A 72,089-nucleotide genomic window follows, 5' to 3' on the forward strand; every position below is an offset into this window, starting at 1 on the left:
ACTACCCAACGTAAGCTTGGTGCCACGGTATTTAGTTTTTAATTATTGTGCGGGATTGGGAGCGCAAAATCTGTCTATCTGCTACGCGACTTTGAGGCATTAGACTAAAGGGCATGCGCCGCCTGTAAAGTGGCTTATTATAAACAATAGGTAGTTGAGGTTAGCTAAGGCTTTAGCAAGATCTGAAAGAAATGTTCACACAAGCACTTAGGAAAGCTAGCCAGGTTGCGCAGGTTGTACATGTGCGTACGACCGAACAAAGCAGCTTTCTATTCATGTGAGACGTAGTTTTTTTATTGGCACAAAGGTTCAATGCGCTAGACAATGACTATAGTGTACACGCTATTGACAGTTAGCATAGAGAAATAAAAAAAAAATGGCTGTGGCTTAGCTAAGGTTAAGCCCAGGATGCGAAGCATACTAGCCTTTATTTTAGTTGTTGAACCACTGTTTAGCCAGGTGAACTGCTGTTGCTTGGCTATATTTGGTTCGGCTAGACGAAGAAACAACTCATACGTTACTCTGCTTCGCCTTCAAGAGTGGAACGCGACAGCGTTCCCGTCAACCCGCCAAGGGGTGTAAGACAGTGGGCTACGGCGCAGCGACTACGCGCCCCGCATTGGACGCGGTGAGCGTCGAGCAACGCAGCGTTCGGCGCGGCAACGAAATGTGCGCCTGAGCAAGCGACGCATGCCTGAGCCTTAGAAACAGCTCGTTTCTAAGGCAACACCGCATTCACTAGAGGCGCTTTTGTACCGCTTTGAAGCATCGTACTCGTGGCTCAGTGGTAGCGTCTCCGTCTCGCACACCGGAGACCCTGGTTCGATTCCCACCCAGCCCATCTAGCAAGAGTTGAGCCAAAGCCACCTAGAAACATGCGCAGCTGCTTATATACCGCCGCGACGCCGCGAGCGACGGCGCGAGTTGGAGCCCCGTTTCACCTGTCGTAACGTCACGGTGTCACGTGGTATTGAAGGCGACACCGCCGCGCCTGAGGAGCTGGGTTGAGCTCTCGAATATGCTTCGCAAAAAAAGTTAAGAGTGGACACTTCCATATACCCCAGCGGCCCGATCGACCCTAGCGCGTCTGGCGGTTGGTGAGAGCAACTGGCCCGCACTTCCTGTTTCGCTTTCGCAGGCGCGAAATTTTGATTACCCCGCGTAACCGACGTTAGGCTGTAGCGGAAGCTTCTCATTTCAGACCACTTTTCGTCACCCAAACGGCAGCGATTTTATTTGTCGCTTTGGTTTAGCGATTCCCTATTTCGTCAAGTTCAATATTTGGTGTGAATTCAGGTCGTGGCGCAATCTTTATTTCGGTTAAGTTATAACAGATCGAGATAGAGGTAATCATAATTCACTACGGGTTTATCCATCGCTCTTGTCTTCTGTGTTTGGTACAAGCGGTCATATGTATCAAAGAGACAGTTTCCGCAATGTTTTTATTCCAAGGCAAGATAGGCTTCTTCTGGGTGCTGCCGTTGTTAATGCACCACGACACATCAGTAGCTGCCGTAGCTGGGACCGCCGGACGGCATGGCATCAGCACGGTCTGAAAATGTCAATATGTTCACGCTTCGTTAATTACCAAAAACATATGTACACGTCACAACTGTACCACGACACCGCTTTGAATGAGTAGTGAACCGATGCACAAAATAAAACCACCGACACATTCTGATCTCTGACCCATAAAACACTGACCTGCAAGGATAAATGTCTTAAGACCCCGTACAGGGGTGCTCAAAAGTTCCCAGGCCGTCATCTTATGTAATCGCATGGCATCGCGGCCTGTGAACTTTTGGACACACCTGTACGTACTCAGTATAAGGAGTACATTGGTAGGTAAAATATCAGTTCACATAAGCGTGGTAAAGATAAATCCGAAACGTCCAAATATGACGCCTTTGTTCAAATGTGCGCCACGCCACGCCTACGCGACAATACGTTGTGCAATAATTTCCGCGACGAAAAAATGGTAGGGAATCGAAAGTTACTAGAATGCGCAGTACTTCCCAACATGGCCGCCGCACTAAGTACATGCAGTAGTCATTGGGGACTTTTCACCACCGTTACTTTTCTGTATAAACAAACAGTACGGGCGCATACACCACAGTCCGTCCATGCGCCGTAGATACACACCTCGCCGCAGTACAAAACGCAATAAGCTACGCTCGCTGTTTGTCACATGCCATTGTTTGCAAGCAATATTATTAAAAATTAAGGAGCCATTACTCTATAAGAGAAACGAGCAAGCAAAGCTTGGCTACAGCATGACTAACGTCCTACTTTTCTCTATTTAGGTCGCGCCCGTCCCCGGAACGCCGTTCTCTGTCGGAATTAACGTGGCGTCTTTTACGATCTTTCCAGCGTTCGTCAGCCTCTAGAACGGGCCAACGAAGGGACCGTCAACCGTCACGCGATCATGTAAACACGGGCTAGGAATTCACTTTTCTCGAGGCCGGAATTTTCCTGAAATGTGCAATTCCTGATATTGACCTTAAGCGTTGTCCAGCAGATCGTTTCTAGTCCGCTAACACGAACTATTTCAATGGAGCGGCGATACCGTGGTTATCCCATACAGTGCTGGGCAAGAACGGTTTACCCTCGCAAACCGAGACGCAGCGTCTCGAGTGCGTCTGACAAGCTGCGAGTCGCACTGCAGTGCACAGCCGTGAAGCGGTGCAAGTTAATGGCAGCTTCACGTTGTTTGATGATTTTCACGGAATGCAACCAACAAAGATTATTGCGTTCTCGGTGGGGGCAGCAAGAAAGCACATGGTACAGCACTCTCGCTACGCGTTTCTTGAGGGGGCATGCTTTTCGCATTGTTCGGGTCTAGCCGCCTCATATAGAGTGGCAAACTGTTTTTCTTTTTTTCTAGCAAACCTCATCGCCCTTACAAGTCAGTTACTACAAGCTTCGTTTGAAAACGTGACTCACCTGTCTCACACACGAAAACACCGCCGCAGCCGACGTTCACAAAACCTTCCCGCTGGCACGCCGCTGTTACACGTATCGTTGATTTCTTCTCGATGGACGAATGGTGATTGACCTTGATGACAGTACGAATGAACAAAAAGCACGGAAGGTGTCTTCGATAAATTCTGTTTTTATGTATAAGAGACACGCCCAATTTGGGCGTATAATTATTACTTTTTAAAGCGATTGAGCAAGATTTATTACAACATTTTGTTTTTTTGCGCCTGCGTCCTCTGGCGTTTGGTGAGAGCACTAGTTCGTTACGTAGCCGTGACGTAGTCCCTGAGGCCAGATTTCTCGGAGTGTCCGCTCTTAGTCTTTTTCTTTCTCTGTGCAGTTAGCACGAAACCATATGTAAAAGTGACACGCGCGTGCGCAATAACACTATCAGATTTTGTTAAGGCCTGTCGACCAAAAAAACACTCGCCGCACTTTCGTAGCGCGTTGCGGCTATTTTTTCCACCTCTTATGATTTCCTACGACTACACATAATGACTAGCTGACAGCAGAATCGCAGCGCAAATCGTGTATATCGTAAAAGACGTTCGTTGGTTCTGCGGATTTTACCGAACTGTCAAGCAAGATAGCTGATCATAGAAACAGCCGCGTCATGATGCCAGTGTATGTAGCATAATGACAAACAAGTGAATTCACGATAGTGCTCAAGATCAAATATGCGGTTTTAAAAAAGATTATGAAGATAACGCCGAGACGATGAGTGAGACAGTGACTAGACTGATTTGCAAAGCTGTAGTAGAAGTGAGAGGTAAGGCAACAAGTAGGCAAGCACCCCGAAGTAACAAATGACCGAATCAAGAAACGGCAAACCATAATGATGTCTAACTCAACAGAGCAGATAGATTTCGCTCTAGTGTCACAGTTGATGAACAAGAAAGAAGTTATTTACAAAATTATAACCCCGGAAAGATTCATTAAGCACTAAACAAAAGAGGAGGGAGCACTGCATAAAACCAGTAAGAAGAAAACTTAACATCTGAAAGAACAATATGTGTGCAGTAATAGCTGAGCTCAACAATTTACTCGGCAATTAAAAAATATAGTAGAACTAGCAGAGGAATTCTAATATAGTGAACTGAAATGTATCCGGAGCAGCCAAGTAACTTTGTTTAGGCGCAGTGACGAAAAGAATGAGAAAAGTTTAGGTATAACTAGCGATGTGGATAAATGCAGGAGCAGATGGAATAACACTTGATTTAATATTAGGTGGAGATGATGTTATATTTGAAATGATCTGAACATATATAAGCGATGCCTCAATATTTCCAGTTTACGAAAGAGTTCGATGAATGGCGAAATTATATTGCTCAATAAGGGAGAAGGCATTAACAAATCGAAGAAGCGTGTTTTCAGTATTATACAACATCTTCACGAAGGCAATTTCCAATAGAATCAGGGAGCACGTGACTTCCGTGAAACCAGAGAACAAGCCGGCTTCAGGTAGGGGTATGCTACGGGAGTACAAATGTCCTCTATATATGGCTTTCAGAGATCAGAAAAATGCATTTAATTCAACAGAAATACCAGCAGTCGTGCAGGCATTGCGTAATCAAGGAGTATATTAGACGTACGTGAACATCTTGAACAATATGGACAGAAATTCCACCTATACGTTGCTTCTCCAGAAGAAAAGCTGGAAAATACCTATCACCAAAAAGGTCAGGTAAAGGGACACAACGTCTCCTATGCTATTCCCTCGACACTTATCAAAAAACATTCAAGCTATTAGATTGGGAAGGATTTGGAGTGATGATTCACGGCGAATGTCTCGCAAATCTGCGGTTCGCAGATCACATTGTCCGGTTCAGCAATGCTGGTGATCACTTGCAGCAAGTTATCGAGGACCTTGGTCGAGAAAGCGCCAGAGTTTAGTTGAAGAATAATACGCAGAAGAAACCAAGGCAATGTTTAATAGCCTCGCAAGAAAACGAGAATTCAGGATTGGTAGTTAGCCTCTGGAATATGTGCAAGAGTACATTACTCTAAGCGAATTACGCGCAGGAGACTCTGATCATGAGAAGAAATTTTCCAGAAGAAGAAAAATGGGTTGAAGCGCATACTGTGCAGGCATAGCAAGTCATGACGTGTAGAGAACCATTATCCTGGAAAAGTGTAGATTCCTTGGACTTTACTGGTAGTAATGTATGTGATAACTTGGAGGTTAGCAAAGAAGCTTGAGACGTAGCTTGGGACTGCGCAACCAGTGACGGAACGAAAACTGATAGGCCCTGAATTGACAGACGGGAAGCCAGCGGTGTGGAAGACAGCGGTGTCGACAACTTAACGAAGCCGCGGTAAACTTTCGATATTTGGGTGTTGGTAATTGATCATTTCGCTATGTAACAGCACACAAGAAAGGGGACGGTGGTGATTGTCGTTTTGGGTTACCCGTCCTGCAGACGACCACCGAAAGTTTCACGCAGGAGCGCCCGGCCTCGATGCTTCGAGCCGCCGGATATTACCGGCGGCTCCAATTTGACGCAGTACACTGCGAACTTTTCGAGAGCAGCTCTTAGGCCCGCGTTCCTGGGTTGAGCGTCGGCATGCCTTGGCGTAACCGCGTTAAACTCACTAGTGCCACCGCTTGCGCGTTCGTCGTCCTCTTCTTCCACGCTCGTTCTGATGCCGCTCATCATGCCTGCGTTGCCATAGCGCCCCTCCCTCAGCGAAAGCGCTGGCGGCACTGGCCCACTGCCAGTCGGTGCGGCAATTTCGGTCTCTAATTCTTTGCCTCACTATGTAGCGATATGAAAACACATATATGGTTGCGCTCAAACTCCGCATTCGGGAGTATTGCAATAGCAAGACACTTTTGATTCCAAGTAGCTATGACCACTGCAGTGGTGCGGCAGAACGCCAGTGAATACTCCCTATAAGTGACGCATGTAAAGAGTTTCTGTCAGAGCAACAAAGATGGAGATACAGCACACCAATTCCATAAAAATATTCCACAAACAGGACAAATTATTCTGCTGGCTGAACGTTCGTCCTCACAAGGTGGAGCCAACCTAGATTTCGCGTGGTTTAAATCAATGCACACCGCTTTATTGGGTAAATTCTTACCTTTCTCTTTTTTTTTGCTTTTGCTGTAGACAAAATTTCTAATCGATAGTCATCCTCGCATGTTATCCATCGCACCCGCAGTATAGGGCAAGTGCACCTCTCACACTCCTCGCACTTGGAACTTTATTTGGAACATCACGGCGACGACAAACATTTACCAGAAGGGTGCATATGAATGACGTCGCAATAACCATAGCGAGGAGTTGGTCAGCACCAGCCCAGTTAATGCCCATTTCCCCCGGTTCTCAAGTTTGCTATAATTCGGCGATAATATCAATTAATAAAAAGCAGCCAGCACGCCAGCGCCAACAAAGCTGTATAACGAGCTTATATAGCCAAATAAAAAAAAGAATACCGTCTGTAAAGTTAGGCAACTCGAAGGAAGCCTCAAATGTGGGCTATATAACTCCGGCAATGACAAAGCAGAAGGAGCTGACGGGACGGGGAGGAGGGGGGGGTTGTTTGGTTGTTTTGTTTGCACAGCGATCCACTCGTTTTTGTCACCCTAAGAAGGTTAGCGATTTCCCTTACAGAAGTAGCTCTTTTATTGTTTCACTTTTGCCCAGAATCATTTGTGAACGAAGCAGCTTAATCGGAAATGCAGTCAAGTGCCCTTCTGTTTCCGCTTTCGCTACCGCACTAGATAGTATTATTTGAAGCTGTCCTTATCGCCATGTGTTGGGCAACGTGTCACCTTTATACGTCGCACTTTTCTTTCTTTTTTTTTATTACTGACTGCTTTCCCGATGAAGGCACTTTCTCTGGGCTCCTTCGAGTGCCTTTCCTAATTTTTTCTTTCTCAGCAAATAATTAACATACATGTAATATACGAGCACTCTGTCGACGCTCCTGACTTGTTTCATCTCTTTGATTAGTGTTTAACTTTGCCTGATCGTTGGCTTATGTGTTTAGGGTAAGTGCTTTGGTTTTGCTGCCCTATAATTAAAAACACGACTTGGCATTGTGAAGTGGTAATGTAGACAGCTCGTAATTCGTAGGTGAGAAGTCCCAATGTGGCTAGCAGTAAGTCTCTAGAGTTTCGTCTTTCTTTCATTTCTTTTCTGCGCTATGAAGTTTTTTGTCTCACCTATTAAACACAATATTTAAAGAAATTGGGGAAAAGCATTGCGTGATCCGACGAAAACAATTCCACCACTGTGATGAAATTCCGATGTGCACAAATCAGGAGGACGTAAGTGCTGCAAGAAACGTCTCCCGCCGCATGTAGCTACCAACGACAACAAAAGTTTACAGCATTTACCGACTCCTACGACGCTCTAATGTCGCTGACTAGAACAGCAAGAGTTCGGTACGTGGGCGCATAATGTTATGGTCGCCCACGCCGTAATCACCTTCGTCGGCATGCGGGTGCGCTGGAATCCCGGGCACTCGGGCAGCAACGGTGACGCTGAGGCAAATGGTGCAGTAGTAAGGGGGCTGTTATTTTGCCCGCTCATCTCCCTTAGAGTCAGTCCATCTCGCTGCTGTGCACTTGAACACAGAGCAGGAGCGTGGACGACTCCCAACAAAGCAGGAGCGTAAGACAAAGGGTACAAAAAGGACAAAGGTGGGCACAATCGTGCCCACACTTCGCCTTAGGCGGCTTCCATAGCGCGCGCAAGTTCTGGTGCACAAGACCATACAGGACCAGTTCAGGCCTCGCGGAGGACGTGATGGCTAAATGACCCGCGCGTGTGGCATTTCAAGAACGAGTTAGCACAGCAAGCTGCGCGAGTGGGTGACTGAACATTCTCCTAGGGGTGGGCAGCGTAACCAAATTGATAAACCAGTTGTTATTCCACGCTCATATCGTCCACTTGCCATTGTCCTTCATCCGGGTTGCGTTGCCCACCTGCAGGAATATGTTGGAGAACGACGCGAGTTCATCTACGGCAACACCTCGACAACGGAGTCTCCATCATACGTACATGACATTCTTCTCTTCTCGACAACGGAGAGGAGGAAGAGACGGCGCTGAAAGCGAATTAATCGCCAGGGAAGCGCAGTACCTGTAACGTCGTTCAGTCAGGCACCTGTTGTGGCGCTGTCCCGGTGTCGCGACCACAGCACAAAAACACAAGCGACGGGGCATTACCTCACTGGAAGCATGAGCTACGCCACCGCCTCAAGTCGACGCCGTGCGAACTATCAACTCTTCATAAGAGCTCGTGCATGAAACAGGTGAGACCGGAATGTTGTGAACGTTTGTTTTTCTGTTGTGTTTGTTTATTTTACAATCCCCGCAGTGGACTCTAAACCCTGCTTAGCGCACCGAGCCATCCTTCTTATTAATCGTCATTTCTTTTGGGCTCACCCATTAGGCACAGCATATATACAACTTATGGAGAACTTCCATATGAGAAGCATTGCGTATTCCTAAGAACATTCATCAACGACTGATAAGACATTCCAATGGTTACAAATGAGGAGCACGTTAGAATCACAAGATAACTTGCGCATCAAGTACGCACCAGAAACACCGTGGCCAATGCGCTTTTTAAACACGTGAGTTGATCACAAGAAAATGTATCAAGAATTACAAGAAATCATGAAGCCTCTAAAGTGAAAGGACATTAAGATCTCAACAGACACACATAAGAAATATTAGCGAGCGGCATTCACACCGCATATAATATAGATAATAACTTTAGTTGGAAAAAGCCGCAAGGTCATCCCTCAGTGCCCACTGCTCAATATCTAAATTTTTGCTGTTCAACCAAATAAGAACCTATAGAGGTCCAAATTTCGGCGCTCTGGTATACGATCATCTCCCTTCGACCCTGTTCGCAAGAAAACTAGATACGGAAAAAGATGATTATTTGCCGCTTTTACGCATATAGTTATATTTCCCCGAGAAGTGTGTGATCCCTTGAGGTGACTTCTGTTTTCAGACGACAACACCGCCTGCCTCGTGATCGAACAGCACATGCTACAATGCCTAACCCCCCACTTCCCCTCGCTCCCCCTCGAATCTAAATTCAAGCCTTTCAGTCGCATACTGACCAGTTTCCATTATGCATGAGCTTTCTAAAAACGTAGTTCGTGCTTGCTTGCCATGACTGCGCATGAAAATTCAATGCTGCGCGGCAGCTGAAGTCGTTGGGCCTGTCGGCTGTGCTATGACACGATAGTGTATAGCGTTCGTAAACTGCAGTGACCTTATTTTTGGTTGACTCCTGCACAAGGATGACAGACCAGCTTGCATGAGAGAGTCTCCTTCCGAGACAAAGATTTTCTACTTGTGGCGTGCATACGTGTTATTCGGAAGTAGACTTGTTCTCATTTTTATTGTAGCAGTCTCGGTCCTAGCTTAGTCGAAAAGCAACGTCGGTCATTTTGTAAAGTAAGCTTACAGCCTCAAGTGAATACGATTTCTGGTGATGCAAATTGCGAATGCATGCTTATAACGTGGAAGTCCGGAAGCTAAGGTGACTTAATAACAGCTCCCTTCGGTGGTGTGCACAGTGCACACAGGCTTGTCTAAATAAAGTACAGGCACTTATAGAAAGACCGTGCTTATACGCGATTGAGCTCTGTAAAATAATTAAAAGGGACAAAATGATAATTAGGTTATCATATACCTCGTGATTTATTATGCACCGTTTTTATCTGAATATGGATCAACCTTCTCATAGTTTATTGTTTTAATATGTTACCCAAAATGATTTATCGACCTATATTCGTGACCAGGGGCTGTCGACTTATATTCGGGAAAAGAGCTAACAAAAGTACCGAGCTAACGCAGTTTCTCCGTCGCGCCCACCGTAAACTCACTCTGAAGATTGCCCTTAATAACTTTAGGGAATGCTTATATACCCAACGCACACGACGGCACCCAGACCCACGCCATTTTGGGTGCCGAGGACGACTTCTGTGGAAGTTCAAACGAGGATCCAGCTTGTGGCATCGACTACCGAGATTTAGAAGCCGCGCTTACGGTATGCAAAACTTTCCAGGTACAAAACTTCTCGTTCTTCTAAAGAGACAAAGTTTCGGCAGCAGCTGTGGCCAAGCCAGCATCGCCATAAGTTAACCTTCCTGTATCCTCATGGTGCCGCAACCACAGTTGCAGTTTCTTCTACGATCAGTGTGTTCTGTTTCCACGTGGGCACATAGCTGACGTCAGCTTGTCGGATCACCTTCGGTCGTCGCGGAGTCGGTGACTTTCCCAGCGCACTCAACTAGGCCTAGTCCAGGATGCACACACGATGCTGTCCCGAACGTGCACACCACGTTCGGGACAGCATCGTCGCTGGCTTCGGCCGCAGTTGTGGCCAAGAGAGCGTCTCCATAAGTTCATCTTCCTGTATCTGCATCTTGTTACTGCTAACCATGTCAAGGTGTCTTTTGTTCTCATTTCGGCGTGACTGCTGATGAATCGTAGTGCGTGCTGAACATACGTGCTCTTGCCGTAAACTTGATTTCACAATAGCATGCCTTCCGATGCCGAACTGCCAAAGAGGGTCGACTCACTTGAGACGATGCTTCAAAGCAAATTGGAGCATCTCTTGAATGATGTAACCGGAAGGCTCGTGGGAAAAAAAAAGAAGAACCGTGATGTTGACGAACACGGTTAGCCTTGTGAGACAGCTGAATTTATTAGTAAAGAACGTGGTGCAACGCGTGCTAAATGGGATGAGCTCAGTGCAGCGAAGGTAGCTCATGTCAATAAAAACCAGACTATAAGAAAAAAGGTGGCAGACCTCGAATGGTACTCTAGGATCAACAATGCTTAAATAAAGGGAGTCCTTTGTTCTCAACGAGAAGATTGCGCGGTCATTCTCAAGCAGCTAGGGCCGGCAATTAGCAGTCCTTATTTTTTTTTGCGACTTTGTGACAGTACGCGAGGAGAGGGTAATGAGGGAGTGAAAAGTGAGACCACACTTATGATTCAGCACGTGCACTGCACAAGGCACGGTGTTCCTTAAGGGTGGGCTCACCGCCCATCAACCAGACATACACGTGAGAGTCAGGGACCACCTCGCGAACTGCGTTATTTCACCGGTCTTCTCTGTTAGCATTCTTCGGGAGCATCACTGTAGAATATATGTTTAGAAAGTCTTGCCAGAATTGATATATTCAGACACACGCCGCAAGCGGACTACGCGACGCCGCCGCGAGAGGACGCTGCGTTTCCGGAAGACAGCGCGATAAAGGTGCCCGGCCACTGCAGACATCTCATGTATGATGCGTTTTGCGGAATGGCAGTACGGTGCGTCGCTGCATTGCTTAAACAATAATCGCGTTAAGGTCGACAGTAATCCTGAGACGGTTTCTGCCTGAATAATTCTTCTGACTAACCGAGGTTCTCTTTGGCTAGAACCATGCTGGACATTGTAAATATATAGCCTACAGGCACTGACTCTAAATAGGGAACGGTTCTTACCCGATACACATATAAAAAATTTCTGTATTTGGGAACTTTTGTCAGTCTAGCATTTTGCCGCCATCTTTCTTTTCTTTCATTTGCATTCCCACACTTTTTTCTTAAGCGTTTTATTTTCCTTTCACTCGCGCATGCTTCTTCCTCTCGGGATTACTCCACGTTCGCACAAAGTGGGGGAGTTGTGGACAACTCCACCACTATTAGCTCACGGAGAAAATTAGGCCAGCTCAGTAATTGTGCGCCTGACACCATGTAACCATCATACTCATTTCCTTAGAGCCCATGTCCTGCTTCGGAGCCCTTGAATAAACGCAGAAGATTGAACCTACCTGACCGTCTCCACAAGCGCACGAAAAATCTAACCGCAATTCTTTCGTTATCCATGGTAACCGCATACAACAAAGGGGGCTAACGTCTTGCAATTCCACGTGTAAATATTAAGGAGAAGGCAGGCCTTATTGGAGGTGGACATCAGCCGCAGGCGTCTAGCTCGTGTAAACAAGAGCGGGCGAGAGTTACGTCAAAAATAGCTAAATGCTAGAAAAAACAGCGGGACTTCAACGAAGCATACACCGCGAATAAGGTGAATTTAAAGCTTGGCTACATCGGCTACACAGCTCGTGTCTCCTATCACGTGCCATGTTTTTTTAGCCCCCTTCAGCCAGCAAAATGTAGCCTGCCGGTGTACGCAATGGTTAACCTATGAATCCTCTCTTCTTCGCCGTAAAATTTAAGCACTTCTTGAGAAAGTTCACACAGCTTTATCTTCTCTTTCTGCGGAAAGCCAGCTCTAGAGTATGGCCCTATATCATTTTCTCAGCGCGGTATCGACGGGAGTGTTTATCCTTTACAATAATGACCTCCTGGCTAGTTATTCTAGAAGCGTCGGGGTCTCTGAAAACATCAAGTGATGGCATCAAGAGTGTAGGCCGGGGATCCGGGGATAATTTTTCAGCGAATTGCCCGGTGGTCGAAGAAAAGGAGGAAGGACAAATGGTGCGCGGGTAATTTCATTATCCTCTTCTCGAGAAGGGCTCGAGCAGGTTGCTTCTCGATAATGAGTTTTTTTTTTCCACAGCAATTCGGTTTCCGATGCAAACTGGCATAACGAACTTGCCTGCATAGACGGTGGAAGCCTATTAGCAAGGCACCTTGGTTGGTCCCATACTCCCGTTGCTGAGTACTCTCACACGCTTGATAGTTGCGATTTGCCAGACATGGCAGCAGGCGATGGTACAAATGGAAGCCGCACTAATTGGCGCATATGTATATATATATATATATATATATATATATATATATATATATATATATATATATATATATATATATGGAACCCACGAGTTAGTCTATAAACTCCGCACGACTGTAAGTACAAGAAGAGACAATTAGCTCAGTCTGGATTGAGATTGACGGATCCCACGCTAATGTGGAATATTTCGTCCCTTGCATACCATATTCACTTTTACGTACTGCAACACTCCTCGCTCGATGCAAGGTGTTGTCGCACTTCGTTCACATAATTTATTTCCCCTCGCTCGGCTGCTTCTGCGACTTCTTCATTTTTCTGTGGCCGGCTTCCTAACTTCTTGCCTCTTGTTACGTTTATATATTTGATGAGATTCCTAATGGCCCAATCCCGTTTTGGGGCACTAGCCAAATATGTTCATGCATATATAAATATGTACACACGCGCAAACGCACAAGCACAAACGGATACCCACACGAAGACGCAGATACGCGCACACTCGCATGTAAACACACGCGAATAAACAAACACACGCACGCACGCACGTACCCACTCACATGCACACGCACGCGAACAAACAAACGAAGCAGGACTCTGGTGTGAGTTAGTCGGTTCATGATCTTGAAGCAAACTTTTACCAGCGCGAGGAAAACGAGACAAAGGATGAGGAACACGAAGAGACTCAGATGAGCGCTCAATTTCAATAGTTGGAAGTCAGCGCACATCTGCGTCTCTTCGTATTCCTCGTCCTTCGTCTCGTTTTTCTTCGCGCTGGTAAAAGTTTGCTTCAGAAACAAACAAACACATACATACACACACGCGCGTGAATACGCATTCAAACAAACAAACACCCACGCACGGGCACGCACTCACATGCACACGTATGCGAACAAACAAACGAGCGAACACAAACACGTACGCACACACGCACGCGCACGCGAACAAACAAATGAACACGCACACAGACCCACACACTCACATAAACACACACGCACGTACAAACAAACAAACGAACACGCACACACACACGCAGGCACGCGCGTGTGCGCGTGCTCTAATACACGAAAACAGAGTTAAATTTTTTTGGTACGTACTCACAGCACAATAAAGGAGGTCTCCTACATCTCGGAAATGATGTTCGCTAGCGTAACGGGCTATAGGACGGAACTGGACAGCGAATTAGACGCTCTCTTCTGTATCTTCGGCATTGCCGAACGCCTTTTGACTCAAATGTTCGCCTAACTAGCCTCTCAATTCGCCATTTTGTAGGATGATCCTTACATCAGCACAATGCAACTGACACACACAATAGCTTTATGTGAATATTTCCACCCAGTTCAGTACACAGATAACGAACAAACCTCAAATTCTAGAAAACACCGTTGAAGCATGGAAAGAATAAAAGAACAAATTGTCGACAAAGTTGGGCAAAAAAAAAATACCACCGACGACGATTGTAAGTGCAGGCGTATTGAAAAACGCTTCTTGACATGCATTAGCCTTAATAAGGAAATGGTGCACCTGAACGCGTCCGTTTGTTGCAGTGAGGATACAACGTTTTTTGTACTGCGTAATTCAGTAGGAAACAGTGTCACCTAGGTGTCTGTGGGAGGCTATCAACATAAGCATATTTGCCATGTGTGCAGTGGTAGAAAAGGATGCTCTGCATGTATACCACCGTGGCCGTGAGTGGTGGCGCTGTTAACATTCCCTAGGCGTACATTCAGTGCGCAAATACTCGAAAGAAGTGGATGGGAAAATGGCACTGTGGTAGCTCAATTGGTAAGAGAATCTCGAGCGTATTTCGAAGCTCTTGGTTCGACTACCAACAATGGCAAGTTGTTCTACTTTCATTTTCTCGTACATTTATACAGGGTGTCCCAGCTAACTTTAGACAGGGTTTAAAAAAACATGCAAATGCCGGATAGCGGCACACAACCACAGTAATGTTGTGTGCCGTCGCTTAGAGATACTCAAATTATTATTTTTTTCATTCCACCTAAATATATAATTAGTCCTTATTAATTATTCAGCTTCTAGAATTGTAAAGTTAGATGAAAAGTATCAAAGAAAAAGATGTAGGGAGACATAAAAACTCCCGATACAGCTTTCTGCCGCTCAATACGTGCTGCATAAAAAGTCTTTTTCCGAGCGTGAAAGAAGCCCGCGAATACAGACAAAGTGCCTCGAGCGGCCAGTAGCGTGGCAATTTTGCTTGCATCACAGCGCAGGCGTCATATAAAAGCACTAGGAAAGAATAACTCGGCGGGGCATAACGCAAACATTACAAGATGCGAAAAAAGGCAACGACACAGCAAGATGAAACGGATGCGGTCCACCGCACCTTCGCGACGTATCATCGTTATGCAAAGGTCAATAACCGAGAACTCGAGCCTGGCAGCCTTTATCGATTTGTCTGAGTAAAGCTCGGCAGTCGGGTCTCATTGGCGAATGGCTAGGCAACAAATCGGAGAGGTAGGCTTTTCTCCACCCGACGATTCAACGCTATGGGCTCGACCTCAGACAACTAACCCAGCGTTTGTTTACCACGCACGCAATGACATTCCAAGAAGACATGGGTTCGTCGGACACTCATATATTATAAACGTGATATTGCTACACCCGCCTTGGTGGCGTAGTGTCTTTGGAGTCGCGCTCCCGAGCCCGAGGGCCAGGCCTCGACTGCCGCATATCGATGGCGGCGGAAGACAAAAAGCACCCATGTACCATGCTTTTGGTCCGCGTTAAAGAAGCCCAGATGATCACAATTATCCTCGAATCCCTCACTACGTCGTGCTTGGACGTCGTGCTTGGACGTCGTCCATGGACAGTTTGTCACTAGCGTGCACAAACTGTCCATGCACGATTTTTTAAGTCATCAAATGTACACCTAAAAAGTTGCAACATCCTTACTTGGAACAGCCAGCTGCGACAAGAGGCAAGGTAATGCACTGCTACATTGTGTATTGTAGTGCGTGCACTCGTGCTTACTAGTTATCATGTTCAGTCTAGCACCCTGCGGAGCCCGTTATTAGCGGAATCGTTCGTGGCGAGAGAAGTAGACAGTTCTAGCAATCAAGAGCATTAGGTGGCCCTAAATGATTCTTTTTCGTAAGCCTCCAGGTTTCTGCCCCGTAGGTGAGTACTGGTAAGACACAGCTATTAAACACTTTTCTTTTGAGGGATAATGGCAACCTGCTGTTCATGATCTGAGAATGCCTGCCAAACGCACCCCAGCCCATTCTTATTCTTCTGATTATTTCTGTCTCATGATCCGGATCCGCAGTCACTACCTGCCCTAAGTAGATGTATTCCCTTACGACTTCCAGTGCCTCGCTGCCTATTGTAAACTGCTGTTCTCTTCCGAGACTGTTAAAGATTACTTTAGTTTTCTGCAGATTAATTTTTAGACCCACTCTTCTGCTTTGCCTCTCCAGGTCAGTGAGCATGCATTGCAGTTGGTCCCCTGAGTTACTAAGCAAGGCAATATTGTTGCGGGAAGAAAGCAGGCCCACGAGTGTAAAATAACTTATATTTACAAATGATGGATATGGCGTTCAGGCAACCGCCAGACTTCGTCTTTCTCTAGTCCAACTCAACGTCTTCCTTCACTTCACCGTAACATCACCCTCCCGGTGGGGGAGCTCCGTCCCGGTGCAAGTTAAACAGCCTCACTTATTGGGGGGACATAGGGCTTGAGCCTGGTGACGTGAACAACATCACTGGTTAAGTTGGGAGGCACGGAAGGCTGACCGAGTGGGGCGATCTCGTAGGTCACGTCGGACAGTTGGCGTAAGATCTGGTACGGACCAGAAAAACGGGACAGTAATTTTTCCGACAAGCCGACACGACGTGAAGGCGTCCAGAGAAGGACAAGGGAACCAGGTGAAAAATGGTGGTCTCGGTGCCGAAGGTCGTAGCGTCGCTTTTGAGAAGCTTGCGAGACTGTGAGGCGATGACGGGCGACATCTCGGGCCTGGGCGGCTAAGTCAATAGCCTCGCGAGCGTAAGCAGTGCTGGGTGACTGTACTGCGGAAGGTAGCAACGTGTCAAAAGGCAAGGTGGGGTCGCGGCCGTACAAAAGGAAAAATGGTGAAAATCCGGCAGTGTCGTGACGGGACGAGTTGTATGCGAAAGTGACGTATGGTAAAGCGACGTCCCAGTCGCGGTGATCGTTGGAGACGTACATGGCGAGCATTTCAGTGAGTGTGCGGTTGAGTCGCTCGGTGAGGCCGTTCGTTTGAGGGTGGTACGCGGTAGCAATCCGATGTTCTGTAGAACAGGAGCGGAGCAGATCATCAACGACCTTCGATAGAAAGTAGCGGCCGCGATCCGTCAGCAACTGGCGAGGGGCGCCGTGGTGCAGGATGACGTCTTTTAGTAAGAAGTCGGCGACATCTGTAGCGCAGCTGGTTGGCAGGGCTCGTGCGATGGCATATCTAGTGGCATAATCGGTTGCTACAGCAATCCATTTGTTTCCTTTGATGGAAATTGGAAACGGACCAAGGAGGTCGAGGCCCACACGGAAGAAGGGCTCTGTAGGTATATCAATGGGTTGAAGCAAACCAGCGGGAGGCATAGCAGGCGTCTTCCGGCGCTGACACAGGTCGCAAGAAGCGACATAACGGCGCACAGAGCGATAAATGCCAGGCCAGAAGAAGCGGCGCCGCAGGTGGTCGTAAGTACGAGTGACGCCCAGATGTCCAGCAGTAGGAGCGTCATGAAGTTGCTGGAGCACGGTGAGTCGAAGGTGCTTGGGGACGACTAGGAGGAGCTCCGGGCCGTCAGGACGAACGCTACGACGGTATAAAGTTCCATCGCGCAAGGTGAACATCCGAAGGGACGGGTCATTGGGCGAGGAGCTTAGGCGGTCCATAAGTGTTCGAAGAACAGGATCCTTGCGCTGCTCGTCGCCAATGTGGAGGAAGCCGGAGAGGGACAGAATACTGATGTCCGAGTCTGCATCGGTATCGTCCGGTTGATCCACGGGATTGCGGGACAGGCAGTCAGCGTCTTTATGCAGGCGTCCTGACTTATATATAATAGAAAATGTATATTCTTGTAGGCGCAATGCCCAACGTGCAAGTCGTCCAGTTGGGTCCTTCAAAGAGGAGAGCCAGCAGAGGGCGTGATGGTCGGTGACAACGCAGAAGCTCCGACCGAAAAGGTACGGGCGAAATTTCGCGACCGCCCATACGAGCGCGAGACATTCTCTCTCGGTAATGGAGTAATTTCGCTCGGGCGTGGAAAGGCGGCGGCTAGCGTAAGCGATGACACGGTCTTGGCCCTGTTGACGCTGAGCGAGGACAGCGCCGATGCCATGACCACTCGCGTCAGTTCGTACTTCAGTGGGCGCAGAAGGGTCAAAGTGGGAGAGAATCGGGGAAGTGGTAAGCCGCTCAATCAGGGTAGAGAAGGCTTTCTCCTGTAGCGGTCCCCAAGAGAAAGAGGCGTCTTTCTTAAGAAGGTCAGTGAGAGGGTGAGCGATGTCCGCAAAATTTTTCACAAATCGCCGAAAATAAGAGCATAAGCCCAGAAAACTACGGACATCGTTCGTTGAACAAGGTACAGGAAAATTTCGCACGGCGTGAACTTTCTGTGGATCAGGTTGGATTCCGGCGGCGTTGACGAGATGACCAAGCATGTTAATTTCACGGCGACCGAAATGGCACTTGGAGGAGTTTAGCTGAAGGCCAGCCCTGCGAAACACGGAGAGTATGGTTGTGAGGCGCCGCAGGTGGCTCTCAAAGTTCGGCGAAAACACAATCACATCGTCGAGGTAACACAGGCATGTAGACCACTTCAAGCCGCGCAAGAGAGAGTCCATCATGCGCTCGAATGTAGCTGGCGCATTGCATAATCCAAAGGGCATGACTTTAAATTGGTACAGACCGTCCGGTGTGACAAAGGCGGTTTTCTCGCGGTCCATCTCATCGACGCTAATCTGCCAATAGCCGGAGCGGAGGTCAATTGATGAAAAGTATTGGGATCCGTGAAGGCAGTCAAGAGCGTCATCAATGCGAGGCAAGGGATAAACATCCTTCTTTGTTATCCGGTTGAGGTGACGGTAGTCAACGCAGAAGCGCCACGAGTTATCTTTTTTCTTTACTAAGACAACCGGTGATGCCCACGGGCTACTGGAGGGTTCAATGATGTCCTTGTCCATCATCCTGTCTACTTCTTTCTGTATGATGGCCCTTTCTGTTGCCGAGACACGATATGGCCGCCTATGAATGGGGCTGGCGTCACCGGTGTTGATGCGATGCGTGACAACAGATGTCTGGCCAAGTGGACGCTCGTCCAAATCAAAGATGTCCCGATAAGATGACAGGAGATGACGAAGAGCTGTTGTTTGCTCGGAAGGAAGGTCGGGGGCGATCATCTTAGAAACATCGTCCGCAGGCGTCGAGTACGAAGGAGTGGATGACAAAGGTCCGTTCGTACTGAGGAAGGATTCAGAGGTCAAAAAAGAAATCTGAAATTCTTCCAAAGGAGTGATATGCGCTATGGCGATACCGTGTGGCAAAACATGTGACGAGAACCCAAAATTGAGGATGGGCACGCGAGCGCAGTTTTCGCGGATCCGAATTAAGGTGCTCGGTAGGGCAATATTACGCGACAAAACCACGTCAGTAAGCGGCGACAGGACGTACTCGCCATCAGGTACGGGAGGACAGGGCGTCAGCAGGACATTTGTAGCAGCCTGTGGAGACAGCCTTGCAAATTCAGCAGCACATAAGCGGTGTGGAGCACAAGTGGTTGCGTCGGCAGGAAGCGGCAGGTCCAACTGTACAACACCTGCGGAGCAGTCAATTTGGGCAGAGTGTTTCGAAAGGAAGTCGAGGCCGAGAATTAGGTCGTGTGGGCAGTGTTCAAGGACGATAAATAGAACAACGGTATAATGGCCCCCAATGGTCACACGTGCTGTGCACATTCCAAGGACAGGTGACGTACTCCCATCGGCGACTCGCACGGTGCACGGTACGGCGGGGGTCAGAACCTTTTTGAGCCGGCGGCGGAGAGCAGCGCTCATAACTGAAAGCTGCGCTCCTGTATCAACGAGAGATCTAACAGGAACGCCATCGACTTCAATGTCCAGCAGGTTTCCACATGTAGGCAGGGTCAATAGAGGATTTGTGGGCCGGGTCGGAGTTGCAGCTTCACCTCCGGGAGCTGCACCGCCTAGTTTCCCGAAGCGAAGCGACCGGTTGCAGAAGGGGACGAAGAGCGGTGAACGAGAGGCGAACGGGACCTACGACCTTGCGGAGACGGGGATCGGCTGGATCTTGGTGGAGCACTGTCGGCGTTGATGTTCCTAGTCGGCGTATAGGGCGAGAAAGTGCGATTGTCGGGTACTTGGCTGTAGTGACTCGGAGACGACCACCGAGGAGGCGACGACCAGTGGTTGCGGCAATGACGGGCGATGTGTCCAATACCGGAACAATTAAAACAGATGGGTTTATCATCCGCTGTGCGCCATTCAGCTGGGTTGCGACGGAGTGGTGGAAAGCTTTGCGTCCGGGAGCGAGCGGTCGGAGAAATTTGGTAGGTGTTGGTATGGCGGACTGAGCAGAGAGATGGAATGCCCAAACTTGCTATTTCCTCCCGAACGACCGCTTGTATAAGGGAGATAGCGGGTACGCTTTCCCGACAGTCTGAACGAACGGGAGCCGGGGCCATGGCCTCAAGCTCACGGCGAACGATGCGCGTTATTTCTTCCGGTCCTGCGGGCTGAACGAACCGCGGCGGGTCTTCGCAAGAAGATGTCGCGGCGGTATTGGGCAACCGGTCGAAAGTTTGAGTGACGCGGCGGCCCTTCGCTTGTTCGAAGCGCCGGCACTCCTTAATAATTGCATCCACAGTGGCACAATCCTTACACATCAAGAGATTGAAGGCATCGTCTGCAATACCTTTCAATATATGGCCAATCTTGTCTGCCTCGGTCATGTTGTCATCAGCCTTGCGACAGAGGGCCAGCACATCCTGTATGTACACGACATAGGATTCTGTGGACGTCTGAGCGCGGCACGCAAGTTCTTTTTTAGCTGCCAGCTGACGACCGACAGGTCTGCCGAACAGGTCTCGCATTTTTTCTTTGCAAACATCCCAGCTCGTTAGGTCAGCTTCATGTGTGTCATACCATTGCTTCGCAGTTCCCTTCAGATAAAATATTACGTTTGCAAGCATCATTGTAGGATCCCACCTGTTGTTGTCGCACACTCGCTCGTACATCGTAAGCCAGTCCTCGACGTCGACGTTGTCCGTGCCACAAAATGTTCCCGGGTCCCGTGGGTGAGTGAGGATGACCGTGGGCACGGGCTGCCGAGGCGTTGTCGCTTGTGTCGGTTGATTTGCCATTGTGGCAGCAGGTAGATGACGTCCGCTGCGAAGTTCCGTGGTGGTACCCCGCACCTTCCACCAAAATGTTGCGGGAAGAAAGCAGGCCCACGAGTGTAAAATAACTTATATTTACAAATGATGGATATGGCGTTCAGGCAACCGCCAGACTTCGTCTTTCTCTAGTCCAACTCAACGTCTTCCTTCACTTCACCGTAACAATATCATCAGCGAATCGCAAGTTACTAAGGTATTCTCCATTAACTTTTATCCCCATTTCTTCCCAATCCAGGTCTCTGAATACCTCCTGTAAACACGCTGTGAATAGCATTGGAGAGATCGTATCTCCCTGCCTGACGCCTTTCTTTATTGGGATTTTGTTGCTTTCTTTATGGAGGACTACGGTGGCTGTAGAGCCGCTATAGATATCTTTCAGTATTTTTACATACGACTCGTCTACACCCTGATTCCGTAATGCCTGCATGACTGCTGAGGTTTCGACAGAATCAAATGCTTTCTCGTAATCAATGAAAGCTATATATAAGGGTTGGTTATATTCCGCACATTTCTCTATAACCTGATTGATAGTGTGAATATGGTCTATTGTTGAGTAGCCTTTACGGAATCCTGCCTGGTCCTTTGGTTGACAGAAGTCTAAGGTGTTCCTGATTCTATTTGCGATTACCTTAGTAAATACTTTGTAGGCAACAGACAGCAAGCTTATTGGTCTATAATTTTTCGAAAAGGGTTCTACTCAAATTGAGGACGACGCAACGAGCTATGGAAAGAAGAATGATAGGTGTAACGTTAAGGGATAAGAAAAAAGCAGATTGGGTGAGGGAACAAACGCGAGTTAATGACATCTTAGTTGAAATCAAGAAAAAGAAATGGGCATGGGCAGGACATGTAATGAGGAGGGAAGATAACCGATGGTCATTAAGGGTTACGGACTGGATTCCAAGGGAAGGGAAGCGTAGCAGGGGACGGCAGAAAGTTAGGTGGGCGGATGAGATTAAGAAATTTGCAGGGACGGCATGGCCACAATTAGTACATGACCGGGGTTGTTGGAGAAATATGGGAGAGGCCTTTGCCCTGCAGTGGGCGTAACCAGGCTGATGATGATGATGATGATGAAATGATTCTTAATCATCTAATTACGTTTTCTTTTTTCTTTTTGTTTTTTTTGCGTGAGCTCACGCTCAGTATCATCACGACCACTACCCTAGTGTTCTCACTATCAGCCCTGAAACTATTAACGCAGCAAGCTGGGGGAGTTGGTGACTGAACGTGTTCCTAGAGGTGTTAGTCTGCGCTCGTATCGTTCACTTCCTTTTATCCTTCGTCCGGGTTGTGCTGCCCACCCCTAGGCACATGAAACTATGAAGTACGTTATAAATCCCGTGCAACATCGTTTCGTTTCGTTCCGTTATGTGTGTTAGATCTGAAGTGGGCTCGAATGAACAGTGATACAAGCAAGAAATCGTGCCATGACAGTATTTTATTTGCCACTCACAGAATAAATAAAGCGACGATGCGCAAGATATCCGACCCTGATCTTAGCTGTAGAAGAACTTTAGTCTCGTAATCTCTATTGCGTCAACATTTTGAACACACATCGCCAGTGATTCGAGCGTAATTGTCGCATAGTTATATCAGGATGCAGACTTACCACACAGCACTAAGCTAATTAATTTCGCCCTAAAGACAAAGTTATAAAAATGGGAAAGCGCGAGTTGTGTCTGCTGCTGTCGACGATGCACGGCCGAGCAGGACAGCGTCACGAACACGAGTGCTGCAACGAAAATTTTACCCTTCGATCGGGTATGTTAAGGACCAATACCTTTGGATTAACCATTCTTAACACCATTATGTCCTGATTACTTAGGGACGGATTGACGTTCGACAACATCGGGAAGCATTGTTCGGGTCCGTTAAAAACAACGAAATATCGGCAGCAGCAGCTTTTTCACAGCGTAAGCTGCTATGGGCTCATTCGAATAGCCGTTTCGGTTGGCGATGGCGTCCAGCCCTGCCACTGGTGTCCTTCGCAGCTATCGCCGGGAATGAAAAAAAAACTATATACAGTTACTGCTGGGATCCAGTCCAGGCCGACTGTGTGGGAGTCAGCTACCCTATCACTGAGCTAAGACAGCGTTTGCTAGCTTGCAGCAGAAACATGCTCTATACACGCGTTTTAGTGCGCGAGGAGAGGCCCGATGTGACATGCGTGCCGCGTAGTCTGGGTACCTGTGTTTACTCTTCGGTACACGGTATGGCACCTCCTCGCTAGGTGTGAACCGCTGCTGAAGAAGCGAATCATGGAGCTGCGCACACGTTCGCAGCCAGGCAACGTCGGGCTCAGCAGACCGCTGTGCAGAGGGCAGCACAAGCCGCAGCTCGCCGTCGACGCCGCATGAACTGTACAGATCGCTCTTGTGGGAACGACGCGAAGACCCTCTTGTGCATCGTGCCGAAAACAGAGCCCCTATGGAGCCGATCCTCCTGCTTATGCTGTGACTGTGTCCACTGCGCTGTGTGTGCCGCGGAGGCCTGTGATTTCTCTTTTTTTTTGTCTTTTTTTTAGCTGCTTCCCGCCACCATTTTTGGAACGTTCGGTCGGCACGGGCTAATGGCTCGTTTCTGCGCATCTGGGCAAGGAACAGGCGGGGGATTAAGTGGGTCTTGGACTGTGCATGTGCATTGTCCGAAGTTCCACGGTCCCTCTGCATCGATAACCTACTCACATTTTCCCGCACTCACTCGTTTCTCTCTGCCTGCTTGGCGCATGCACATGGCATCATAGGTGGAAAGCAGTGCTCTTTTTTTTCCATTGAAGTGAATGCAATCATACTATACCATGGATATGTGGACGCAGCATGTCTAAAATGTAAGCACATCAGCACTTTGCTCGGCCTCAAGTGTTTATTCGTACGGGCATGCTCAAACACTCCTGAGAAGCCGTTGGGAACAAAACGACACAACTTACCTGACTGACGGTTCCGCTAGGTACCAAGTACAGTTACGCAATACAGTCCCCCCCTCCCCCCATCCCTCACACTGAGTATTATTGCATATTAAACAGATGAGACAAATGAGTATTGCGTGATTTATGAAAATAATGCGGGTGTGCCCATGGCTGCCCCTGTTGAGTAGCTAATGGTGGCGATGTTAGTTTTTCGTAGTGCTCGATCAAGGGTCCTGATTTTCATCGCCGCTTTCTAGGCATTTCAGAGGTATCTTGATCTGCATCCAGTATATATAAACAAGAGGAGAAAATCAAGTGAAAGCCACCCGAGGAAAAAGAAAATGGTCCAATCCTCGCTGTGAAGGTGTTATGACTGTGAAGCTGTAAACGACAACTAGAACGAGCACACATTACAACGTAGGTTTAAATTATTCCCGTGAAGCAGTTAAGAGCGGCGACCTTCAAGTCCAGCTTCGGGCTGTCCAAAGGGCCTGCGAGAGGGCTGAAGATCACGCTCTTCCGCCACCGGCGCGGGTGCGCCCCGCGACTACAACTTAGTCCCTTAGGACCGATTAAAGTTTCTTGACTGTCTGTCTGTCTGTGGCAAAATTCACATGCAGTTCGCCTAATTATTAGCCTAAGACGTTGCGAGGGCCTGCAAATTGGCTTGCGCCGCTACTTCGTGCAGCTACAAAGAGTGGACCAGAGAAAAGAGAAATTCGCCGCACCTCGTATGCGGGCTGGACGCCATGAGTCGTCGAGATGCGTGGCCTTCACATCGCACTGTCACAAGACAAGTCACTTGCAAGGCGAGTTCTTCTTTTACGTGCGAAAGTGTAGCTACATCACTCCCTGCTTCATATGATGCAGTCAAACTACCGTCGCCTCAGTAATCTTTATTGGAAAACGTATGCGGGGAGTGCTATGGGATTTGCATTGCATGTAGGCGCAGGAGAGCCTTATCAATCATGTGGTTCGGATGATTCTTTTGGGCTTCTTGTTCTTCATTGAAACGCATGTTGTTGTTTATGTTGTTTGCGTCATTCCAAAGAATGTATGCGTTGCTAACTTCTCTTTGCCGATGTTTGTAGCATTGCCGATGCCGATGCTTGTAGCATCTGGCTCACGGGGGTATGAGCCATTGCATTTGGGGCTAGGAGCCATATATTGTGATAGTTTTCTATGAACGTTAGGCAACGAAGAAATCCCGGTATCCTAGCCATAAAGACCTTCGAGGTAAAATATTTTTCTCACGGAATTCTGTTATATGATTACCAGGCGCCCACCTTAACATTGGTAAAGCCAAAGAGCTCAATATTGCTCGGGGAAGATTGACAAATTGGAGGTCAAGAAAAGGTTCAGCAAGCCGCTTGTAGTGAGGCTGCTTACAGCCACGTACATACACACAAAAATCGATTGAACAAAAGAATCAATATTGATAACCATCATGCAGTGCTTGAGCGTAACGCTTGTATGACTTACGGAACGCCACTCGTTTCTATTTTGCTAGATTAAGACCATTGCTCTTTATTGTGCATCTTAACTCTGAAAGACAGAAAATATGTGCGTCCAATAATTCCCATGATGTGCGTTGCGTATACGTCTATTGAAACACAACACGATAGTTCGTTGTAGTTCGAGCTCGAGTCTCGGTGTGCGGTCCAGTGATCACGTGACGCGTGCGTTAGTCAGTGCAAATAACCAGCGCCACGCTTGAAACGCTCGAAAGGCACCGTGCAGCAGGAAGTGCCGATGATGTATGTCGCGTGTCCGTAGGCGCAAAATACACGCGCGAGCGTACTCGTGCCAGGCTGCGTCCTCGTCGTCGCCGCCAGTCTTGAAGGTCACGCGCAAATCACGTAGAAGAACCAGTAGAAGACGTTGAGGAACACGAAGCTGGTGGGAAATACGACACGCGACACCTTGTCGATGAGCAGAGCCCGAAGTCGGCCCTGTTCTCTCAGGCTAGGCTGGGACGGACTGCCCGGATCCTGTAACGAAATCGACGAGCATGTTTCAGTGAGGCTTACGATGGCATAGGTCAGCGTACCCCCTCATTTGTATTGTTAGCACGTACCCGCTCCGTGGTCATTTCACGGGGGTAAGAATAAGCATTAGTGAGGGACTAAAGGTGTGAGGGAAGGAGAGTATGAACGGCAGGGACTGCCGGATAACGGGAGTACGAACGAAAGGGTCGGTAACGGTGAGTTTCAGTGGACGTGAGTGTGTAGTTACGTAAATGTCGGTGAGTGGCAGTACACGCGAGTGTGAACGTGAATCAACACCAATGAGTACATGTGCACGGCAATGCAAGATAGTATACTTAGTCTTTCAAAAGTATTGGTGAGTGAGTACGAGTGAGTATTCATTCACAGTGCCGACTTGCGGCGAAAGGACAAATACGGGACTTCGGCCCAACGTTTCACAAACACGTAAAATGCTCAGCGATTGAAGCGGGATACTCGGAGCGCTTGCAACAGTGGGGCGATTCATTTTTGTGCCACGTGAAAGGAAGAGACTTGTGGTACATTGCAACAGGATTAGGGCCGGATTGCACGAACATTAATTAGCAAAACTAATTTAAGAGCGCGTTCCTAAATGTTCCGTAGACAGCTTCTAGCCCGCACTAGAACGCGTTCTTAAATTCATTATTATTTTCATTATTAAATGTTCCTGCAAGCCACCCTATGTTTTAGCAAGGGGAACCTGTGTGGAAAGAGATAAAGAGTGTAGCATGCGAGTAAAAATTTTGTCCTGTCGTTTCTCTGTGTTTTTCGATTCCGTTGTACTTCAAAAAGCTATCGAGACGAACGTGAGCCAACAAACCCGCTCGTGAATCCTGTCGCAGTAAACGAGGCTAAACAACAGGGCCACTAAAAATTTACGACAGAACCCATGTCACGATGACTGTCGACGGTAATGCGATTAGCAATTGAGAAATGTAGCGACAGACAATAATCCTCAAGTCTCGCTGATTTAACGCACGTAGTTACAATTATGAGGCTCGTTGAATCCGCTGTTTTCTACATATTGTGATATCCTCCCACTTTGCTTTGCTGTGGCACTCGCTTGCCAAGGGCGCCCTTGAGCATACAGGTATGACGACGACCGTATGACGCTGACGCAGTGACTATGGAATGAGGAAGAAGGAATTATATCGACGGAAAGACAAAGGTGTGTACCGTCGACGGCAGGAAGACAGTGGCATGTCATTTGTTAAATTATGACAATGGTCTGACGACAACAGCAAGGATAATTGAATGGCGCCGATGGTGCGACAACGACTGTATGACATTCACAGTATGAAGAAGCAAGAACGACGACAATCACGCCACCAAGATGTCGTGGGGACGACGGTATGACACCGGATGCATGAGGCCGTCTATGTCACGACGTGCAATGACGACGATAACATGACAACGACGGCATAATCACGATCAAACGTCGGCAGCATGATTACGATAGAATGTGGAATCGGGAATGGCATCGGTGCATTGACGAAGGTTGTGTGATGACGACGGTATGACCACAAAGGGATGAAGATAGTGACGTGATGACGATGGTCAAACGACAGTGTGACGACGATGGTGAGACAGTGGAATGGGACAATGGTATGACTACCAGTCTTTTATGACAATAGCGTGACGATGACTGTATCGCGAAATCTATAAGACGACGGTGTCTTCACGTCAACGGCATGGTGAGATTTGCATGACAAAGCTGAGATGACGACGCTGCAATGACCCCGACGGCGTCATGAACCCTAAGACATAACTAGTGACCTAAGCTATTTGGATCACTGGGTCGGAGTAGGTGCGACGACAGCATGGCGAGAGTCAAATCACGAAGCTGGAATGACGGTGATTGGAAGACCACGGTGGCATCACTTTGGCGGTGTCACAACAAATTCATGACGACTGTATGATGATGATGGCGGATCGACGACGGCATGGCGTGTCGGGTAACAAAGCTGGAATGACGTCGAGAAACAGACAGTGATTGCATCACGACCACACGCCCATACCTATGGGTCCAAGCTATTAAAGAACTTGGGCGACTGCGTCGACCTAGATAGCGTGACGACGACCGTATGACGATAGTAAGCCCACAAAGCTGAAATTATGTCAATGGAATCAACATGACAGCATCTTGAGCAGGAGCAACGTACCTAGCGTCCCAAGCAGGTAGACAACTTGGGTCACTGGGTTGGTGTGAGGTGCTACATAGATAAATTGGCTCAAAACAGCTGAAGTAGGCAAAGATTGTTATTTAATCAAATAACTTGATTGAGTGCCCTGCGATTTGGTGGGATGGGCCTGGACCCGCCTCTGTTTCGGCCAAGGGTTCTTGGCCCTTGGCGGCTTCCTCGGGTCCCTGGACGGCCCAGTGTTGGTGCTACAGGTCCTAGCGGAGCAACGCACACTCCCAGGGCGCACGGAGGCTGTCGCTGTTTCAGGCTGCATTACCGTTATTGTGTATTATACCCCTACATTCCCACAGGATGTGCTCTAGGGTGGCTCTAGAGTCGCAATGCCAGCACTTGTCAGTGGTGTATAAATCTGGGTGTATTAAGTGCATGATAGCTCGACTCGGAAAGGATCTGGTTTGTAACTACCGCCATTCGACAGACTGATTTTTTGCTTAATTTTGGGTACGAAAGAGGGAATGTGCACCTCTGCAATCTATGGTGTTATGTAATTTCGTGAAACCTGGTAATTCAATCTTCCCACTCCCACTCGTCGGTAGTCGATGAGATGGGAATAACCAAGACTTGGTCTGTGAGCCCTCGAGCCATGCGGCGGGCCGCCTCGCTGCTGCCGTCTGGTAGTGTGTGAGCGGGTGTCCATATGACATGAGAACCTTTGATGTGATTATTATCTGATGCTAGGAGTCGTAGTGCCTCTATGGAGATTCGACCGTTGGCGAAGTTTCGTATGACCGTATGGGAATCACTGATGATTATGTCCGTTTGTGTTTGTGCCACGACTAACGCGATGGCTATTTTCTCTACGGTTTCTACGTATGGCCTGTTGACTGTAGCGCTCGTTGCGCATTTTCCCTCGTAATTTATCACCACTGCTGTGCAGGCGCGGTTGCCTCTGTATCTAGCTGCGTCTACAAATGTAGTGTCCTTTCTGTTAGCGGAGTTCTTCTTTATATGGCGTGTTATGCATTCCCGCCTACCCTGATTGTGGGTGGGAGGCATATTCTTGAATATTGGAGGGACGGTCATCATGTCTCTGGTGTGTCTGGGTATATCTACTTTGACGCCATGTTGTGTATGATACCTTATACCTCGGCGATCCAATATTTGCCTGCCTGTTTTAGTTTTGTACAGAATGTTATTCGCTTTAAAATACGACTTCGCAGAACATGCCAGCTATGTATATAGAACGAATATTGTACCACACGCAGTTCCTTAACTTCGTACTGCCTAACGTGGTTCGGTTGACAAGCACGGACATATGAATATACTCAGGTTTGAAGGCACATGAGCGATGTGTTTTACTCTGAGTGGGCCCTTCTGCTACCTACAAGCACGAATCCAAGACATCAGTGCTTTTACATCAGGAGTCATGGCACGTACCAACCGCAAAAAAGGATTTAAAATCATTTTTAATGCATAGGCTCCCCCACGGGAACCTTGTTCCCAAACAAGGCTCCCGTGAGGAAGCCAAAACGTTATAAAAAATTTTGTTCTCGCTCCCGCTTCGCTCTTTTTATACCACTTTCCCTCCCGCCAGTGTATAGTTGCAAACTGGACGCTCGTATGGTTCACCTCCTGCCATTCTGCTCCTTGCTTTTTCTCTCGATATATCCTTTCTTCCATTAATGTCCTTACCTCTGCTTTAAAAAATTGGAGGACGCTTAAGCTATATAGCGATTCCAAGGCAGCCATTAAGGCCTACCAAACCGGGATGGTCTCCCCTCAGGCCATCCGTATTCTCTAAAGCGCCAAAAGTATCTCTCTGCATTCTCTCACTTGGTTTCCCGCCCACTTGGGGTCGACTTAGGGCTCTCTTTTTAACCCTAACGAGGGCGCGCACGAGGCCGCGTGGGGACTCACTGACCGTGCCACCTCCGCAGTCCCCCTGCCCCGCGGGGAACCCTTGCTCACGTTCAATGAAGTTACCAGACACTACTATCTGTCAAGACGGGAATTCACCTCCCACACCCCTCCTTATGCAGGGCGCGGGCGGTGACCTTCGACTTTTACAAGCCTGTGCGTATCCTAATCTTGCGGTTCTTCGTGCAATATACCCTGAAACGTATCCCAGTGCGGACTGCCCTTCCTGTGGACTAAGGGAACATTGGACCAGGTGTTGTGGGAGTGTGAAGCCATCGGCTCTTCCTTCAGTGAGGATAGGTGGGCTGTGCTCTTGGGCAACCCCGAACTCATCGATCAAACCCTGGCCGTCCAGAGTGCCCGTAATCGGGCCGTCAAGCTCGGCTTGGCGGTCCCTCCGGGGTCTAGCCGGGTGGTGCGGGGTCTCCCCTGCGTCTTCTTTGGACCTAATAAAGTTATTTCACTCACTCACTCACGCGTGACCTTCGCCTTTAAGAGCGGAACGCGATAGCATTCAAATATCCCCGGCTGCTTTTCACGCGTCCCAGCAACGGCACCTTATGTAAATAATGTTTGTCGGGAAACGCTGACGGCGAACGCTATGAACGAAGACGAGCTTTCAGGTAGAACGCGGCCTCTTGCGTGGGCCGATCTCGTGTTAGTGTTTCGCACTTTTAGTATTTATGTCTGAGAAGATATAACATAAAAGGTATGCGCTGTTGGTGTTTCTTTTCATGACATTTGATTGTCGGCTGTCATTCTCAAAATTCCGAGCCATAGTGTTGAGTAGATCATAAATATGATCGCTTTGGCGCATACAATGAAGGACGGAAAGGAAGAAGGGGAGCGCCATGGCTAAGTTATTCCGAGGAATAACTTTGCATAGAATTGAGGACACGGTATGAGCAACTTTAGTGGTGGAAGAGTGATTGGGTATGCGTGGTTCGGAAACACATTTCCCGAAGAGATGGCCGACGCTGGGCGCAGGACGTGGGACACCAACGCCGGATTTTCTGCGACACGGGGCCCTTAACGCAACCACATTAAAATCGATCATCTCGATCAGACAGACTTCCGTCACATACTGTACATCAACGTTTACGAAGAGATCGTCTTAGAGCGCAATATAGCTTAAATACTTGCCTTGAAGTGAAAACGAAACTGCCAAATTCATGCGCACCGATTGCGTGGTAAAGTCTAAGTGACGTAGATACTGCGGCCCATGAAACGAAATAAGCCTGGCGGCAAGACATGTTTCACGATTGGGCCGCAGTTTCACTCAGTTGGAATGTGGGAGCTAACACAGTTGGACTGAATGTCGCCGTACGTGGGAACGCAGCCCAGCGCCTACCTATGTAACAACAAAAACTTTTTGACAGCAAGCAAAATGTTCTGTTCGCCCTCCACTCCGCACCTGTTGCCCGAGAAGGTGAACCTCTGTTCAGAGCTACCACCCTTTCACCCTGATGTCCTCAGATGAAATTTGTGACTGCGCTACTCGCATCAAGTTTCTCACCATGCGGGTACGCACTGTGTCGAACTGCTTCTGGCCGTCCTCGAGGATGATGTTCACCACAGCGTATTCCATGAGCGAGGCGAACACGAATATGGTGCAGGACGACATGAAGATGTCGATGGCCTTGATGTAGGAGACGGGAGGCAAGTCCGCCTGGCTCTTCGCATGCTGCGTGCACAGGGTCAGCAGGCTGGTCACACCCAGTGTCACCCTGGCCGGGACGGCTTCCGGTTTGATCCAGAAAGAAATCCACGACATGATGACGATCAGGCAGGTTGGAATGTAGGTGTGGAACATGTAGTATCCGAGGCGCCTCTTCAGCTTGAACGTAAGTTGAAGACACGTGAAGTTGCCTGCAGTGTTGGACAAAATGACAAACGTGATTGAACACTGCGGTAATCGAATACAACATGGCGTCACAGTCGCACTTTGGTGGTATCATTAAAATTTTTTGTCGCCAGGAAGGATACAGTTAAGACAGAGGAATTTTTCGAAACATTGAACAAGTTTAATCTGATTTGCACTAAACGTTATATCAGAGACCAGGCGTTGCATTCGCAAATGTAGTGTTTCAGCGGTATGTGACGTGGTAGGTTCTGCCAGAGTAACCCCACAGACGCAAGTTTGCTGAGAAATCTTTCAAGTATAACCGTATAATTACCACCGTTGCAACAATTTCTTACTGGACAGCACCGCGATCATTCAACGAGCATTCGAAACTCTTCCCTGCCCTTGTTTTATACAACTAACGCTACTTTCGGCTCACGAAAATCACCGGGTTTTATTCGATTTGAATAGAAGATTAAATACATTGTTGTGTGTTACGTGCCAAAACACAATACGGTGATAAGGCACGCCGTAATGAGGGACTCTGAATTCTTATTCACCGCCTGGCGTTCTTTAACATGCACCCAAATCTTCGTAAATGAGCGGTTTTTTTTTTCGCATTTGTTTGTTTGTTTGTTTGTTTATTGGTTTCTTTCCAATACAAGGAAAAAGCGAAGGGAGAGCTAAAGGCTACTAGCCTGACGAGGCCCTCCCTCCGCATACAGTTTCGACAACATTACAAAAGAGATTTGAGAAAAAACAGCACACACATTTGTAGTTACACTCTACACAGTTCTATGTCATAGAGGATCTAGTTCATATCACTGCACACAAATATATAAAACAGATTTCTTGTCATAGATGTGACAGAACGGGAAAAAAAACATATGAACGCAAATGCAAAATGTCAATCATCGTAGCGAACATATGAAAAAAGAGAAAAAAGGCGACATCCAACACACAGTAAAAGAGCACTGTTTTACAGACAAACGCTACATATGGTTTTAAATGAGATGTCACTGGTAGCGAATTTCTTTCTCGATAACCATTGTTTTGAATGTTTTTTTCTTAATCGATTTGTTGAGGTCGACATCATCTGGAAGTTTATTTAGAAGCACCGGAATTTGGTAATTTAAATGTTGTTTTCCATAATTCGTGCGTGTTCGAGGCTTTCTGCGCTCTTGCCTTCGAAGGGCGAGCGTGTGTGTTTCAGCGGGATTGCTAAATGCGTGTAGTTTATGTTTTTGTACATACTGCAATAACTTGAAGCAATAAATTTCATCAGCTCTTAGCAGAGAATACTTTACAAACAGTGGACCTGTTGGCAAGTCTTGTGGGTGTCCTGCATATCTTTCGAGTAGGCGAAGCACACGCTTCTGAAACTTTAGTATTCGGAGGTAGTTTCTACTAGAGGTTGTACCCCAAACCAAAATACAGTAGGAAAGTCTGGAATAAAAGAGAGTATAATAAAGAGAAACTTTAAGCCACAAAGGTATAAGTGAGCTTATTCTATACAAGCAGCCGAGCGATCTACTGAGCTCCAAAGCAAGATTATCAATGTGGGTGTTCCAAGACAAATTTTCTTGGAACCATACTCCCAGAAATTTTTGCTTCACCTCTTGTTTTAACGGAGTGCCCCGAAAGGTAATATGAATATCATTCTTCATTGGCTTGTTAATCGGAGCGAATATAATATATTTGGTTTTATTAGTATTCAACTGTAACCTGTTGGCATGTAACCAGTCAGAAAGTGACTCCATATACTTATTAACAATCTCCTGAAGCTCTGTAAGGGTACGTGCAGTGAAGAAAATATTCGTGTCATCTGCGTACATTATTAGTTTAGGGGAATTATAGATGCTACAGAGATCATTAATATAGACTAAGAATAATAGCGGTCCAAGAATAGAGCCTTGAGGAACACCTTGTTTAATTACTATTTTTGTAGTCGTTCCTTGGTGAACACTTACATATTGAAGCCTATTGCTTAAGTAACTCTCTATCAGTTTTAGGACGACGCCGCGAACACCGTATCTTTTTAGTTTAATTAATAGCACATCATGACACACTGAGTCAAAAGCTTTTCGTAGATCCACAAACAGACCTAGCGGTGGCCTAAGCCACCGCAGCCGCAATTGAATCGGTGACCTCGAGGTCCCCAGCGCAGCACCATATGCGCTAAGCTACCATGGCGGGCATTCTACACAACTTGCCCTAGAATAATGCAGTTCCGCTATTTACAATGTATTGTGAGTGGGCTGGCGTCCTACAGTGGGCTGGGATGTGACCTACAGCTTGTTCACGTTGACCTGCTTGATCGCCTGCGACGACAATGTACTGACGCTGATGCCTTTTTGTGTGGCAAAGTGGTCTCTGTAATCTAGTTCGATACTTTTGCCTCATTTTTCAGCTTGGGAGAATAACTGGAGTTCACCTCGTGTCATATGCTAAGAAATAATAAGGCCTAAGAACAATACCTGTCGAGTAAGACTCTGTGCAGTCCTGGGGGGCAGTGTGCTCCAGGTCCAGCTGAGGCAGTTCGAAATCGATGTGCACCACGGGTGGATCTCGGTCATTCCATTCGAACACCAGGTCATCCGTCGTGTGCGACACTGACAGAAGAAATCACGCACTGTGTTAAATATTTTGATACATGAATTAGCTGCTATCATTTTCGGAGAATTAAGCCCCCAATATATTAACGTAGTTGGCGCATTCCCTATTAGACTCCCTGTAAGATACAAATCGTTTTCACCGTTGTGAACACATATTTGCGTTTTTCTGAAAGGCAGACATTCGTACTTAAAAAAAGAGCCCAGTAGAGTGGCAGTAATTAGTTTGGAACGAAGTGAGCTTCACAGGGTGAGTGTTCGGCCTGAATTCCGACCGACGTTATAGGAATACCTCTAGATATAGTGCAAAGCCTTGAACGTAGAAACTAAAAGAGGCAAAAGAGTCTCTATCGCTGCTCAAGCCTAAGAAAATAGCCTACCAAGCAATTCTGCGTACAATTACGTGTATCCTCCGCAACAATCGAAGATTGTAACCTGCAAGTGAAACTTTTTTCGGAACAAATTGCTGCCACTGCACGCAGTGTAAGACGGTAGCACCTGGTGGCAACAATATTTCAGGTATGACGTGTGCGTTGGATATATAAAGAATCAGTTACTATGCAAACTTCAACGTTTCCCAGTATACCTCAGCTAAATATAACTTACAGCTTTCCATCTGCATCGAGCAAGTCTGTGTGTCGTGCGGGTAGGAGGCGAAGTTCATTGCGCAGGACAGCGTCAACGTCAGCCTGCGGTGTACAAAAAGAAAAAAACTTTAAATGCTCGGTCTCACTACATATCGAAATCTCTTCTTGACTTTCATGGTAACCTTATTGCTTTATTTTACAGTGCACAACCAACTATAGTCGGATACAACTTTAGAAAAAAGGGGGCGTTTACTCCTCCGAGGCGGGTGCACCAATGGGCGCGCATTCTGGACCGACGTCATGCGCCGGACGGCCGGTGACTTCGCCGCTTCGGTCATCTGGGCGGGGCCTCCCCTTTTTTCTAAAGTTGTATCCGACTTTAGTTATTAACCGTACTACATGTGACCATATTGACCTTGCTGACCATAATAACCATACTGTTCAAAAAGAAAAAGACTTCACGAAACTGATTCTCAAGTACCCAAAGGGCTCTGAAAACTTTTAGGCTAGTTCTAAAGTCCACGCCACTGTAGCGTGAAAACTGGCTACTCGCGGCTATTCGCTGTGATATCAGAATTTTTTTGCTGTCACTCACTTGACCATGTAGAGGATGGTCTTGTCTCTGTACAGCCATATGTAGTGGTTAGGCACGGTCATCGTCTGGAAGGTGACCTGCTTGGCGTTCTTGAAGAAGCAGTCCGGCCGCCAAACCCTCTCCAGCCAGTCCGTCTCCAATACGCGGTACTCGGACGTCATGTTGTCCGGCAGCCGTAGCCGATGGTCCTTCCACGACTGCGAGAAAAAGATGTCCGCCGCGTACGTCTGCGGTAGGGACAGAAATGCACGTGTTATAGCTAAAACGAATATTGCCGCTTCAAGATAAATTTCGCCATCAGTGGGCTTAGCAATGAAACAGTGTAGCAGCACGCTGCCGAAACGCGTCATGTATGACGCGTGTGATGCCGCCCTGCTACCCTCTCGCGCTTCCCTATGGGCATGGTGGGCCATCTAGTGGTGCCGCCGTGAAGTCCTCACATGGCCTCTGAGAATCTTGACGAGCCTGTGCAGGCGAATGCTGAAAAACGTGTAATGTATGGTGCGTTTACTGCAGCCGATCTCCTTTCCCGCACTACGCTCTGGACAGGCTGGGCCACCTATCGACGCCACCGCGAACTCAGACTGTAGGCTCTGAGATTTGGGGCGTGCCGGCGCGTGTGAACGCTGATAATTGTTCCTTCGCTGTCCATGCCCGTTTATGGCACAGCCGACTTTTATACTTGAGAAACCGGTGTGATGCGGGTTCTATTCCCCCTAGCACTGCATAAATTTGGAAGAATTTGGAAGAAGTGTGGCACATACCCATTCTCGAGGATTGACCCAAGAATAGGCACATACATCACCAGTGACATATACTTCGTTCCACACAATCAGTGGTCCAAATAGTTTATTCGGTTACATATCTAGTGGCGCATCTCTAGTAGCTAAAGTTGGGGCATGAAAGAGGTTGGGTGCAAACATAGCGCCAAGTGGGCAAAGTATAAGAATGCTAATCGCTGTGATTGCTGTAGTATTTACTCGGCACATAAATATTATGTCATTAGTTTTGACCATGACTGGAATGTTCATCATGCAAAGGTAGAGCCATACTGTTTAAGTTTTTAATTTATTTCAGAATGCTGCCAGTCAATAGAGGTATAGCAGCAGACGGGATTCATACTGAGCCCTGTTACCTTTGGTTAAAATAGCTTTCAACGGACTCCATCACAAAGCTTTCAACGGACTCCATCACAAAGTTTGACTATACACCAAGAGCTCTAAAGCGGCAGTGAGAGAGCATTTACCCCAATAATTTTTTAGTAATTACATATATAGAAGCAAATTAAATGTTGCGAGGAGATGGCGAAAAAAGAAAATGAATCACCCTCGCATTGTAAGGGCCTCTCTTACGCCTTCATTCACTGCAGGCAAGTTTCATCGCTCCCCTACCTTGCTCCTGTAACAAAACGGATGCTCCACGTGACATTTACGTCACAGTAACCTTCCCCTACAAAAAAAATGCAATAACGTCACGGATAGTTTTTTTTTCTTTGATATAAAATTGAAAGCGATTTAGTCCTCATATAATGGCGATGGCTGCTCATTTTCGTCATAATACTAACAATGACAAAAAAACTATTCTACAGGCAGGAGAAATGTCTCGGGTGGAACCACTCTATAGTTTATTTAGTTCAGGATTCTAAGTGAAAGTAGTATTAGATCAAGTTCACTTTTGACATCTACGCACAATTCTTGGGGGGTGCTAGAAGAACGTAGTACCAAACAAAAAGCGGACGACGTAAATAATAATAATTTTAGATGAGATGTCACAATGAAGACGCGTAAATTCAGGACACATATTTGTCGATGATGACGGTGCCCAGAAAGGCGCGTAAGGTCATGCGGCACAACACATTGGCAGCGTGTCTGTGCGCTTTACTGCAAATTACGTGTAAGTACGCAGGCGTTTTGGGGACATGTCAGTACAAATCATGTAAGAAAAGCTTATTCTAGATCTCTTAAATTGCGTCTTGAACTGGCGCCACTGTTGTAACGTCGTTACATTCGAAGGAGGTTCTTTGTCAATTAATTTGTCCACTGGATTTCAACCCAAATGTCTCTAGCATCACCACCACCTACTATTGGTTCAAATGTTAAAGATGTAATTACTAGTTCGTGTTACCAAAAGCAGCTTCATGCAAAATTTTGTGCTCGCTCCCTATTACAGTGCCGCCACGACTAGCCACAGCAATCGCGAGGCCCAGCATTGCGGTGACAGCTACACGTTGTCTTAACCAACAATCTTGACGCTTTTATCGGCCATAAATTTCGCGATATGCATGAAACGTTGAGGTATGGAACTCAAGTGTTTCAAATCGGGAAAAAAGAAGGCACGTTGATTCAACGAAACGTTGGAATCTAGCATGACGCGAAGCTTGTTTTAGTTAGCGAGGCAGCAGCATTAGCGGATGACACGAGTGCCTCCTCGTAGCCTGTAGCCGTTAGCTTTTCTCCACAAGGACTAAGGCGAGGCATGGTGCTTATGGAGGGGAAAAAAGTGACAAAGGTGTACGCACGAAAAATCCCGAGACGGCATCGAAATGCACTTAGGGCTTCGTACACATTGTCGTAGGGGGCTCATGTATCCTGGAGGATCGACCAAGAATGAGCACATAGCCAGCGGCCCAAGTTGTCTATACTAGGCAAGATAGCTCCCAGCACATGCCCAATGATACAAATTTGTCCTTATATAAACATAAATGTATCCGGCCAGCAAACAACGACGTGCGGTAAACCCCGGGGAGAGGCAAAGAAAACTCCGCCTAAAGAAGCATGCCTTAGGAAGACGAGCCGAATAAGACATCTACGTCGCTTCATTTGGAATTCCAGTGTTTGTCGTTGCTGTTGATGTTCGTAACCTGAACAGCCTTGATATATGTGTCTATAATCGAGAATTGGCCGATATACGGGTGATTAGCAGAAATGGACAAACATAAGGTGAAGTTTTATTTCGTAAGTCGTGACATACGAATAACGAAAGTACGGCGCGATAAAGAAAAAAAGACAAATCCCAGAAATAAAAAGAAAATGCAAAATAACAAACAATTTATCGAGGCAATAGATTGCTTTGAGTAAGGAAATTCCGAACTTTGGAGCAAACATTTCTAGAGAGAGAGAGAAAGGCAAAGGAAAGACAGGGAGGTTAACCAGAGATGCAAACATTTCTATATCTGGACAGAAGCAAATAGGCTGCGAGAAACAGTATCGCAGGGACATCGAGACCAAGACTTGGAAGTGAAGCTTGTAGTATTGTTTTTCTCAGTACAAAGAAACATCAACAGAACACAAAGAAGTGATCTATTCTAGTCAGCTTCGTCCCACAATAAGCACAGCGGGGAGGCAGCCAGTCTAAACCTGTGTAGTAGTCAAGCCGCATTGTAAGCCTAGCTTCCACGTTCTTCTCTTCTCATTAGCCTTTTTTTCGCTTCTGGGTTTTTTTTTCGCGCCAGAGACGTCTTTGAACAGTGGCCTGCTTGCGCAAGCTCCCACTCCTCATTAGCTCTAGCCAAGAATAAGCTCAACATTTTTCTTGCTAATGAATAAACTATCAAACACATATTGGACATTTGTCCTCAATATGACGTCCAGTGTATTCGTTTGCAGACAGCTGTAAGCCGATTCGACTCCAATGGAACATTTTGCGAAGCGAAAATTCCTGCACCTTGGTCACGTCCGTCAATGGCGCAGAAACCTGTTTGGGTGCTGCTGCAGCTTTTCAGGGACACCTGCCTCAGTGACCTATCGTAGATGCGTTGTGCGCCCTATTGTGGGCACACAGTGCGAACTCACTAATTCTCTAGTTCATTTTTTTCTTTCTATCCCCCCCTTTTTCCTTACGGCCAGTGTAGGGTAGAAAACCAAATGCTTGTCTGGTTGACCTCCCTGCCTTCCCTTTCCTTGCTTTCGCTCTCTTTCTCTTCCTCTTGCCACCTTGTTTCTACGCGCCAGAGCTGGTGGCGCATTTTGCTATCAACTGTACTCTGCACGCATTTCCACATACAACAGTATTGGCCACTACAATACAAAAAAATTTATAACAGAACAGCAGGCCATTCCGTTGAAAATCCAAAACGACTTGCACAAGTGGATTACAGCCCCTGAATGCAGGCGTAATAAATCAGGCTGTTGTTCCTTGTATTGCCCATTTGGTAAAGTCCGCTGCGAATCTACGCCTTTGGAAGCGCTCGTAAATTAAAGAAGGCCAAGCCTATTGTGAAGCAGCAGCAGTTAAGGTCTTTGCATTAAGTACCTTCACTTTCAAACGTAATACCCGCAGGTTACTTGATCGCTTGGGGAATTGGCGGAATAACTGCGACAAAGCAATTGGTGTTGCCTGTACATAATAAAATAAAATAAAATAAAAACAGAGTGCCCTTAGGAGCGAATGGTAGGGAACCGGAAATTGCTTATACGCTCGGCCGCGTGTGTTAGGAATGTCACAAAGTCATACGGTGCAAGCACTTTTCATTCTTTCTTATAAACGGGTCGCTTCCACAGCGCGACTCACATTGAACGGAAATTAGGAAGCCGCTGTAATGAGGGCCCAAACATGCAACGCGAACAGGCCGGGAATATATTAGGTTCGCGAGTTCCCACGATTGAGCAAATTAACGAGGCCTTCGGGACACTTGGTCACATAGCGTACTCATCGAGCCAGAACTTTTCATTACCTCAAGTTTGCTCTTATTGCTTTGGAACACTTCGACAGCATGCGTTGTTTCGCGGAATACTTGGCTGTTTTATTCACTGTCAAGCACAGGTTTCCGGAATTTGCGTGCGTTAGATGTGCGAACTACTTCCCCAAGAAGACGGTGATGAAGGTTACAGCATGTCATGTAAAATTACCATATGGTAGGCCCAAAAAGACGCATATCCCTTTGCAAGTCGAGCAGAGTAATTGTAATGCCATGGATCGCTGGCTGGCGACGGCTGCAGCCAAGTACGTCTGTTGGTGACCTGGCTCACTTGTGTACCAGACCTCATAACCAACGAGGCACACTACGTTACCATCTGCATGTAATTCCTCAAAGCGTCAGATTGCCCAAAATTTAAATTGAGATGCAGGAATCGGTTACCAGCTAAAACATCACATATACACAGGTTGAAAGAGCACTAACATGATATCGTCGACTCTTCATTGCTCTTTTTGCATTAAACGAAGGTCCGAGACTCGTAAACACCAGAAAAAAGAATACCGGTAGCAATTTATTATAGTAGCTTTTCTAAAGCAAGTATCGGTTTCATTTCTGCTGAATACCCGCCGTGGTTGCTTCGTGGCTATGGTGCGGGGCTGCTAAGCACGAGGCCGCGGGATCGAATCCCCGCCACGGCAGCTGTATTCTGACGGGGGCGAAATGCGAAAGCACCCGTGTATTTAGATTCAGGTACACGTCGAAGAACCACAGGTGGTCCAAATTTGCGGATTCCCCCAATACGACGTTCCTCATAATCAGATCGTGGTTCTGGCACGTACTAAGCAAGACAGCACGTAATACACAATAATTTACAAAATTTCTGCTTTATGGTGACGTCATAGCGCACAAGGTAGTCACCTGGAAGCACAGTATTGCGAGGTCTTGGCACTCGCTCCGGCTCGCTCGGCCGACTCCTGTGCTGCTACATCGACCCACAGAGCTAGTAGCAGCATAGGGAGCGGCCGAGTGACCCGGAGCAAATGCCAAACGTCACAATGGGCAGCTCCCACGTGATCGCATCCTCTGTCATGACGTCAGGATATAGCAATCGCCTCGAAAACGAACCGAAACTAGCTGTAGCAAAGGATATTATTGAAATATATAGGACGCTCTCACTCTTACCAATAATGTTTCTGTGGTTTATAGGTGTAGGACGCTCATTTACTGCAAATAATTTTGAATACACAAAAATATCATACCAGCACGCTTTTAATTAAGTACTAAAATGACATTTCCTACTCGTTTTTCTTGCTTGTCTTAATGATACAAACGCTATTAGCCCTGCCTCAAGGCTCAGTAAATAATGAACAGTGATATTTCTTTCTACGGAATAGTTTCAGCTTCGGTATCCAAAATGTGGATGCTTCGTGACGTGATGAACCACTGACTCGCTACGTTCATACGGCTGTCACACGCTAGTACCGCCAGACGAAACACGAGTGCAAGACTCCTCTTTATATAATTTACTAGACAAGTCAAAGTCAAAGCATTTTATTTAGGCCTCACAAAATGGGTGCCTAGACGGTACACATAAAGGCAATCAATGCCTGACAGTGTCAACCCCCGCCCCACACTCCCCAAGCATCTCACCCAACATCACCGTAATTATTGCTACATTGCCTGTCGACAAAACTTCCAATCATAAATCAGAGGAAAGCACTGACAACAATGCATCAAAATAAAAACATTTGAAACAAGAGTATGCTATTTCGCGAGAAATGTGACACTTATGCTTATTACTGCACAATATCGCGAAATTTTGCTGTGTCATGACTTCACGATGATACAGATTGAGCAAGGTCCGATTTTTGGAGATCGAACTTAGTATGCACTTTGAAATACCTAAAGTTTTTTATACTATTCGGTAATTTCACACGGGGTAAGCACGTGGTACGCTTTATAAAATTTCAAAAATGGGTGTCCCAATTCTTGAATATGCAATGTAGTTTCATCTTCGGATTGCTTTTGAAACATTAGGTCGCTGATTCGGGACACAATTGCGCATTCGTACAGATAGTGTTTTCAATTCCAACTCCAAAGACGGCCAATATCGTCAGTATTTAGTGGAGTAGCGTTGCAAGGGCATTCGTTAACTCCTTGTAAGTGTGTTTCGGTAGTAACTGGCTTAGGCCTCACATAGCAGGGAAGTGAAATGTATTCGTGACCGATATACAATGAGGCCGACTTAGCATGAGTTGCGAACTTTAAGCAACATCCGTCGCGCAACGAACCAACGATTGGAGACAATGGGAGGATTTTAACGCCGCACAGGGAAAGGTTAGCTATGACAGGGGCCGCAGAGAAGGGCTGCGGATTATTTTCGAACAGCTCGGTATCTTTAACGAGCACTCACTGGTCACTACAGGGTATTTTGGTACTCCGCTCCCACCAGAACCCGGCCGCTCCAGCCCGGAAATGAACCAGCAACCTTGGGCTTAGCTGGAGAACACATAAACCAAGGCCACCACTGCGGATTTTCTTCACAAATTGTGTATATATATATATATATATATATATATATATATATATATATATATATATATATATATCGCATTGCAGGAGCGACGCTGTATTCTCCTATAAGTTTTGTAACAATATGGAGGTATCAATCTTCAGAATCATTCCAACCTCTCCACGCCAACAATGCAAATGTGCGTGCTGCTTCGGCTGCGTTCAGCCTACGTAGCACGAATCGAGAGCGCATGTTTTGGGCAGAAACATTGTGCACACTGAGGAGAGGGTGTGGTTAGTGCCTAATAAACACAAGGCGACCTCAGTAGACTCATTTTCGCATGAAGTTTGTTCAAACAGTTTTAATGCGTACGCATTATTTGGCGAGCTCACCAGCCCTGGCACACGAAACGTGCCAGGGCTGGTGAGCACAAATATGCGTGATTTGCCACGACATTTCTCGTTATGATAGTGTAAATATAGATGACTGGTAGCTTTTAAGCGATAAGGAACAACCTAAAGCAAGAAAATAAAATAAGAACCGATACCCATAGAGATACACAGGGTTCCTTAGAAAATGCATGGTGAAGCTTATATTAGGAGTGGCCCAAGTGAAATCAGGGGGTGGGTCAACTTGAAATTTGGGGTTCGGTCAACATGAATATCGCAGGCGGGCGAACTTAAATTTGTGGCTAGACCAACTTGCAAGTTGCATGTGGGCCTACTTGAAATTTGAGGGTGGGCCCACTTAATTTTGGCAGTGGGCGAACTTCAATAAGGGTGTGGGGCAACATGAAATTCGAACGTGGGCCAACTAAACTTTTGGGGTGGTTTAACTTAAATTTGGGAACGGGCCGATGTCCAATTGAACGCTACTGAGCGTCCTTCGAGTTATGAACACCTCACGGGCAAGCGGTGTGCGTTGAGAGGCTTGGCGCGTTTTCATTGGGCCTTACGTAGGCGCAGTCAGGCAGGCTTACAAGCATAGAGGAAAGAAAAATATAGTAGGGAGCATGACGTCACGCAGCCAGCCTTGGCAAGCGAACGCTCCGTGAAGACACAATGGTGGCCCCACACGCCACCTCTTGTGTCGAGATCACGGAGGAAATTCGAGATTTGCCGAGTGGTTTGGTTACCGGTAGTTTTATGCGAAGCATACTAGCCGCACAACCACGCTTTTCCTTGCTGCGCCGCGCGCGGCCGCGTAGCTACCATTGAAGGTATGAGCCAGTGTTCATTGCTGCGCGTCTCATATGTGGGTCTATTCTCTTTTAAGTTTGCTATGTTTGTTATTAAGTTGCTTCTATTCTTATGCGTTGCACATTGCAATCACTCAGTTCAGCCCTTGGGCGCGGCCGGGCAGCCACCATTGACCTTTAGCGCAACCACGTGACGTGACGTCACGACAGCCGGAGGAAAAGCTGGGCCCCAACTCGCGCAATATGCAACGCGTTCTTGGCTTAACCAAGCTAAGCCTGGCCATTTTTATGCGAAGCATACTAGCCGCACAACCACACTCTTCCTTGCTGCGCCGCGCGCGGCCGCGTAGCTACCATATGACGTCATAACAGCTGCAAAAGCGGAGGCTCAACTCGTGCGCTCGCTTGCGGCCGCGTAGCTATATAGCCGGGTCTCAGCTCGTGCGCTCGCCTGCATGATTTGTTTCTTCGTCTAGCCGAACCAAATATAGCCAAGCAACAGCAGTACGCCAGGCTAAACAGTGGTTCAACAACTAAAATAAATGCTAGTATGCTTCGCATCCTGGGCTTAACCTTAGCTAAGCCACAGCCATTTTTATTTGGTGTGTGTATTCGGTAGTGGACTGTCCATTTCAGCTGCTGCTGATTGGATTCTGCTGTACGAGCGGGGAGGATATACGAGCGGCCCCGGCCAATCAGCAGCGACCGAAATGGACAGTCCACTAAGTGAACTCCTACAGAATACCTCCCCAGATGCGGTTAGAAAATCTCACAGTTGTCTACTATAGCCTAAGCATTCTTTGCCACTGGAAATGCCACGGGTAGGCGCGCATAAGCTAGGAAAAGCAAGTATGCAAAACTAAAAGAGAACGAAGTTATGGTCGAGCCAAACAATGCTGATGCATTAGTAGACAATTATCAGGGTTTCTGTAGGTTTTGTGTGTGTGGGTGTGCGCATCAAATCAATAACAAGTAAATATCAGTCGCCTACGGCATTTAGAAGGTCAAAGAATTCTGAGCGCTAAAATGTTCGGCAACAAAATATGGCTCTCCCGTAATCAAGGGTAGATGTAAACATGAAATGGCTACGGGCAAAGTGGATTGGTTGGAGGTGATACGGCCAAAAACTTAATTTGGGTGTAGTGCAAGTTTGCGATGGCACACCTCACCACACCGAACCACACCTAACTAACTTGTTTTGAAATGAACCTCATTGCAAGTGTCGTCTTGGCCGAACAGCTATCCGCAGCACACCGGATGCTGACAGCTTGGTCACCAAGCGTGGCGCAATCTCTCCAGCCGACGCAAAACTCACGCCGCGGAACTTACGGACTGCTGGCGTTGAATAGGCAACCTTGTCTCAGCGCAAAAAAAAATGACAATGAAGTATGATACCCTGTATCTGCCTTTTGAAGGTCGCTATTGGAAATCACAAATAAAACATCGTACTATAAGTTACAGCTTGAATGATATTGTTCACAAGCATTTGGAAGAACTCGGAAGCAATATTTTTCGTAACTTGTTTGGCAGTAACTATAGTGCATGCGATGTGGTCCTGTACCAAGGATTGGGGGCCATAGCGTACGTTTTCTTAAATTTTGACTGGTTTCCTGGATGATCTCGTCTCGTTCTCGCAACTTGCCTGGATTTTGCGGCTCGAGTTCCCAGATAACGACTGTGGCTTTTTGCTCAAGGTCACTGGAAGGTCGCCGACAACGGGCGCTACAAACATTTCGTGCTTAAAACAACCCCTCGACGCACAGCGCACGCCAGAATGCAACAACCGGACGCTCATCACAGTCCAACTTAAATAACACTGGCAATCTCACTGGACGCGCGGTGTACCCGGGGCCCGCAGTGTCTCTGTACGAAATAGGGACATCGGTCACGTGGTCACATTGCAACGGAATTCGCGTAGAGTATCGGTGCCAGAGCTGTCAAGCGAAGCGTGCCACGACAAAGGAACCAACGGGGCATGAGGATCGCGATGCCGCAACAAAAAACTCCGAGAAGGGAGGAAAACGAGATTCTTGCTCTTCCCCGCGAACCCTTAAACCGTCCGCACGTCTGCGAGGGATCGATAAGGAGCGCCAGTTGGCTAAGCCAGCGCGGGAGCCCAACGGGACGCCAGTCGTCGCCCCGGTGATGAGCTCGCAGAGCCATTATAGGAGTGGGCTTGAAGCTCCTCGTCCCAATAAGGGATGCGCTCATTGCCTAATTTACCCAGCGAGTGAATGAAGTTCTATTTAGGAGAGAGCCTTATATGCCCCATAGAGCGAAATATCCGGCGCCCGGCGTTATCGTCCGATGGCACCAAAACCCACGTAACCAAGTGATGGCGTCACGTTCCCGGCGCTCGCCCTGCTGCAGCTCGCATTGCGAAATCCCACGGTGAACAGCCACGGCATCAGGCGGACGCCGCGGCCTACACCCGGAAAAGGGACCTGGCCCACTCCCAAAATTTGATTAGGGTGAATTAAAGTGGATTAAGGGGGATTAACATGGACTCAGGCGGATTACCGTCGAATAAAGTGGACTAAGATGGGTTAAGATGGACTAAGGTGTATTAAGGTGGATTAAGGTTGGTGCAAATTAGAGCGAGGTGGATTAAGGGGGAGCTTACAAGTCCTCATGCTTTCGCCTTTAAATTACGTAAGGATTCTTTAGTGACATTCAACTTTTTCTTTTGTACCTGCAGCTGTAGTGTCAAACATTTTTGCAAATATGCTCTACTGGTTTCAGGAACATTCGTGGAACACGATGTTAAGGTGAACTTATCGGGGTGAAAATTGTGCGAAACGATTGTATAAGTGATACGTAGTAACAGTTGAAAGAAGCTCGATCGAAGGATGAATCGACGCTTGAACATATTTGATTCGCATAAATTCCTCTTTATAAGCAGGGAAAACCAGGGAAAGGAGGGAGATGAAAATTCAAGACGATGAGCAAAAGAGAGAACAACGGGAAGCTGGAGCCAACGTTTTGACAAGTGGACTTGCCTAGTTGAAACGCGCAAGTCCACTTGTAGAAATGTTGGCTCCAGCTTTCACCTTGTTCTCGTTTTTCTCATTGGCTTAATAAGCGGAACACTTCTGTAAATGTGTTCCACCAGCTTAGTGGGACGTGCGTGGAACGAAATTAACAGAACACAGTGGACCCTAGGTGACAGCATCTACTATCATCATCTTAATTATGATGCATGAATGAATGCTTTTACTCGTAGCAGTCAATTAGGGAAAGAACCTCAGAGAAAAAGATAAAGGGCAGTTGCTTGAGGACAGCCGGAGCCCAGAAACCAACTACACAAAGACACCAAAGTACGGGCGCAGGAAGTTTCTGTGCCAGTATATATGGTGACAAAACAACACTGCAACCATCAAAAAGATCAGAAACAATAATAATGACGGGATCATAAAAGATATTAAACAAAAGCGCACACGACAGAAAGGAAAAAAATTGTGTGCGCAAGGCGCATGTTTGAAAAGCGATATTCATGATCGTCGTCATTCTATATCAAATCAACCGCTGGAAAAAAGCTTATCCCAGCGATTTCTAATTTGCGCTTTCTTACGTCAGCCAACTGCGCTCTATGTGTGGCCGAATTTCTTAATTTCCTAACACTATAGGGGTGGGCGAATATAAATTCTGAGACCGAGTCGCATACTAATCGAATAGACTCCCAAGCCGAATCAAATCGAATAGGATTTGAAGTACTTTTCGAATAGTTTTCGAATCGTAAGCAGCCATTTGCACAGCAGAACTGATATGCAACGATGTTAATATCCTAGTAATCATGGCGTTAGCAAGTTTCCGTCATTACATTCCACGTTATGAAGTGCTGTTTATTAAGAAGCACAAACAAAGCATTAGGAACTCAGAAGCAGTTTGTTCGCATACACATAACATTTACGATAGTGCGAACGATTGCTGTAGAGCCAGTCAAGTAGAAATCTCTCAGCCATGTAGCCTGCTCTACGCTATATAAGTTCTGATGTCGTATGCTTGTGCATATTCTATGTCCATGGTGACGAAATTTATCGTACAATTGCTCTAAGTTTATGTTTCATTGCACACAATTGACGTTTTGAAATCTTCCTACACTGTCCGAAAATAATTCTCATTTGCGAACAAAGGCTACTGCATTCAAAGGCTGAATCAAATTTGGCACTAGTCTATTCATATACGCAAGTTTCAAAATATTTGCGCACCTCAACGAAACACCTAATAAATGACAGAGAACTACTGTCATCCACCCCGCTGTGGCTCGAAGCCACGTATGAAACACGACCGTTTCTCGAAAGCGAGGCTTGACAAAAGATTTATAAAAAAAAATGTGGTCCTAAGCCGGAATCGAATACGAGATCAAAGACTTTCAGTTGCGACCGCGTTGTGCCGCCTGAGCTTCGCGCTATTTTCCGGTAGATAGCAACTGGTTTCCAGCACAACTGATTTGATGCTACCGCATTTCTTGCCGCTGTCGGCTACGTTTCGTTTCTATTGGTGTCCGTCCTGTAACTCTCGGAAACAACCGATTATCCGTTCTACGCTCTACCAAACTCCCATCTTTTCCCTACTACCCTCATCTAGAATATCATCCGCACCAGCTCGCTCTCTAATACCTGCACTCTGGAATTTGCACGAAGTAACATGCGGATACTACGTTTTGTCCTCATGGCTTGTTACGTGGTTTCCAGCTCAATCTCAATTTCCTTTTCTTGTGACCAATTATATGGACACTCCAAGCGCATTTCTGCCGTGGGCGTCGGCGTCAGCGTGGGCGACGATGACTCGATGGTGGCACCCTACACGACAAGATGGCAAAGCTTTCTATTTTTTTTTCTTTTTTGCCCACATAATTTTAGGACAGCGTTCTGCGGAATTGCTTGTTCTGATACTACACCGTATAAATTGCTGCATATGTTTGCAGAGAAAACAAGTCTTCTATAAACACAAAGGTTATCAGGCGGCTGACCTCTCGAAACCACTACTGCTGTATTCAACGTTTTTTCATTATGCAAACAAAGCCGCGCTCGCCAGGAGCCCATAAATTACTTGCCTGGTACCATATCAAAGGGAAACGCCCTGCGATGAAAATAGCAATCGGCAGTTTAAAACTGAACTTCGCGGCTAGTCCAGGTATAAGCGCTCACACAGTGCGACTCACCCGGCAAGCTTATCTGCCCTGACGGGCGTTATCAGCATTTGCCGTGGCAGAGGATCAAACTAATTCACATACTTCGTCACGGGACGTTTCCGAGTGACGTATAGGAGTGGGGGTGCGCTCGGTATCATTATTGTCTGGAATAAACATTGAAAAATTGATTATAAACATTTCACATAAGGTGTAATATTTAAGCTTTTCTAGAAATTTAGGTGAATGTGGCTGCCTCCACATTTGCCTCGCAGACTGCCCCCAGTGCTCTATTAAAACGAGCAACTAACATTTTTCTTAAATAGCCTTCTGAGTATAGCCGTTATTATAGGCAAAATATCGTCCCCTCGCCTAGAAACTCGTCTGGAACAACGCCACATTCGCTACGCTCACAGCGTTTTTGTCAAATGAATCTGTAAAGTCTAAAGCATATACCCTCTACATTTATATCCGGCCGACCCTCATAAAAGAGCAGGATTCGCCAAAAGGAACAGGTATAATAATAAAACTTGATTCTGCACAATTAAACTGTCTTTGCATAAGTCCGCAGTAAAATATTTGAACCTATATAAGTAACGAAAACAAAGGCCGGGTAAACTGCGAGGGTTAGCGCTTCCAGAAGCGCAACGGAATTGAGAGGATAAAATTTCCCGCTAGTGCTGTCCTTCACCGCGACATTATACGTACTCTTTTTTTTTTCTTCGTGTCAGATTTCAGTACATAATCTTTAGCTGTGGCGGCATAAATGTATACGTTAACCTGAACTAAGTGCAATGCGGGGATTCGATATCCCTATGTGAATTTTATACAAGGTGCTGCTGCGACATATCTTTACATAAATTAGGGGTTTAATGTATTCGCTTAGACAGCACGACTAAAAAAGCGCCGACGTCGCAGCCAAAAGCTCCGTTGTGTTTTAAGCTGCTGCGGATTGTCTCGGAACGTCAGACTCAGACGTCTGCAAAGCTTACTAACCGAATTCTGGCGTGAAAGGCACGGCGGTCTGAAGATTGCTTGGTTTTCAATATGGATCATATATTTGCACTAGTATAAGCCTCAGCGAAATGAAGATATCAAGTGGTTTTTCTTCTCTTATGCGCTCTTCTTCCCAGGCATATTCTTTCCCTTCTCCACTTAACTTGCAGAGTAGCATGTGTTCGATTACTTCTATTCCGGCAAAATTTTGTGCTTTTAAATAAAGAGCTTCATCTTTCTATTTTTATTGGCTGGTTTGCCTCTGTATGCATGGCTCATACCCACTTTGGAGGACAAGCCAAGGTTCGGATGCTATTAGAAGGATATTTTATTTCGTATAAAGAAACTCATGTATCATTTTGATATGATCATAAAATATAGTGTAACAACTTTATATGAATATAGCAAGAAAATTTTCCTGCATCAAATAAATTTTTGCATGGCTGCGCAGACATCTATGGCAATGTCCTACGGAGGAGTCTCCTAGAAACGAAAAATTAGGAATGGAAACGTTTAGTTCAATGTGGCAAAATTATCCTTCTAAAATAACTTCCTTTAATAATGATAAACTGTTGCTTAATAATAAGTTATCTGTCCTTTGATAATCACCAAATAATGTGCACAGAGGAAGATGGCGCCGCACTACCTCAAAAAAAGAAGAAGAAAGGTAATAGTTTCAAGCAGATGTTCGACAACGTAATGTAGTGAACTGTGAATGTATTCTTCTTGTATGGCAAAAAAAGTTCTAGTTCGAGGGAGTAGCCAGTATCGATATTACGATAAAATTTATTGATGGGTTCTACAATACTCGCATAACTGCGCATCTCTTGAACGTAGAAACAATTAGGAAAGCTGACGCAGGAATATTGAGAAAAAGACCACTAAAAGCCGGTCTCGTCATATCATCTGCTAAATCTTACATTCGTTACCATAATAGCTTCATTGCGATAATAAAACATTGCTAAATGTAATATTTCTCCAATCATTTGGTAATTTTTACATTGTCCACTGTGCTCGAATAAACGTAAGGTTACAGCAACTTTGCGATAAATGTCGTCTCTGTGACCAAGGTAGACATAAGGATAAGAAGATGCATGGGGTAACATGCTACATCACCCATACAGCCGTCCCCCTAACCTCACTGCCCCCGCCCTCTCACCGGACTTTTTCTGCTTAATAGCTCTGATCTGCACCCACCACTGAGTCTCGATTTCGCGAATAAGTTGCCCCTTTGTTACTCATGCCCAATTTGTGCTTTTCATAAAAACACCCCATAAAGCACCATATTGGAAAACAGTTCCTAAAATTGTGAATATCATCACGTTAAAGTGGAAGTCAAAAATAAAAGTCAACGAAAGGCCGTGAGCTAATAATAAACTATTTCTTCGGCAAACCTGTTTCCAGGAAAACAGACAACATTCAAATCGCAACAATTGTGGCCCACAGAGACAAACGCGTCAAGTCCATCTGCTATTTAAACGTGTAGCATGATTCATTCTAGAGTAATCGCTGTTGCGCGAAAGTTTTCGAGGACGCAAAACACATAAAGTAAAAGATATTTTGCATAACTCACCATGGATTCTTCGTCAATAGAATCCAAGCTCATGACAGTCACGTGGAAAAGCACAACTGTTGGACGACCTGAGCAGGTAAGACAAGGCGCCAAGAGTCAAGGAACGTTCCTTATTTGTATTGACATAGTGTGCGAAAACCGTGCGCTGCGACCGCCTGCTTCTTAAGTCAGCGGCTCTAGTTAGTACCGTCTACTCAAAGCCCGCTGCACACTGAAGGCTTTTTGTTAGTCAGTGGTACAAAGCCTACTAACTAGCTGACGCGTGAAGTTGTAACAAACCCTTGAAATAACGAATAAATGGAACGCCTTCATAGAAGGTGAGAACACAGGAAAAAGCGCAACGTCCACAAGGAAGAAGGCGACCGGACGTCCTTGTGTTTGTTGTGTTTTGCGCTATTTTTTTCACCCCCAATCATGTGCCCACTGGTAGCTTTTGACCGTATTGCTTAACGAAGTCATCTTCGCGTACGAGCCAGACCTGCGTCATGTTTTCTTTCTGTCTCTTTTTTTCATGACCGAATAAGCTAAATCGCATCTTGATCTTTAAGGAACGAAATGTACATCATCGGGATTTTTAATAAAGAAAGTAAAAAAAATTCTCCATCGTCACCGCAGTTATCTGCGAATTCAAACATACCACAGATCCCTCTACACGCGCCTGAGCCTGATTTTATTTTATTTTTTTCACCTCTGGATGACAGTGTGTAACATCTGTAGAAGCTCATGAGCTCGCATGGCTTCTCTCATTCCATTTACGGTTTCGGTAGAAATTGAGCACCGATTGGCTGGAATTTGAACATGGTAGACTTATTTTAACTGCTGGTTTCTCACTTGATTCAACCGCAGCTCTGCTTTCGGTAAAGCACGAGAATAGATCCTTTACGGAGAGGATGTTTCCACAAGTTCATTATTTTATTTGCGTTAAACATAACACCCTTCAGCAGTGCAAAGTGTTTTGAATTCCGCTTTGCAAGTGTGTTAGTGGATTTTGAACACTAGTGATGCTCACCTTGAGGTCTGTGTGGAAATTTATCATTGCTGTCCATGGTTCTTCTAGGTTCAGTTGAAAGCGTAGGAGCAATTTATGCACTCACCTTCCTTCTTTGGCGGTGACGACCTGTCATACTGGCTGGGGTCGTCAGGCAAGATATCCTGCAGTGTCAGGTTACACCGACAGCTCCTGTCATGATTTGGAGTGTAGAAAACGCGGCATTGCGTTAGTATCATCGCAAATTACGAAGCACGCGAACTTAAGAGTTAGACGTGCATCGATGAACTCAGACAACAAAGCACACGTTTAACAGAAGCGTAACAGTAATTTAATAATTAACTTAGGACAAAGCGATTGGAATGAACTAACAACACAAATGGGAGGGGGCAGCTCTACCTACAAAACTGAGTTTTGCTTATGCGTTGGTAAATGCTTTCTAAATCAATATATCATGCCATCACCATCATTCATTAGCCCTTTTCCTCCCCGTCCCTTTTTGCCAGTCTATAGAGTAGCAGACCAGAGAAAGTTATAGCTCAGGCCAACCTCTCTGCCTTTCTGTAAATAAATCTGTCTCTGCCTTCTAATTCAACCGCACGAAAATTATTTATGCGACTTGTCTACTTGGTGACATTGTGGGTATTCCTTATTGCACTTTGCTCGAAGAAAGTCGAGTTGCACATTGCCTATGAAAGCAGTGACATGTAATAACCTACGTGAAGCAAACCGAACGTCCGTTTAACTAGAACCAATATTATACCATAAACATCTGTTTTGATAGTTGTCCTCAACTGTACTGTGCATGCTGCGTACGCCACTAATAATTATCATGAAATAATCGTATGTGATGTTATTTGGTTGCCTGTGATTATATCTTCTTTAGTGTTCAAAACATCGCCTGAGTTCCGCGGATAGAGAAGCCTCACCTATCGTCATGAGCACTGGATTGTTACTTAGACTAGAAGTTTCAGATGATCGAGTGGGTTAGGCTGCAATTAATTGAACATGCATAGAGGCTGCCATGCTGTAAAGGTTAGAACATTACGGTGTAGTAACAATGAAGAATTATAACAATATAAAGTGTGACTGAGCAGTCTAACCTTCCTTGGCCAAATTTGCGACCAGTAAGAAAAGCAATTCAATATTGCAACAGTAATTCCGAGCATTTCATTTAGACGTCGAGCGTAATCCTAAGGCCTCTCACGGGCAAATCCGAGTGCTATATAACCATGCGTAATCGTGGATTCCAGAATAATCCCTTGCGCTAAAGTAAATTCCAGGATTTTGCGTTGTTACATGTGCCTCGGTCTCTGCCAAATTAAAAGCATCAAGTTCTGGGGTTTTACATGCCCACACCACAATTTGCTTATAAGGCACGCTGTAATGGGAGACTCCTGATTAATTATGACCACCTGCGCTTCTTTTACGGCTTCTTTGACGTGCACGCAATGCATGGCACGCGAGTGTTTCTGTATTTCGTCCCTATCGAAATGCGGCCGCCACGGCCGCGATTCAATCCCACGACCTTGTGCTTAGCAGCGCAGTGCTATAGCCACTAAGCCACCGAGGAGGGTGCTATATAACTGGTGACGACGCCAGGGAAATTTCGGGTGCAGCAAGCAGATTTTGGGCCGAGTAATAACACAACAGCAACAAAATTTAGGCAACATGCGGTGAAGCGAGCAGTATAACAAGCACATTCCAATTGAAAGAAGAAAAAAAGAGGAAACCCAAAATGCCCGATAACTACCGTAAAAGTCTCGCATGACATGTGACAAAATACGGGATTTTGTGAGTGAACTACGTGTTTCGTATGGGATTCATGAGAGAGGGGACTTCGGGGCATGTGAGTGTTGTCGATAACGATACGTGGCAATGTCTCACCGTAGACAGAGTGCCATTCCCAGGATGAGCGCGCCAGCGACATTTCGCCCCCTGAATGACGAGTCCACGGCTGCGGCGGCTGAGCTTCCGGCAGCTGCGGCTGCACCGTGCTGACAGACTCAAGGCTCGTCCACCTCCACTGCAGCAGACGGCAGTATCTGCACCGGAAGCTGCACCGTGCCGACAGACTCAAGGCTCGCCCACCTCCACTGCAGCAGACGGCAGTATCTGCACTGGAAGCTGCACCGTGCCGACAGACTCAAGGCTCGCCCACCTCCACTGCAGCAGACGGCAGTATCTGCACCGGAAGCTGCACCGTGCCGACAGACTCAAGGCTCGCCCACCTCCACTGCAGCAGACGGCAGTATCTGCACCGGAAGCTGCACCGTGCCGACAGACTCAAGGCTCGCCCACCTCCACTGCAGCAGACGGCAGTATCTGCACTGGAAGCTGCACCGTGCCGACAGACTCAAGGCTCGCCCACCTCCACTGCAGCAGACGGCAGTATCTGCACTGGAAGCTGCACCGTGCCGACAGACTCAAGGCTCGCCCACCTCCACTGCAGCAGACGGCAGTATCTGCACTGGAAGCTGCACCGTGCCGACAGACTCAAGGCTCGCCCACCTCCACTGCAGCAGACGGCAGTATCTGCACCGGAAGCTGCACCGTGCCGACAGACTCAAGGCTCGCCCACCTCCACTGCAGCAGACGGCAGTATCTGCACTGGAAGCTGCACCGTGCCGACAGACTCAAGGCTCGCCCACCTCCACTGCAGCAGACGGCAGTATCTGCACCGGAAGCTGCACCGTGCCGACAGACTCAAGGCTCGCCCACCTCCACTGCAGCAGACGGCAGTATCTGCACCGGAAGCTGCACCGTGCCGACAGACTCAAGGCTCGCCCACCTCCACTGCAGCAGACGGCAGTATCTGCACTGGAAGCTGCACCGTGCCGACAGACTCAAGGCTCGCCCACCTCCACTGCAGCAGACGGCAGTATCTGCACCGGAAGCTGCACCGTGCCGACAGACTCAAGGCTCGCCCACCTCCACTGCAGCAGACGGCAGTATCTGCACCGGAAGCTGCACCGTGCCGACAGACTCAAGGCTCGCCCACCTCCACTGCAGCAGACGGCAGTATCTGCACCGGAAGCTGCACCGTGCCGAGAGACTCAAGGCTCGCCCACCTCCACTGCAGCAGACGGCAGTATCTGCACCGGAAGACAGAAGGGCGCCATCTATGTTATGCCTGCCACGTAGTCTGCAGGAAAAGAAAGGCGAGTCGGTGAACGCTGATGAGGAAAACTGGACGCTTCCGCTATATACGGTCTTCGCTAGTTGATACGCAGCATTCTCCCCGACGGATATCAGGCGAAGAAAGTTTTTTTCTTATAACAGTGCAAAGAGTAATAGCCTCCCTTCCACTTGTTTTTTCTCGTTATTATTTCGGTAACCTTACCGTAGCCTTTTCTGCTGCTCTTCTATTTTGGTGGAAGCCTGGAAATGTGAGATTAGAAGATACTGTGCTCGGTGTTAGTATGCGTAAGAGCGAATTTCAACGGAGCCTCACTTAGCATGAGAAACGGGACCGTTGGCTATTTCCCAAAGGAGAAGTTCGAGCTGCAGTTCTTGTATGACGCTGGGAGGCGCCAATTTGTAGAATACATTTTTTCCCCTTCTTTTGAGACTTGCCGCATTCCTGCTCCAGTTTCAAGGAGCAAAGATGGCCGCACTGAGTGGAGCGCAGAGAAGCGACACAGACCAGCTTTACGTCACATACTTCAATTGATGAATTTTAGTCGGTGAACTTCGAAGGCATATCGACTGGGAACGAATTCTGAGGATGGCACGGGTTTCGCGATATACGCCGTCAATGTTGTGGTTAAAATTCACTGTTCCACTTACTTCATTTTAAAGAAAACGCGGTTTTATGCATTCGCGCCCAAAATCATCTGTACGGCAAATGAATTGCACCGTACACATTCAAAATTAATATTTCGAACCTGATAGAGCCCTGAGAAATCGTTCCAAGTGGATATGCCTTGGGAACTCCTCGGCCAGAATTCCTGGATTGCAATATGAGCCGTAAGGTAATTAATCAATTAATTACCGTAAATATTGCTATTAATAAATTTAAGTTTTCGTTTTTCGTAGAAGTAATGGCCGCCTCATCCAGTAATTTAAATCATTGGTTAGTATTGTGTTAACTGCCACAGGCAATTTCTAAATGTTCGGTGCAGCAAAAGAAAGAAAGACGAAAATACCCTGTATACTAGAAGAACAGCAGGACCCGTCGCGGTAGCCAAGCGGATATGACGCTCTACCGCTCAGATGTAGGTCGTGGCTTCGGTCAATGTACACATGAAAACGTTTATACCATAGACGGAGAGAACAATAGGATAGGGAGCAAGATGGCAACTGCCACAGCAAAGGGCAGAACGCCTGCCTACATTTTACAGAAGGAAGGAATAGAAGCATATAAAATGAACGCAGGAAAAAGGGAAGTGCAGATGAAGGAAAGAAGTACATGACATATAGCAAAGACTACAGAAAAAAATTGAAGAGCAGTTAATTATCCCTACGTGGATGAGCGCGAAGCCATTGCGAATCCCGCGCCATGTCCATGCTCTTTCTGTGTTCTTAATTTAGCCTCGCCCTAATTAACACCAAAGGTTGTGGGTTCTTGGGCTTTTTCAACCAACGTTTGCTCACGCCAACGCCGCCTTTCCCGGCTCATGAGCCATATAATGCTTTCGCATTAATAAAGTAAAGCAATGCTAAGAATTGAGGACGTCACTAGAAACAGCGCATACAGACAGAAACAGTCTCGCAGGTCGCGCTAATTACAAAAGAATATCAAAAGGAAAAAAATAAAAACAAAGGACATTTTGTCCTTCGCAAAGAAAATAAATGTGTTATACGAGCCAAGCCAATTTAGTTTCTTGTAGGAAAGTAAGAAAGGTGTGTTGAGAGCCTGGTCGCGTCAAGAAATACAAGCACTCAGGTACAAACAATCTTCGATGTTTGCACACTGAAAGCCATGTACAGACCACAGTCCATCAGTTGCGATGTGCGCTGCTCAAGGAAGGCATGAAACTCTTATATAATGTGATCAAGTGTCTCGCACGAACCACAAGAAGCCCATGACGCATTGTACACATGTCCTTGTCGTTACACACGTTCCCACATCATGACACATCCAATGCTCAACTTGAAGTGATCGTGCTTGGGAACGGCGAGGGAAACTTCGACCACAAACACGCACGAAGAGGAATCGATCCATTAGGAGTATACCTTAGCATCCAATGCACAATCGGCACCAGCAAAGCCCACCGCGCGTGTCTTCTACGCGTGTGTGCTGTAACACATTTCCTGGGAAACGCCGATATTGAAAGGAAATCATATCCACTGTAACGTCGTAGAAATGAGCGAACGCTATTGACTGGCACTTCTACACTGAGTGTCTCAGCTATGTATGTTCTGCTGCATTCGTACGTTGTCAGTAACCTATTATTGCATTTCTTAAGGAAGGTTTCAACTTGGGAAGTTGGTACTTCGGTATCGAATTTTACTGCGACGTTAAAGCAGCGAAACTAGTCCACAGTGAAGGTCGCTTTAAAAGCACTCCCACATATCCTGTCACTAAAATCACGGGGTCGAATTCAGAAAGCTTTTCCTTCATAAATGGTGCTTGCCAATGGATAAGACCTATTCAATATATTCAATATTAGTGCCCAAGAACACCGTTGGCAGTAATCTGATGTCCCCGATAGCTATAGCCTAAAATACATGGGCCACGCTCTTTAGCTACAGACAAAGCAACTTGAAATCATGGTAAATAAATTTCACAAAGACAATTTTTTCGCTCCTTTAGGATGCTTTACCCTCGAGTTGTTTATTCTACGTTACCATGATAGCAGGATCTCGATAGTCAAAAAAACATAATAAAAGAAGCAACAAAGAAAGTAAAAAAAAACAAGAGTCAAGCAAGCTATAAAGTAGCAGCAGCTATACGCAAAATTTTGATTATTTATTGCCCACACCTGCATTCATATTATTGTTCCCACCACTCAGGCGCCCTTTATATTTTCAATAAGAGTAGCTAACACACTCCACGATAAATGCGAAGATGAGCCAAGACCATCCCCATCCGGCGAGTTTCCATCAAGACCTTTTTTTTTTGTCTTCTATTGCGTTTCAGGTAGCAGAGCTGTCCATGTATAACAGAAAGGGCCATATGACAGACTATCTGCCAAGCTGCCCTTCAGGTATGACTTATATGCCAACTCCTTTTCTTTCTTCGTTTGTTTTTCTGTGAGCACGCAGTGCTGCGCTCTGTGTGAAACATTCCAGCCCTTGCGAGGAGATACGTCTTGATGTCCCCATCAGCCAAGCGGTCTGGGAGCGATGGCGTAAGGAGCTGCTTTGTGTAAAAGAAGATGCGAAGCTCTGCAGTGAAATATTGCTTAACCATACACCAATTTCACACTGCTAAAACAAAAAGAGACCTTGATGCATTTCGTTGCGCAAGAGGCGCCAAGAATTCATTTTTTGCTCACCATTCCCCTCCCTCTTCGCTTGTTCGCTTTCCTTTACTGACTTGTACTCCACACGTTCTCTTTTGTTGTTTTCTGTTGTTTTTTTGCCGCGGGTGGGAGGGGCGGGGGCATGTATGCTGCACTGCATGATTTTTTACGAGTAAGAAATATAATCAAAAGGTGTTAGATATTGTAAGTGTTTTACTAATAGTAATCAATATATTATTAATATACTAACGATAAGCATTTTAATAAAGATAAGAACTATTGGAATGCATATATTTGATTGATCTGCCGAAGTCTTTCATGAGTTTGTACGACAGGACCGCGGCAGTCGAGGCAATGCCTTCCGAAGCCCCATTACAGGACAAACTAAATGTTCCTTAACTGAAAAAAAAGAAACCATCACAGGCTTCTCAGGCAAGAATGTCAAATAAATATGCATATGAAAACACATAGCGCCCAACAATCAATAATATAGAAGAAGATATAAACAAAGTTACAATCAATAACAAAGAAAAATGCGGCAGTACCACAGATAACATAGTAGTGCATTGATTTTGGCACAAATCGCACTACAAGAATCGAAATCGTGTACATGTGAAAATTCCTAGTTCATGATTTATTTTTCAGTACCTTCTTTAATCCAGATAAATTTCCATGCACCGCTACTGAACTGGGAACATTCGGTAACATAACACTTTCTTTGCCCTTTCCCTAACGATTTCGTATAAAACAATAATTATAATGCATTCTTAAGTAAGTCATAACAGGAGACACTTCTTTCTCCAATAAACCTCGGTATGAATGTACCACTTACGGAGAATCAACAAACTGAAAGGGGGGGAAATCTCGTGAAATGGGGCCTCGGTGCCTTTTCAAATTATCGTCAGTGCATATAGGGAAACGTGGGTGCCCGGATCGCTTTAGCGTCAACGACTCCGAGTCGTTTGATCGTGGTAACTAACGAACAGGGCCAGCTGCACGACGGAGCAGAGAGCCCTTGAACCATCCGCGTGTTTATTTCGCCAGTATTGTAGGGGACGCATTCTCGGTGCGTCTACCGCGGAGCGTCTGTGAAGCGTTACACCCGCTATTCCCGCGGACGTTGAGAGGCACAGCGCGAGTGGAACTGCCGCGTGCTTTCCCCGCTTGTGATAAGTGCGCGAGAAGCTTTCAAATGCAAATGCGCTTTGATGGCAGCGCCGTCGTGTTTTGCAACGCTAAGGAATGCACCCCGAGGTTCGCTCCTACTAATAGTGAACAAAAATTTATTCTCTTTTTTCCTATTTATTCTTCTTTTCATTTTTCTTCGTTTTTTAGGCCGGAGTAAGTAGATTTCCGAGCCGCGAAGGATACATGCGTGTTCCGCATCAAGCGCCAATCAGGCAGCGAGCAACAATACCAGAGTGGACATCCCGAATTTTTGCTTTGAAACGTAAATATATAATATTGATTATGTAAAAAAAGGGCAAGCTTGTTTGTATCTCGTTTACATAGAGAACGACTCCTTGGTGCTTTTTTTTAATGTCACTAATCCGTAATCTTTGTTCCTCATGTCATATTCTAACCGGCTCCTGGTTGGAGGTCAGATAGGAGTTCGTATGTCCACAGTAATGAAAGCTGAAGTCGTGGTCCAACAACGTATAGGGGCTTCGACAGGGCCACGTCACCTGAGCACTGGTGATGAATCATCGCTAAGAAGAGCTAGCAAACAGTCTCCTATAGTACTTCCGAAGAGTTTGAAAAGTTACTCATGTAGCTTCGCTTTCTTTGATGTATCAGTTGGTCAGGTTGGAACACGCTTGTGAACAAGATAAAAAAAAAAGAATATGTTTAGAATGCAATGTCACGGAGGAGAGTACGAGTGAGAAACGGGTGATTGAAAGGAGCACACAGAAGGCATCGGCCTTGATGCTTTTTCATTATACGAAACCAGCGCTATTATATTGGAGGCGGGAGAAGACGTGAAGCCGACAGAACTATATATTTTAGCGGCGTGTCATGTCGCTTTCATCTCCTGACTCTGGTATCTCCTAATGGTAAACGAAAGTCAGAGAGGGTGGCAGGTACTAAGCCTGGTCTTTTACCTTGCACTGGAGAAAGGAGAATAAAGGCTAAGAGAACAAGATAAAATGTAATATTTCATGTGTACTAGAATCACCGACTCGGTGAGAATTCTCAACGCTGTGTCACAGACGGTTGCACAGTCCTGTCGACTTTACACATCCCAGCACCGCGTATTTGCCATTATGTAACTGTTATATGCAAGATCATGACCTCAAAGCCTTTTCCAACGAGGAATATCTCAACTCGAGCTGGTTGGCAGTGGCGCGGAGGCTGAGACTTTCATCTTCATAGGACGGGCAGTAGTGCAGAAGGTGGTCTATGCAGGTTCGGGCCAAACACTCGTTGCATTGGGCGCTATCAATTATTCCTATAAAAACAGTTTAACATAATGAGGCGAGTATTGAAGCAGAGTCGTGGCCTATAAGAAATGGTCGGTATAGACTTCCCAGAAAGCCTAGTAAAAAAGCTTCTGTACGCAACTCCTATATGAGAAGTCTCTCTTCCCTAGAAGTGTACCTTGACTTTCATACGCAATCTGCCCCCGCAATCTGCCCCCCGCAACTGCCCCCCTGTGTAGATAAACGAAAGCTGATGAGCAGTAAGTAGCGTTTTTTTTTAAAACAAGCATCAACGTGACTTTATATACTGACGGAGGAGGAGGGAGCGCGCCGCGAGGAAGAGAGCGCGCCCTTGGGAAGGTATAGCGAAGAGGAGAGAGAAAGCACCCTCTCGCCTTCGAGGCCCAAGTTGGTTAAGGGCCTTTCAAGAAGTAGCGCCATCATGCCGCACGGGCAACTGCTCGTCGCGTGGTGAACAAAATGAAAGCGCAAAATCCGCCACCAGAACTCTGAATACAATCAAAGAAGACACAACACATACCCACTTCTACAAGCTAGTCAAGGAAGCACACAAGTACCTAGCTGCAAACACCATAGTTCCATAAATAAACAAATTCACTAACAAAAGTTTGCAGTTTTGCAGACGAGTGGACCGAACGCATGCACACACAATTACCTAACGCACCACGTGACTACTGAACATACTGTGGCAACGAGCGACGGGGCTGACTCGAAGGTGTCGGCAGGCCTCCTCGGCAGGAGGAGTGCACACAGGGCATGCCTGCAACGTGTTCGTTTTAACCAACCGTCTCGTGCATCTTCTGCATCACCACCAGCCAATCCACAGCCTTGGAGTCTCTTCTGGGCAGTGGTTGTACGAGTTTGCTCTTCGCATTACGCCTTCGTCTTCTGACAGACATTCTGCCTTTTCCCATTTATTTTCGCATCAGGCCGCAGTACCATCCAATCAAATAAAACATTGATCCATCCAATCACTTTAACACTATCCGATGCTGGTTCCTGGTGAGCGGTGCACCGGCTCTCCTTAGAAGAGCCGCATCTGTAGTGAATCGATGCGATGCCAGTGCTGCTGTTGTGATACTACAACAAACTTTGATTTGCAGGAAGCATATATCACGTTTAACGTTGTTATCAATTTCTCAGTCTCTACTACAAGATATAAGACAGAGTTGCAAATATTTATGTGTGTTATGCGGGATGTATAGAGCCAACGCATAACTCTCCGAATAGCTTCCTTCTTGCACTATCTGTCTTTATCTTATAGTTAAGTTGTCCAGAAAAAATCTCAGCTATTCACAATAGTTCCACCTTTCCGCATTTTTTTTCTTTTGACCAGATCATTGGCTACGTGCGTGGTCGAACAAGACTATCAATTTCATTATTCAGTAAAGTAACCGATACAAAACAAGTACACCTGGCAAGAAAGTGGGAAATCAAGCAACAGAAATGAAAGCAAGGCAGTGTGACAGAAAGAAAAAAAAGAAAAAGGAAGGTCACCCAGTTGCGCATTTCATTTGCTAAACCCTGTACTGGCAAAGGGGGCGGGGGGGAGGGGTTAAAGGAATGAATGTGAAGAAATAAGGGTTAAAAAAAGGAACAGAAACAAAATAATATAGAGAGTAAATGACTGAAATAAGAAACATCCCGACTTCCTGAAAAAAAGCTAAAAGAATCTAAAAGAAGTAATCCCGCAGCAGTCCGACGCATTGAAGCTTTTTTGCACTTTTTCTGCACTGGCGACCTTCCCCCCCAGCTTTGGCGACTGAACCATCTTTGCGGTTAAAGAACATTCTCTCTCTCAGGTCTTAATCTTTCTGAGTTAAAAAGAAAGTACCATAAGTAGATCTTCGCCTGTCACACTATATAAAAGCCGAAAGCTTGGGCTTAAGTACAATCGTCCTCTTCACAAAGAAGGACTTGAAGATGAAAGCATCTGTCCTGTACAGCATGAACGTCACCTCCTGTATATTTGGTTTGTTGCTATTGTTCAAGGTTTCTTTATAATTGTATGTCAACTTTAATGACCTTAAGTCCCTTAGTACTTATGTCCGCTAGCATAATCCTTTTTGGATTACGCCGGTATCGTTAAGAAACTAATAGCGCTAGCGCCCATGTTCTTTTGTTGTTGCTATAGCACGCTGGTCTTCTTTCATGACTCGGCAAAGAAAGCTTAAATGTGAAGGAACGACAAGGATATTACCAAGCGGATATCTTCACTTAGGGACCTTCTACTGGGAAAACATGAGCAAAAGGGGAGACAGAAGGAAAAGGTCAGTGGGCTTGGCGGCACGTCAATGATGGGCCATCCTAACCGACTTCACTTCTTCGCTACGCAGTTCTTGGTGCTGTCCTGGATTCTGAAGCTAACACCGTGCTCCGAACAGCCTACCTGGATTCCACTGCCTGCCGATGAGGACGCCCCGCATTGCCATGGCGAGCTGCGCCGGACCTACCTCTACGGAACATCTGAGTGCGCATCACAGATTACACCACTTCTGTCGCTGCGGTGTCATCGGCTGACGCCCTGGCTTCCTGGCACACTATCTTCGATTGACAGCGCCATCTTCCCTCGGATCCCCGATATAAAGCCTAGACAAACCATCGCCACGCTCAGTGGGCTTGGCGGCACGTCAATGATGGGCCATCCTAACCGACTTCACTTCTTCGCTACGCAGTTCTTGGTGCTGTCCGGGATTCTGAAGCTAACACCGTGCTCCGAACAGCCTACCTGGATTCCACTGCCTGCCGATGAGGACGCCCCGCATTTCCATGGCGAGCTGCGCCGGACCTACCTCTACGGAACATCTGAGTGCGCATCACAGATTACACCACTTCTGTCGCTGCGGTGTCATCGGCTGACGCCCTGGCTTCCTGGCACACTATCTTCGATGGACAGCGCCATCTTCCCTCGGATCCCCGATATAAAGCCTAGACAAACCATCGCCACGCTCAGTGGGCTTGGCGGCACGTCAATGATGGGCCATCCTAACCGACTTCACTTCTTCGCTACGCAGGTAACAAATTGCTGTTGCCTTTCCGCTAAACGCACTGGTTACCGAACATTACTCGTGCTGCCGAGCCCACGGCGCTCTCTTTGTATAGTATTTGACTGTGCTCGCATGCTATTGAGATTACTTTTGTTGGCAGGAGATATTGAGACTAATCCTGGACCTAGAAATGATCCAACTGTACTCCCTGCTGATATGCTTGATGTTCTGAAGACATTGCAAATCGGGCAGTCGGCCATGCTTGAGCAGCTAAATTCAATTAGGTCAACCCTTGCTGATCATGAGAAAACGTTCAGCAAACTCGGCACACGGTTGACCAAGATTGAATCCGACCTGTTGTCACTTTCGAATATAAAGTCCCAGGTAAATAACATAGAAAGCGTCGCTAATAGCAGCGCTGCTCAGGTAACTGTGCTGACCGACCGCATTAATGAGATAGAAAACAGATCCCGAAGATGTAACCTGGTTTTTTACGGTATCAGCGATGCGCGTAATGAGTCGTGGCGTGTTTCTGAGGAATCAATAATTGAACTCTGCCACAAAAACCTGGGCGTAACTATTCAAAGCCGTGATATAGAACGTGCCCACAGACTTGGAACTTTTCAGGAGGGAAAACGGAGGCCAATAATAGTAAAATTCGCCCACTTTAAAGATAAAGAAGGCATCCTTTTCTCAAGCGGTAAGCTGAAGGGCACCGAATACGGCATTAGCGAAGACTTCTCCCCAGAAACTCGTCTGGCCAGGAGACGTCTAATCGAATTTGGAAAAGCGCAGCAATCTTCATTCAAGCTCCGTTACGACAAACTTATTTCTGGCCGAAAAACCTACGTTTACGATCACGCTAAACAGTCGGTCGTGGAACGTCAATCCTAGCAGCAAGTGCAAAAACCACTGAGGCCGACTCAGCGTGTTAAGCACAATCTATCGTTGCTCTACACTAACATCCGCAGCCTGATACCCAAACGGGATTCGTTATGCAGCCTCATTTCCTCGTCATCCAGTAACATTGTTGCACTAACAGAAACATGGTTAAATTCCACAATACTTGATTGCGAAATTCTTCCAGATCTACCAGAATTTGATATCTTTCGCAAAGACAGGTGCGATGGAACCCGTGGCGGCGGTGTGGCTATTGCTACTCATCGCCAACTTAAGTGCTCCTTTGTCAATATAAGAACGCCTCTAGAAATGATCTGGACGTGTTGCCACGCCACTTCACCGCGCACGCTCATCGGCTGTTGCTATCGTCCACCCTGCACTGATAGCTCCTTTCTTTCGTTTTTTCACGATGCTTTGTTTGAACTAACAACGGCTTATCCTAACACCCCCATATTGTTACTCGGGGACTTCAACTTTCCAACTATAGATTGGAGTAACGTTGCCTCATGTCTAACACAAACAAACATGGCTAGCGAATTTTTAAACATTTGCTTGCTGTTCGGTCTATCGCAGCTTGTTACTAAACCCGCGCGAATAACTCAACACTCATCAAATATCCTAGATCTCGTCTTAGCGTCGCACCCTGATAAGATGCCTCCTCTTACGTACGTCAGTGGTCTTAGCGATCACACCGTCATTCATGCCACGTTTCCTTGCAATATACTCAAAAGTAAAATATCAAAGAAAGTACTAACACTATATGATAAAGCCGATTATCCAAGCATTAATCGTGAACTTTCTATCTTTCATGAGCAACTTGCCCTTACGTATCAGCAGCGGTCGACTGAGAGTAACTGGGCACTTTTCAAAACAGAAATACTGCGTTTAATAGGTCTTTACATTCCAACTATCACGATAAATGAAAGAGCGCGTTCCCCTTGGTTCAACACTACTTTAAAGCGCTTAAACAATAAGAAAAAACGATTATTTCGTGTAGCCAAATGCTCAGGTTCTTCTTCTGCCTGGGAAAAATATAACAAAGCTACTAAGGAATATAACTCATTAAAAGCACACACAAAACGTAATTTCTTTTCTACTACCGTCCCAAACATGTTGTACTCTAACCCGCGGCGTTTTTGGAAAACGATAAAACCCGAAACTAATAGCTCTATTTCTCTATGTGATAATTCTGGCTCACCCATTCCTGACTCAAATGTTCCTGATGCCTTGAACCTTGCATTTTGTTCAATGTTCACAAAAGAACCTGCCAATGAACTACCAGATGTACCATTTTACGATTTTACACTAATGGAAGGTATTAATTTTAGGCCAGAAGGCATAGTTAAGGTAATAGATGGCCTGAAGTGCTCATCATCCTGTGGAACCGACGGCATTAATGCCAAAGTGTTAAAAAATACGAAGTATGTCTGTAGTTCGATCCTCTGTATCATCTTTCAGCAATCACTTGACACAGGCATTGTTCCAAGAGACTGGAAAACAGGGAAGGTCATTCCAGTCTTCAAGAAAGGTGATCGGTCTTCCCCAGGTAACTACCGCCCCATTTCACTCACCAGCGTATGCTCCAAAATCATGGAACATGTCATTTACTCTCATGTTGCTAACTTCCTAACTTCAGTGAACTTCTTTCACCCTAATCAACATGGTTTCAGGAAAGATCACTCATGTGAAACGCAGTTAGCTTTATTTATTCATGATATTCATTTAAACCTCGACTCTAACATTCCGACTGACGCCCTGTTTTTAGATTTTGAAAAGGCTTTCGATAAGGTTCCACATTCTCGCCTTCTACTAAAATTATCACGCCTAAACATCCACCCACTTGTTCTTAACTGGATCCAGTGTTTTTTAACTAACCGAACACAGTTTGTATGTGCTAACAACCTTACATCTTCCGTTTCCTCCGTTCTATCTGGTGTACCTCAGGGCACTGTTCTTGGGCCACTCCTATTTTTAATCTACATTAATGACCTGCCATTCGCTGTAACCTCTGCAATACGTCTTTTCGCTGATGATTGTGTCCTGTACCGCCCTATCAAAACCATCGCAGACGTCTCTACTCTTCAGGAGGACCTCTTTCGTATTCAAGACTGGTGTGCTACATGGCTCATGTCCCTAAACATTAGTAAGACTGTACATGTTTCATTCCATCGTCGACCTAACTACATTCCCCCTGCCTACAAGATTAACAACTGCACTATATCTACTACCGACTCCTTCAAGTACTTAGGAATTCACCTATCCAAAGATTTGTCTTGGACAAATCACGTAAGCCACATAATTAATTCAGCTAACAAAATTCTTGGTTATCTTCGGCGTAATCTCTTCATGGCACAACCACCCGTGAAATCAGTTGCCTATAAAACGCTTGTGCGACCAAAACTTGAATATGCATGTGCTATCTTTGACCCTTACCAAACTAATCTCACTAAAGCCCTTGAAAGCGTTCAAAACCATGCTGCTAGATTTATTCTTTCAGATTACTCATATCACACTAGCGTTTCATCCCTAAAATCTAAACTAGACCTATCGCCTCTTGCCTCTCGTCGTCTCATCTCTCGCCTATGCCTCTATCACAAGTTTTTTTATTCCATACCTCCTGACAGCCAGCTGGTTCAGCTGGCTCATCGTGTTCGTCGAACAGGCCATCCGAACTCCGTAATCCCACCACAAGCCCGCACCACTACGTTCCTGCAGTCATTCTTCGTCCGAACTGCCCGAGACTGGAATGGCCTTCCCAGACAAACTGCACTCATCCGCGATACAGCACGCTTTCGATCTGCCATTGAGTGTTCCGACTCATCCTTCTAATTTCCACATCATCAATCCCGCCTTTCACATGCCCACCCCTCATGTAATGTCCTATTTTGGACCCTTGAGGTATTAATAAATAAATAAATAATAAATAAAATTACGATAGATTGAACGCACTTGTTTAAATCAACGAAGCTCGGAGGGTTGATTTAAACGTATCAATTAAATGCCACCCAAAGGTACACACGATGCGTGCAATTTTATTTTATTTCCGAACATGCGCGAAGAGCTGCTGACGATATTTCCCCATATCGCAGATGTTTTGTGTCATTTAGTTTCACGGTTCTCTTTGGGCAATTATATAGCGGCTGGACTCAATATCATTTGTTCGTCATAATATTCGTCGCTGGTTGAATAAGCTATTTGCGCACTGGTGAAATTTTTCATGTGCAATGGTTCAATTTACCGCTTACTGTCCGCCGGTGCATCCTGCCACAGGAAGGTAGTGTACTTTCTCTCTTTCTCTAATTTCCTCTTTCTATTCCTAATATTTTTTTATCCGCAGCATAGGGTAGCAAACCGGACTCATTTGGTTGACCGGCAAACTTTTCCTGTACTTGCGTCCTGTCTTTTCATTTTCTTCAGCTTCGCCGCAACGTGCATGCGACTGTTCTTCTGCTGTACCCCATTTCACAGCATTAGGAGTAAGTGTCGGCCCCAACGTGACTCTTGGGACAGCTTCGACCGTGGTCTACACTGTCTCCATAATCAACCCACTTTGATACGGCACTATGCAATATGGGCGTATTCGCGGTGAAATTGATCAAATATATGCGCCAAGAATCGGGGAAGAAGGCAAAGAAACCTTGGTTTTCACAGCGAAGCTGTATATGGCTCGCCAATTCATATGTCCGCCCGTCCGGCCACCTGTTGGCCACCTTACGCCAAAAGCTCCTCGGGCTCAAACACATGCGCATGCGCGAGAAAAAAGGAACAGATAAATAGAGGCGAGTGATTAGCCAACACCACTTAGATAGCACAAGGCCTGTTTGCTCCGATCCCTAACCTCATGCTACCTGGCCCGAAAATTCCATTGACAAAGCTAACGTGTTGAAAGCGGTGATGACAAAGTTACTGTTGCCTACTCGGGAGCATCCCGATTAGATTCTATGGCAGTCGGGCCAAATAACATGATGTCGTGGATTAGAGTGAAAAGGCCTTGTGCTATATAGGGGGTGTTGGACTATAGCTGCGCCAGAAGTGACGTTGTTCTCCGACACAGCCGAGCGCGTGAGTGTGCCGCAGTTTCTCTCCGGCTCCAAAATGGGTAGGCCACGCGTCATACGTTCTCCTTAGGAGCAGGCAGCTTTAGATCAGCAACGCCGCGAGCAGAACCGGGAACACTCTCGTGTACGCCGTGCCGATGCTGCAGCCTGGGCACAAGAACAGGCTCGTGCAAGCTAGCGGAAGCAACAACTGCGTACCGAGGATCCGGCCGACTACCAAGCCGTCGTTTAATGAACTATCGCGATTAACCGAGTAATACACATAGGGGCCGCATGTTTCAGCTCCGGTGGTTAACTACCCCTATGGAGTGCTTGGGCGGTGAATATTTTTATGCAGAGCGACGCGCTTGGAGGTGTTTACCTGCGATAGTGACAATATTTAGGCACCATTTCTTGTTGCATTACGTACCTCTGTACAAAGTAGAGCTGGACATGCGCACTACTGTAGGGGTGGTGCAATTACCGCATAAGCTGATTCGCTATGTGTGCGCAGTCCTGTGTTGAGCTAATCGACAAGACAGGAAAAAATAAAACCCTGCCATTGCTCCAATGAAACCGTCACTTTAATACAACAGTGGAGAGAAGCAAATACGTGAGATTGCTTGTGTGTGTTTTCAGACACGGTATAGCCCCCCTGTATCTTCTAAATGCAGACGAAACGGCCGGCAAGCGCCTCTTGGTTTGTGCCAAGAGAACAATATTTGCGTGAGCCTTAGCAGTCACGTCACATTGAGCGGCTGTGTGACAGTAGGCAGCCAATCTGTGGAGTTCGACGCCTGTCTAAAACCGTTGGCTCCTTTTACTCTGCGTGAACCCACAGAAAAAACCCAGAAGATCGCGTCAACTCCGAACGCAGTTTCGATCACACTAACGCCCTATCAGATCGAAAGGCACATCCCGTCGCAAGCGTACGTGCTGGTTGAGAAAGAAGGACGTGAGGCAAGGGGCTCGTTTCTCTTCTGCAGCTTCTCCTGGCCCACACCAGGGAGCGCGCGCTCAAGTTCTCTTCCAATAGCGTAGCTCGGTGGCGAGATCCACACGTTTCGCTACTTTTCGAAGAACGAGGAGCTTTAACGCATGGTCTGTCAAAACACCAAACAGTGACAAAGAGGCATAAAGTGTTACGTACTGAGAAGGAGGAGGAGCTGTACAAGATGGTGCCACAGTGCAGCGTATTCCGTTCGCACAATCCGGTCTCTTTGCAGTAAGGCAGTAGCGCTCACAAAGCCTCTTGATGTCCTGCTAGGCGAATGTTCAAGAATATTGGGTGATGAGAGCGGACGATTGTCCAGCTGGTCTCTTAATAACCCGGACGAGAGCGCTGCTCTTTGCTCGGTAAAACAAAAGCACTCACAAACAAGCTATACATAAGAGGACATGTATTTTGGTCGAATTGGTTCGTGATAGTAACTAAATTAAAAGAGAAAAAGGTAAGGTTACGGACAAGACTTGGCATTGCACAGAACTCGCTAAAAGCTGGCGTATTAAAGGAAGAAGTAAAAGCCACGTGCTCATGGTTTGCACATGCGAGATACCAAACACCAAGAGGGGTGAGCAAATGAAAAACAACCAAAACGGGTGCCGCGTATTGCGGGATTTCTTTCAGGCATGAAAATAACTTTTATGTAGCACGTATAAAACAACATAAAGATGGAGAGGGAATCTTTCATTATGTTCTACATCTTTCTCACTGACACTTTCGCTGCTTTCGTAATATCTAGAAGTTCATTAGGTAATAGTAACTAATCATGTAATTAGCTGAAATAATGTAAAACGATTGCTCGACTTGCTCCAAGTGAGACCAAAGACATTAACTTGTTTCTATTAAGCTGCGTGGCACTGGCACATATTTAAATTTTGTCACACTATATTCGAGACATCTTGTATATGCAACTGTACTGCTTGCTCATGGGCCAAGGAAAAGCCGGCACCTGAACCTCTCAATCACGTTGCACATATTAATAAGTGTAACATTTTTTGCGTATACGTTCCATCTGCGTTGCGAAACCTCTTTGAGGAAGATATTTGGAAACGAAATTAGGAGTGATACACGGCTGCAGTGGCAAAAAGTTATGTTGAAAAAAGGCCCAACGCTCAGGAGCATTTATAACAGATAGGTTTCTCTTAATAATGGAAATATCTTCGAAAATATGGCCCACATGCGTAGTAGAACCAACACTGAACAAGATCTTATTTCTGCGCCAACATCCCTTTCTATCGTGTCCCTAAAGACAACAGGCTCTGCAATATGGCCGGCAATACTGCTCCCCATGTACTTGTGAGCGTTTACATCCGGGCGCCATATATCTCTGTCCTTTACAGAATGTATACAACTATTTTCTCTCCCTTCTCTCCCTCCCCCTCCCTCATTCTAATACTCCATCATTTATCAACACATAATCTTTTCCTTGACCTGCTTATCGATTGAAAGAGCTGCGTATCCTTCTGTATATAGGATACGATGCCCACATGGAAGTGGCCCTGATGTAGCGCAAGTCAAGCGCCTTTTCAGATCAGATATTGGCAACTGAGATAAAACTCAGCACAGTGAGGCG

At 46.4% G+C, this 72,089-nt stretch overlaps 1 protein-coding gene across 3 annotated transcripts; it reads right to left on the reverse strand.

The window, feature by feature from the left end:
- Positions 1 to 25,535: 25,535 nt before the first annotated feature.
- HisCl1 (Histamine-gated chloride channel subunit 1) lies at positions 25,536 to 54,757 on the reverse strand. 3 transcript variants are annotated; one of them, XM_070540590.1, is made up of 8 exons: positions 54,626 to 54,757; positions 52,845 to 52,930; positions 51,751 to 51,818; positions 35,705 to 35,901; positions 35,129 to 35,211; positions 34,388 to 34,522; positions 31,584 to 31,936; positions 25,536 to 25,991 (listed from the first exon to the last, which is right to left on the reverse strand). In XM_070540590.1, exons 1-8 carry the CDS (start codon positions 54,640 to 54,642, stop codon positions 25,845 to 25,847), a joined length of 1,086 nt encoding a protein of 361 aa, XP_070396691.1. In that variant the 5' UTR covers positions 54,643 to 54,757; the 3' UTR covers positions 25,536 to 25,844. The 3 variants fall into 3 exon arrangements, with proteins under 3 accessions (XP_070396691.1, XP_065295639.1, XP_065295638.1); XM_065439567.1 differs by having other exon boundaries at positions 31,599 to 31,936; positions 35,705 to 35,931; XM_065439566.1 differs by having other exon boundaries at positions 25,537 to 25,991; positions 35,705 to 35,931.
- Between the last annotated feature and the right edge of the window lie 17,332 nt (positions 54,758 to 72,089).

The sequence above is a fragment of the Dermacentor albipictus genome, chromosome 6 (assembly GCF_038994185.2).
Source record: "Dermacentor albipictus isolate Rhodes 1998 colony chromosome 6, USDA_Dalb.pri_finalv2, whole genome shotgun sequence".
In the NCBI taxonomy this organism is placed as follows: Eukaryota; Metazoa; Arthropoda; class Arachnida; order Ixodida; family Ixodidae; genus Dermacentor; species Dermacentor albipictus.

Bases quoted from the DNA above. Each gene is read 5' to 3' on its own strand.
- HisCl1 (XM_065439566.1), bottom strand. The intron at 51,819-52,844 runs GTGAGTGCATAA...TTACCTGCTCAG, and splicing joins GTCACCGCCAAAGAAGGAAG to GTCGTCCAACAGTTGTGCTT. The intron at 35,932-51,750 runs GTGAGTTATGCA...TCCCTACCGCAG, and splicing joins CTATTGACGAAGAATCCATG to ACGTACGCGGCGGACATCTT.